General features: G+C 40.9%; 1 long non-coding RNA gene across 2 annotated transcripts; it reads left to right on the top strand.

The window, feature by feature from the left end:
- Positions 1-21,235: 21,235 nt before the first annotated feature.
- Positions 21,236-69,398, top strand: LOC109282495 (uncharacterized). Of its 2 annotated transcripts, none has more exons than XR_009461052.1 (3): positions 21,236-21,373; positions 28,468-28,622; positions 68,555-69,398. It is a non-coding gene; the product is annotated as an uncharacterized LOC109282495 (long non-coding RNA). The 2 variants fall into 2 exon arrangements; XR_002089499.2 differs by lacking the exon at positions 68,555-69,398 and adding an exon at positions 47,480-50,695.
- Positions 69,399-72,089: the final 2,691 nt, after the last annotated feature.

Genomic DNA, 72,089 nt, shown 5'->3' with positions numbered 1-72,089 from the left:
TTTCTAACTTTTGATTGCTTAACACTCTAACATAATGCTCTTGAATTAATTTTTGGTTTGCATTTATATTTATATTGCATTTTGCACAACTGTCACTTAAGCATGGCCATGTTCATTTAATCCAAATTTGGCTCCAAAACAAGTGTTTTGTTGGCCTTTTTAACCCAGTTCCTGCTCAGAATTAATATTTGTGTGATGACTTGAATTATCTCCCCAGATAATCACAATATGGCATGCAATTTTGAATGTCATGTTTGTTTGACTCATGGGAAATAGAAAGAAAAAACTGCCTGGAGCCATGGGAATGCAAATGCATTACCTCCTTGGCAATGGTCACTTTGTATTGCATTATGACAATTTTATTATAAGGTATATTAGAACTAAGTAAATATTGCAGATGAAATACCAGATCTGAGAGCAGAATGTTGCTTTTGCAAAAGGCATTTATAGTGAAATTGCTGGTGGACCTTTATTTATAGTGATGATTGTAGGCACTGTTATTGTATAAAGCAGACTTCAGTGATTCAGTAAATAGAAAGCAAAAATAATTATTAAATTATGATTTGCTGGACATTGTATGATCAAATAAAAACATACTGAAAAAAGTCCTGCTATTATTGAAAAATAAGTTCTGAAACTGGTTCAGGTACATTTAGGCAAGCCTGATTAAAGGGCAACTTTATAGTTAAACGTATAGTTCTTATCTATGGTGTCTGCCTATGAGTTACAACAAATATAGGAAAATAAATAGGAAAAAAAAGCATGTTTAATTAAACTGAGTTTACAGTTTACAAAAGCAAATAATTCTTCATGTGTCATTCTTTAGCTAGACTAGGATCAACTCAGATTTTAATATAACAATTAAGAAATGTAACTTTTATACCACTATACGTCCACTTAGGATTATCAACACACTGACATGATCAATTAGAGCATACTACTTTAGTATAGTACTCCGTCCTATTATAAAAGGGTTTTTTCTACCTGTTAAGAAGTTTGTATAAAAACCTATATAATATGTGGAATATGTTAAAACATTTTACAAATAATATTTTGTATGGTGCCAATCACAGCTGTTACTATGATAGCTTGTGAGATTTTCTGGAATATCTTATCATGTGACCCATATAAGTTTATGCTATTACTAAAATTGTTGAGAAGTTACTGATAGCTTTGCCTAAATCACTCATTTCAGGACCAAAATGTTTAGTTAGAATAGAAATCGGTTAACGTATAAGAATTTTGAGTGGGCAACAATTAGTGTCCATACAGGACTAAGCACCCTATGTAATATGGCTAGAAATCATAGACTTGTAGAAATGTAAGACTAGGAGACACCTGAAAGAGATAATTTGGTCCAACTCCCTGCATTAACAAAAGCTCAAGCATATCTTGACTCATTGTAAAATCATAGAGTTGGAAGGGACATCAAGATCATTTGGTCAAAACCCCAAACCAATCCCAAAGTTTAATCTTTTCTTTAAAAACTCCCAAGGGAGAGAGGCTTCAAAATACCCTTGGATGTCTTTTGCCTACATTTTAATACCCTAACAGTTAGAAAGCTTTTCTAGTATCCAGCCAAAATCTTTATTTGAAAATTAAGGTGATATTTTTTCTTTCCCCCCCATGACCCTGGATCACAACTGATCACTGTCCTTTTTATTATAAGTTTCAAAAAAATGTTTTAGAAGACGTATATGGAGGTGGGGAAAGCTTCTCTTTTCTTGAAGAAGCAAACCCAGTTCCTTAATTTTTTTCTTAGTGGTCATGTTTTCTTACCATCTTATCATTATTGTTACTCTCTTCAATCCTTCTTCCTGTCTACATCCTTCTTAAGGCTTTTTTTCCTAAATTGGACATGGTACTCCAGCACAGGCCTCACTGTCCCATGTAGAGAAGAATAATTACCCCTCATATTTTAAATGCAACTCTGCAGCTGACAAATATCATTCTAGAATATATATTTGTGACTCATATTCTTGACTAATATTTAATTTGTGATCCACGATAATCCCTATATCCTTTTCTATAGTACTCCTGTCAAGCTAATTACTCCTTGTTTTGTATATGTGCATTTAATTTATTTTTTACAAGTGTAATACTTTACACTTCTCTTTACTGAATTTGGTTTTAGGACCCTCTCTCCAAGTTGTCAAGTATATATATTTGGTCTTGGTTTCTCTTTTCTGAACAACCTACTCATACCAAAATCAACTTGTAAAATAAATCTATCAACACTATCAATGACAGCCATAAAATGTATAATAATTCTAGTATGATATAAATCATAGTGTGAAACATGTTTTGCCTAATTTTCAGCAGCACTGAGCATCCATTGCTTCCATTTGAATAATGGGCACTACGAATATTCAGCAATGCCTTTGCAGATCAGAGCTAAATGACAACATGAGCCTTAGTCTCCACAGCCATTTCAGATATGAGGACTATCCCAGCAAACCAACCAGGGTTGCCAACCAATAATTTTATCTTTTTACTGACAATCTACAAACTTTATATTGACAACCAACATTTTTAATGACATATGTTTTACATATTGTAAATTTAACAATTCTGCCAGGCCCTGGCTGGTAGTTAGAAGGGCAAAGTTCAAATTCAGTGTTTTTAAAAAAATATTCATGAGTTGGCAACCCGGGTTGACTACAGCAATGTTTTTACACCATGCTGCCCTCATCCCAGGGACCTCCTACTCACCCTCAAACTGTACCCCTCATAGTTATGCCTGTACCCCCTTCAGACTTACCCCTGCTCCACCCATCCTGGCATAGACCCCCATCCACTGCCTCTCCCCATCCAAAATGCACTGCACCCACTCCCTGTACCTTCCAGATGAGCAGTTGGTAGAGGCAAGGAACAGCCAAAGGGGTGCAGAGGCAGCACATGGCTGGGCAGAGAGGAAGAGTCTACATGGACTCCAGTGAACCACAGAGCCCTCCCTGACAGGTACTCCCTGCAAGGTGCTGAACTCCCACTGAGACACTAAGTGAAACTGCTCTGCTCCATCTGTCCATCAAGCTTATGGTTGTTTAGTTTTTTTACAGAAGGCTCCACTGTTTTTATGGACTTTAGAGACAAGCTTTTTTTTTAACCATATTTTTAGTGAGCTGTCCATGAATTTATGAACTACTGGTAACCCTTAAAACAACTAAAAAATAACTATATTCAGTAAAATGAGGATTTGACATAAACTGTCCTGGGAAAGGAAAATTCCTAGTAAATGGGCAGGTCATCCTCTGGTATAAATTGCCATAGCTACATTAGTTTTAGTGAATCTGTGACAATTTGCACCAGCTGCATATCTGCCCCAAGATTTTTATTTAGTCTTTGACTTCATCCTTTCATATCTCAGTACAGGAGGGTATATTGCACATAAATGTTTAACTCTAGGAAGTTGTGCACTATTTTAACCCCAATATTTCTGTATTTTCAAAGCTGTGCCTTAATGTTACTTTAACCACCAAATATCTAACAAACAGCACATGGAAGATGAATACCACATGTAATTTCAATGTGAGAAAATAACCAGACAGAATGAGAATACTAAAGAAAAAAGATAGTGCTGAGCTCCGTGAAATTACACTGAGTGACAGCAGCAGAACACTAATCCATCTGGCAACTTTAAACAATGCATCTGGCAATTTACGGGCAATAACTCTGCCAGTCTTGACAAAAGGCAGAAATATTTCTTATCACTTCTAAACAAGACACCTGCAAGCCTAGATTCAGTCCATATAAATCTAGCTGGGAAGTCAGCTGGCAATCTGTATTCATTGTACACAGCTTATTGACCTTTATAAAGTTGGAGAGTGCTATTGATAAACCAAAAAGAAAACAGCAGGTTCTCACCAGTGGTGGTATGTTGCCGTGTTTAAATTTTTGATTTACTACAGCTATGGGGCTTTATCTTTCTGTCTTTTTGTTTATTTATTTCAATATAATCTGAACATGTAAAAAAGGGTGCATGTTTACTTGAGACACCTTTGGCAGAATAATGTGAATGGTAACGCTGCTTCAAAACTGCCACTAATGCCAGACAAATTAATCCCTAATCCAAAAAAGGTAAAAGAGTTTTTCCCATCAGAAGCTGCTTTCTACTCTAAATATTGTTCCTTTCCTCCTCAAAAACTCACATAAACATAGACTCTGCAACGTCAATAACTCAGTTACTTGGGATCAACAAGAAAAGCTCGATGCAATACTGAGGGCCTCTCAGAGAAAATACTGTGTCTAACTCTTCATCTCTTTTATATTTAGGGATATTTCAAGTGTGTATCTACCATAGCAGAGAAGCAATGGAAAACAATTATAATTATATTGTATTTAGAAAATTATGTTAGATACTGTTTAGTTTTAAAGTTGTAGGTTTCTTTCTTTGTCAAAAAAAAAAGAAGTTGGAGAGTAGAAACTATGATTTTTCTTTTAAAATAAAAAGAATGGTGAATGAAAGTCAATATCAAATTCATAAGAGATTAGAAAACTGAGCATTACCTGTAATGCTGGGGATTTAGGTCAAGAAAGCTATGATGTTATTCAGATTTCCTTATTCCACTAAATGTATTTGTCTTTTAAGTTTGGACAATTTCACTTTTCACTCTGAACTTGAGCAGATGCCAAGGATGTAATACTATACCTGAACTGTTAGCTGTATTGGACTGTGTGATTATTTTGTTCTAGTCTGTCTTGAACTGATACAGCTGTAGTTTATACCCAGACAGCTAAATCCTAGCAAAGCTTAGCCTGCTGGTGAGACAACTATTCTTTTTAAAACACAGCAATTTTGCAAATATTTTTACAGTCTTATGAGAGAGGAATTTTTTCCTGTAAATCTATATACACTTAGTCAAACCATGTCCTACTGTAGCAAGAGAATGGAGATATTCAGCAACATACTTCTAAAATTTAGGTGAATTAAAAATGTCTTATCTTTTTTATTTGACACAAATAGAAGGCCGTACATCATTAGCACATAAAATATTGCCAACTCATAACATCAAAAAGGAATAGAAAGTATATTTTAGTGCTGCAGGAACAGTGCAGTAATGTGAAAACCTTTCCTGTGAAGAGGGTCATCATCAGGCCCATGCATTGCTAACCAGCAAGTCCACTTATGATCAAGTTTGATAGGTGAGGGTAAGTTTTTTTGAAAGAATAGTTATATTCCTGACACTTTTCTTGTACAATCAACGGATACATTCCCAGATATTGACTTGGTTTATATTGTTATATGTAACAAACTACATTCCCCACTGTTTTCTGTCTATTTAAGGACTGGCCTGGCTCACAAAGGGCATGATTGCATGTGCATTTACTGTGCAGTAACTTACTGTGCGTATAAATTGCTGCACAGTAAGTGGTTTTGAGACCAGTGTCTATACGTGTAGGTATTATAGCTCAGTAATGCTGTGTGTGGACCAACATGGAAGTAAAGTTACTTGCAAGTCAATCCACACAAACAGGGTTACTGCACAGTAAGGAATCTACATGTCTCTTACTGTGCAGTAACTACTCTGGAGTAAATTTACTACCTGCATCATGCAATTTACTCCTGAGTCAATGTAAGTCACCATAGTTAATGCGCAGTACAGGTGTGCACATGTAGACATGTGGCCATTCTGTGCAGTAATGTTCAATTACTGCACAACAACCTAAGTTACTGTGCAGTAACAGAGCACGTGTAGATGCACCCAAAATGTCTGATCTGGCCACAAAGGTCCAATCTGGCCTAGTGGCCAGCGGTATGCAGCCTGTTGCTCTACTGCCTCTGCACTTAACCTTCATCAGGTTAAGCATAGGCAGCAGTCACTCTGGAGGGGCAGAGACTTGTGGCCTATGGCCCCTAGCTGGGTTGTGAAGGTGGCCCACAGTAGGAAAAGGTTGCTAGCCCCCAATTCTGTGGAAGAGCAGTAGAAGTTGGTGCATCTCAACCTGAAAAACTGCAATAAAAATCAGAAGCTAGCACTGAAGTCAGTAATCTTCCCACAAAAATTTGAAGGAAATGGAAGACTGTTTGAAGAGACATGTTGCCTCATCTGAGTTGGAGAGCCTATTTAGATCTTCAAAAGGGAGATTGCTCTCTCTCTTTCCTCTGTGTGTGTGTGTGTGTGTGTGTGTGTGTGTGTGTGTGTTCATTTGGTACTGCCACAAGGAATTCTCTCTCCGCCATCTTGCTTCCAAGCAGAAAGCAGCATCACGATATAATCTCAAAACTAAAGGTCTTGATTAAATGATCAAAAGGAAGCCTTGAAAACAAAATGCTTAATATTTGTGGCAAAACTTAATATGCCACAAATAAAACCTCTGATTCTGAATGCTTCTGGGGTAAATGACCTTCCCCACTTAAACAAAGGAGACAAATACCCTCTTCTAAGTCTCATTTAAGAACAGGGAACATGGATCTTTTTTATTTTCTATCTTGTCCTATCCAGAGGGCATCCCTGTCCTGTCATGTATAACGATAACTGTATTCACCATACTAAAGGTGCACGAGGCCCAATAAATGGTCTGTTTGGCCTTATACTCTGTTTAATATATATATTTTTACTTCTTACTGCTTAGTAAATACACTGAGAGAGAGATGACTTTCAAACAATATTAAAGTGAGCAACAGAGGAGAAAGTTGAGCAAACTGAAAACTGTTTCCAATGTAAAAAAACAGTTGAGACAGGATAATCCTCATTCATTTATAATTTATCGTTTCATTCTGAACAAAGTCCAAGAGATTAAATTCCCTTAGTTGCCATCTTCCAGTGAATTCATTGCAGTTATGAAGACTTAAGAATTACATGCAATAATTTTTTAACTCATTTTCTCAAGAGTCAAGAACATAGTGGACATTGCAGACATGCAGTCTAATCTTTCCCCCAAAACTTAAAAGATTTATTTTAACCTTGTATTTTTTCATGCATCCTTTGGGAAAAGGGATTACAAAGCTAACAGTTTTACAGTTGAAGACTGAATCCAGAGCTACAGATTAAGAGCCTTGATTCTTTTTTGTCCTGCAATGTCGATAGTGATTTATAGCAATGAAAATTTACAGCAAAATAGGCATTAATTACTACTGATCATATTAAGAAGCATTCAATGTCTATTTGCACTAGTGTTGCATTGGCATACGTGACTGTATAAGTTAGTACATGGCTCTAAATACTATGTTTCTTCATTTTCTTATATCCATGTAAAATAGAAATAACTCTGTTGGTAGAAAGATTCACATCCATGTAACTCTAGCTAAGTACAAACATTAAAGAAGCCCAAGGCAGAAATGCTTTAAGTATCATGCTTTACTTAAAGTGCTTTAGATTAGGTTGGGAGTGAACTGAACAGATGTTTGCCATTTGGTGGGGGTGGGGGTGGAAGCCTGTCTTTACTAGCCAAGACCAGCAGGTAGGGGATGCTCTCACATGCCTCCCAGCATGCCCTATTGGCTCCCTGGTATGCTAAAGGCTCCTGGGCAGAGCTGAACAGGTGAGCCACCCCTAGGTCATTGCTCGGCATAAGTCACCATGCCCTCAACCCCCTGCTGTATCCCCATGGACCTTCCCTCACATCCAGCCCTAGGCTTCCAGGGGAACCTCAGGGTGAATGTGAGCACCCGCCATCATGACTTGCATTTGTCTCCTCATCCCAGCCTGGCTGCACCCTCCCATGGCATCCTGCCACCTGCACCCAAGCAGAGAGACTGAGGAGTATAGTGGGTTCCTGGTTGCCCTACATGACTCACTGGAGGCTGCAGGACATCATGCATGCCAACCTGGACCTGATCCGGCAGTGGCTTGCCATGGCACATGCCCTTATGCCCATGATCCACCAGCTAGCTGTCTTGCATGTGCCCAACCATCACCAAGCATCTTGGACTAGTCAGTGACCTAAGAATCAAAGGAAAGCTGGGAGAAATGAGCTGATCATTTTCACTATCCACTGCAAAGCTAGTAAGTCAGTCAGCAATGCAGAAATCCTCAACTTTAGAAAAGCTGACTTTAATAAACTTAAAAGGCTTGTTGTTGAGGCCCTAAGGGATCATGACTTAACAGGGAGGGGAGTTCAGGATGAGTGGCTGTTCCTTAAGGGAATGATCCTGAAAGCACAAGGGATGTCCGTCCCATCTCGGAGGAAAGGTAGCAAAAGGGCACAGCAACCCCTTTGGCTCAGCAGGAAACTCATGGACCTCCTGCATCTAAAAAGAGACGCTTATAAAGGATGGAATACTGGAATCACCACAGAGAAGGAGTATTCTGCACTGGTCCAGAAATATAGGGAGTGAACCAGGAAAGCCAAGTCTGCAACCGAGCTCCAACTGCCTACATGTATCAAGGACAATAAAAAGTCCTTTTTCAGATATATGGGGAGTTGGAAGAAAAGCAAGGGTAACATTGGACCCCTGTTAAACCAAATGGGACAACTGACAACCGACATCCAGGAAAAAGCCAACCTGCTTAATGGGTATTTTGCGTCAATTTTTTACCAGCCCAAAGGGACCGCTCTGCCTAACACAATGTGGAATGGCCAGGGTGAGGGTGAATTTATACCCAACATTGGTGTAGACCTTGTAAAGGTCCTTGTCCCTACCTTGGGAAAATTCAAGAGGAGGTTGGATGATCACCTGTCTGGGGTCTTGTGAACCCAGCATTCATTTGTGCCCGTGGCAGGGGATCAGGCTAGATGATCTGTTCAGGTCCCTCCTGACCCTAGGTACTATGAAACTATAAAGGAATACCTTGAGAGGCTGAACATATTCAAGTCAGCTGGTCCTGACAGTTTTCACCCCAGGGTACTTAAGGAGCTGGCAAGCATCATAGCCCAGTCACTGGCAAGGATCTTTGAGAATTTGTGGCACTCAGGTGAAGTACCCAAAGATTGGAAGAAGGTCGGTGTCATACCTATCTTCAAGAAAGGGAGGAAAGTAGATCCAAGGAACTACAGGCCAATCAGCTTGACCTTAAACTCTGGGAAGATTTTTGGAAAAAATGATCAAAGAGACCATTCTTGACAAGCTGGCTGATGACAACATCCTGAGGGACAGACAGCATGGGTTTGTTGCGGGTAGGTCTTGCCTGACCAATCTCATCCCTTTTTATATCCAGGTGACATATCACTTGGACAAGGGGAAGAGATTGATGTCATATATCTGGACTTTAAAAAATCCTTTGATCTGGTGTCCCATGATCTCCTCATGGAAAAATTGGCCAACTGCAGCCTCGGCTACATGACAGTCCTATGGCTGGGGAGTTGGCTCCGAGTTGGACCCAGAGAGTGGTAATCAACAGAAGTGAATCATCATGGTGTTCTGTGACCAGTGGTGTCCCCCAAGGCTCCATCATTGGACCTGTACTCTTTAACATCTCTATTAACAATGTGGACATTGGTGTCAGAAGTGGACTGGCCAAGTTCATCAATGACACCAAACTTTGGGGCAAAGTGTCCACACCTGAGGATAGGCTGGTGATCCAGGCCAACCTTGATAGGCTTAGAAAGTGGGCAGATAAACACCTGATGACATTCAATATGGAAAAATGCAAGGTACTCCACCTCCGGAAAAAAAACTCTGCATCATGCTTATAGGCTCAGCAGTTCTGTTTGCTAGTGTGTAACAGGGGGCCTCCTCGGGGCCGACTTCCCAGTGCCCCGCCCACCTGTTTCTGGGCTAACCATCCACCTTCTCACCCACCATGCCTTGTTGTTATTTATTTAATAGATGTTAATCAAGCAGGAGACTGCCCATGTCTTGCCCTGATGCCAGGGGCGCTATCTGAGGCTCCATTCCCCCCCTACACCGCAGCCCAAGCCTTGCAGATGGCATCTAAATGTTATCATCATCACCAGCCCCCACACTGGGCCCCAGAATTCTCCTAATTGAACACCGCCTGGATTCCTCTCCTCAGGCAGTCTCATCCGCCTTCATACTAGGCAGCATAGCTCCCTGAACCGCTTCCCCTTCGGGTGTGGTCCTCCCGGGACCTTTGGCTCACTAGCCCTGGCCCACCTCCAGGCCAGTCAGAACCCCAGGCATGCAGCTCTTGAGCATTTCTCACAGTGGGCCCCTGGCCCTTTGACCCTTCTAGTCCTGGCCCCAGCATTGACCAGTCAGGGGAAGTTCAGACAGACCTGAGTCTATGGCCTTTTGTCTCTCTCCAGGGGTCCACCCTCCAGACCCTCCAACAAGGGGTAACCCACCCAGTTGTAGGGGATACGAGTTAAGGCACCTTTCACCAGGGTGGTAATTGACCCACCTTTCACCAGGGTGGTAACTGGCCTGGCATTTCCTGGGGGCTCCCATGCCACTGGCAGCCCCACCAGGCCACCCACTCCCAGCAGGGTGCAGCTGTAGGTCATGCCCAGGACCAGGAACCTCCTGACCACCCCCTATAGCTCCTCCCTTATCTCCAGATGATACCAGCAGCCCTCCAGCCAGGCAATGTTGTTGCCTGGCCTCCAGCAGCAGAACTGTCCTGTTTATGTGGGCAGCCCTAGGTTCAAAATGGCTGCCCTCATCAGGCACCTGGCAGCTGCCAGCTCCAGGCCCTTAAAGTGGCAGGCACAAACAGTGCCCTGCCACATAGCACCACAGTTTAAAGGGCCTTGGGGATCATGATTGACCACAAGATGAACAGGCTCAGGGGTGACCTGGTAGCAGCCTATAAATATATAAGGGTTGTACATCAGGATCTGGGGGAACGCCTGTTCACCAGAGCGCCCCAAGGGACAACAAGATCAAATGGCCACAAACTCCTCCAAGACTGCTTTAGGAAACACTTCTTTATTGTCCAAGCCCCCAAGGCCTGGAATAGGTTCCCTCCAGAGGTGGTGCAAGCACCTACTCTGAACTCTTTTAAGAAACATTTGGAACCCTATCTTTTTGGGATCCTTTGACCCTCGATGACTTTCTGCCCCTGGGGCAGGGGGCTGGACTCGATCTTCCAAGGTCCCTTCCAGCCCTAATGTCTATGAAATCTATTAAATCTATGGACTGGGCCACCAACTTTCAGATGGCCAAGAACAAGGCTATCCAGGACACCATGGACAATTGGGTGCTCTAGCACCATGTCCAGACTGTCAAGTGCAGGTTTTGGGCCCGTGCCACCAGCACAGATGGGTGGGAGCAGGTTGTGGTGGCTACTTGAGACGGTGAACAGTGGCTCTAGACCTTCCACACACACTAGGCTGCCTTCATAGATGTCATCACCCAGGTGGCCCCCCACATCGCATACCAGGACGTTAGCATGTGACAGTTTGGAGATGTGCTGCCCATCATCATCATGAAGCTGGCCACCCCCAGCAGTTACTACATCACTAATCAATTTGGCATGGCCAAGCGCACATCTGGAAAGGCCATCCTGGAGGTATGCTTGGTTGTCCAGGATGGCCTGACCAACCACTTCATCTTCCTCATCAACCCATAGGAAGTAGTTGCTGGCTTCCATCCCATGGGCTTCCCCCATGGGATGAATGCCACCCACTTCCCCATCCTCTGCCTGGCCCAGCCACCCAGGTGTTCATCAACCACAAGGGCTTCTTCTCTAGTCCTACAGGACATCAATTGCCAGGGCCACATCTTCACCAGTTGGGTGGGCAGGGACCACCATGCCCATTTCTTCTGCAGCTTCCTGCTCCCTTGGCTAATGAAGAGTGGGCGCTACGCTCCTGGGGTCCCCAATTTCATCATCAGCAATGTCACCACCTCCAGCTCCTTGTCAGGGACCCAGCCTTGTCAGGGACCCTCCTGCCCTAGCTAATTAAGCCCTATTGGGGGCAGCTGTCAGAAGGAACACTTCACCTACTGCCTGAGCAGGTGCTGAATGACAGTGGAATGTGCCTTCAGTCACCTCAACGTGTACTGGCAAACTCTTAGCATGTGCCTTGAGGTGGACGAGGAGAATGTAACATGACTCATTGTAGCTATATGTGAACTCCACATTTATGAGACTGTGGAGGTCTTCCCTGAAGCCTGGCCCAAGGAGGCACAGTACCTGGACCTAGCCTGGCAGTGTGAGTACACGTGGTACAGTGGTGGGGAACAGGGCAAGTCCCTTGCTGATATTGGGGGCCCCAGCCCTGTACAGTGGCAGGCTGCCTGGATTCATGAAGGTATATCTGACTACCTTCTAACCGTTGTGGACCATGAGCCCTCTACTCACTGAATGAGTAGAGCCAGAGGGCTTTGAGTGCCCCCATCCATGCACTAGACCATGAATCTCCTGCCTTAGACTCCTCTTGACCTGTGCCCCAGGCAGCACTGCCCACAACTCAGGCTGCCTGGGCACTATTCCCCTTACCCTCTCCCTCCCCAGCTACCCTCCCCCCCAGGGTTACTGCTCTGATATACCCTATTGAAGCAAAGGTCTAGATGTGATATTTAAGATGCCTGAAAGATGTGTGCACCCAAAAGCTTGCAAATAAAGATTTTTTTGGCAAATATCTAGTTGTTTTAATACAAGATATCACTTCTACCAAGAGTTCTGATTCCTAAAAATGCAGTAGATACTTTATTCACATGAAATCATAATGTATTTCCCTTTGTAATTAACTAGGATACACTAAACTAATTGTGGATAGTAAAATGTATATATTTCATGAATGACCCAAAATAGAAGTAAAAATGTTTTTAAAAAATATTAACTTGTTTAAACAGTCTGTTCTTCGGAATGAGTTTCTTTCACACAAAGAATAGTTAGGCATGGGGCCAGGGTTCTATTGATTTGTTTCTTCACAGATAGTTAATTGCAAACTTCTTGAATGTATGACTATAAAATGTTCAGTGCTGGGTGGATCAATTTTATCAATCCACTTTACAATTTAAAAAACTTGAAATTAGGTCATAATTAAGTCTCTTCTTTTCTCTTTTGATGCCAACAAGCTAAACTTGCTTAATCTTTTTGTATAAAGTAAATCAAGGAGACCCAAGATCATGCCATACAAGTACATCTATGGTGAGCAGTACGATCTACAGCTCTCTATAGTGTTTATTTTACACTAAATTGGTGTATACCTCTAGCAATATTTCTAGGTGCTTGCTTCATTGCAGTTGACAATCCGATGGCTTTTAATCTTCCTCCAGTTCCTTTGAAATCTATTTCCTTTTCAGTTTATTACTATGTCTTACTATTTATCACATATCTTTTGGTTCTTTACTCCAGAATTTACTAATATATTTGAATCTGCAGTGAACTCCATCTGCACTCTAATAGCCAGGAGCTGAAATGATTCCTGTTATTCTGAATCAGATTACATTTTACATTGTCCTTTATTAGTTAATGAGACTTCTAGTTCAGTATCATCAACAAACCATGCTTGTGACATAATCTGTTGTAGCTTTTCTGCCTTCTGCCTTTTCTTAGAGTGATTTGGGATGCAAATTAATTGGAATAAAGGTTTCAGCTGGTTTAAGAACTTCTTCTCTTGTGTGAAACATTCTCCAGAAAAAACAACTGGAATCTCCATAGAGTAAAATTTACCTGCCTCCAACCAAAATTTATTCCTTTTTCTGATTTTTCTTTTGTAGCTCTGGCAATACACATTGTTCTTATCTTCTGTGTTGATCTAAAATTTATTTAAAAAAAAGAAATCATAATAAGCAGAGGGAAGTTTGCAAGAAAGAATGCTTAACTCGCTCACTACTTGTGGGCACATCTACACCGAAGCAAGTACTAAATGACTGTGCAGTAATTGGCATTATTGCACAGTCCCATCGCCACACAGTTATGTTTAGCTGCCACTGCACAGTAGAGGCACCATCATGGTTTGTGTCCAGCAACACTACGTCACTTTTGCAACAAGTTACGGTGCAGTAGCTCATTGCTACAGTGACATAGCATCTCATATATGTGCGGGCCGGGAGCGGTCCGAGGTTCTCGGGGGCGCGCAGCGGGCTGTGGCCATCAGCCCTGGCATGCGGGTCGGGGAATGCAGGCCGGCGGACTAGAATTAGGCACAGACACTTAGCGGTTGATTAAAGATTATTTTACTTACACCGAAGATGGTCGCAGTGCAGGCAGGAAAACTTGCTTGAGTTGCAGTTACAGACAGAAAAGAAGAGAAGCGGACAAGAGTTCCTTCCACGCGAACCTCTAGCCCAATCCGGTTGAAGGCTCTAAACACGCGAGCCCGTCGTGTCAACCGAAGAAAACAACTCGGAGAAAGAGCTCTGGATACACTCACACGAAGTTTGCTAGGCTTCGTGGAACTTGCGCGCAGGGAAGGGGTTCGTTGAGGGATCGTTCGGCGACAGGGAGAGGCCAGAGGTTGATCAGACCCCTATAGCCTTCTTAAGGTACGCGCTGGGTCCGTTAGGTTCCGCAGCGCTTAGAGATCTTCACGAGACATGAAGTTCTCCTCCTCCTGATAGTTGTGGAGTCCTCCAACTTGGGTGGAAACCGCTCAAGCCTCTTATACAGCTAGAAAGCCAATCACTAGCCGCCACGTGGGAATAATTTAGAACTGGCCAATAGTGGGGAACAAATTTGCATGCGGGTGGCAGGAACTCCTTTGCACCGTGCACTTCTCTTTGCAACTGAGAAATGCACCCTGCAAAGAAAGCTACGAGTGGCGGGAAATAATTTAGCAGTGCCGAACCACATACAAACAAAATCACACCCTTGGGTTGTGACAATATAAACAAACCCATGGTAATTTACATACCTTTTAATTTCCAGCTAAGTTTCCAAAATTTGCCGAGACTATAACATACATCACAGCCAGTATGTAGCTTAACCATACTCTTCATAGTTGGCTGTGATTAAACCAGATGTTAGGGTTTGGTTGGTCCAGGTAGATAGAGACAAACATGCTATAACCAAATTAAAAAAAATGGCAACTGGCTTAAGTGCTTATCTTAGCATAATCACAGTATTGTCCCATCCAGTCAGTCAACCCAAAAATCATTAAATCCAGTGTATGTGCAAACAAACTTAAGAGCTAATGGAAAACTCTGTAATTTAATAGTGTAGATGGAGCTCTTACTGAATTTCTGAAATGTATATTTAACTTGTCCAGGCATGAGTTATTTCATTTCTTCTATAATCTATTCAGACAAAAAGGCAGAAAGAAAGAAAACTGGTTTCTACTTTCATTCTCAAACTTCCTGCCCCTTGTGAAGGAGACACTGAAAAGAACTAAAAAGACTTTTCACCACCAAATTCAGATGTTTTCCTACCTTTTCTGCCAAAAACAACATCATGAGCTACCTGCATAAGTATATAGTGTAAAATCTATACAATTCTGGCAGACATCTTGTGAGGAATGTTGATCCTACATGACTCCAGAGTAAACAATCTCAGATTGTTTTTCTATATATGAATGAAATCAGTATGATGCTTCCTGATGATAAAAATAAAACAATCGTGAAGGTGAAATTTCTTTGTACCTGTAAGAAGAGTGCATGAGAAGAGGTATTATAGATTTTAATCTGCATTGATGCCCTTCTGATTCTGACTTTTTGGGAGGCTGGAGAGGCCACAAATGAAATATAGATAGCCTTGGGGCCATTTCTTTGGTAATACTAATTATTCACACACCACACTTGACCCTATTGTTTGACCCCAATATTAAGAAGATGTTTCTATCCACTCTTTAAGTGTGTGCTTAAGTATACTTGGTATATCTACACAGCTACTTTGTTCTGTCTCCAAGCTTGCCCACATCCCCTAACCATTTGCATTGCAAACTCCCAAATTTGCCACATCCCCTTCTATGACACTCCATACCACAGCCAGAGGCACTCCTAAGCATCAGGGTCCAAAGTTAACATTCTCCCTATGCCACTCCCATCCTCTGCAGTACTTTCACAACTCACCCAAGCACTTCAGACTGTTAAAACAGGAAGTTCATTAGCCTCCCTCATCTCATCCTATCTCTATTGACTGTAATTAGGGCTAAGCACAAAAAGAGAGATAAGTGCTGGGTGTAATTTCTCAAATGTCTCCATTGCAGTTTTCTGTTCTTCTAGGACTTAATCTGACTTGTTCCTCTTCTGTATTTCTCAAATGCTGCTGGGAAGGTTACGTAGATGGGGATGGGCAGCTATTGTGGCTGATGGTGCTTGAGGATGAGCCTTCACCTCATCCGAAAATAAAAGTATACGTATAGCCACTAACGCCAAAAAGACTCATGCACTTACTTAAGGGTTTTCAGAAATAACAAAGCCTTCCAGACATGGTCCATTTTGTGTTTATTAATGTAACTTTTGATTCAAGAGCAGTTCAGGCAAACTCATTTCAGGCTACAGGATGTTTGAGAACTATCTAACTCCACTATGTCTTCAGTTATTTGTTTTTCTTTGTTAGCAACCAGCTACCTAAATACCCATAGTATTGTTAATATTTCATGACCAGATGCCTGAACAGAGGGCTTGGTTGAAGAAAGTTAAACAAGCTCAAATTCCAAAGACTTCAGTGGAACTTAACACCATACTTCAAATTAAGAGTATATTTCTGTTTTTGTGAATACAGATGGACTTATGCTTGAACTTAAAGTTAAATGATTTCCTAAACCATGGCTGTAGCTATGGTGAGGAAACACAACCCTTCCAATACAAACACTTTCAGAAAATTACTTGCAGCACTTTTACATTTTCTGAGCAGTCTGTGAAGCAAATACAATAATTTATGGGACTGATAGTGGAAAATAGACATAAGGGACACATCTACATGAATGTTTACCACAGAGCTGCCTAATTAGCTCAGCAGTAAATGTCTTGGTATCTGCACATGCAGGGCTATTAGGCTGAACTAAACTAATAAACTCCACAACAGGGTAGTACTTGTAAATACAATCACTACCCTGCTATGAAGTTTTCTACTCCAGAGCAATGCATGCATGTGTAAAGGCTGATGAAGCTGGCTGGGGTACAAAGGTGCTTCAGTATGGGGGGATGCCTGCTGGCTAGCCCCACACTGAAGCACTCTCATGCCCCATCCAGCCCCTCCACAGCACATTGAGCTGGGCAGAAGCAGCACCAGGCTGGCAGGCTGACCCCCAGAGAACCCTACCAGCCAGGTTTGCTCTGCCCCAGCTCAGTGTGCTGCAGTCTTGGGCACGTGTTTCAACAGCATACCAGAGAGCAATAAAGTCTGGTTCAGTAAGCACCAGAATGTATTGCTTCATGTTAATTGCACATGTAGACACACTAAAAATGTTGCATATATTGTTGAATCATAATCATAGTTTTAACTTAATGTTCACAAATACTATTTTTACAATATCTCCTCAGCTCTAATTCATGTTTAATTGTATTATAACATACAAATTAAATACGTATAACACATAAATCATTATAAATTAATAGGTAAAATCCTTTTAAAAATTAAAGGTAAAATTACAAGATTACAATGGTACTTTTGGAAAATTTCATGAAAGAGTTGCTACATTATAAGTTGCTCAGTGAATTATTATAATATAGAAACTGCAACTTGCTGCTTTTTCTTTGACTGTATTTCCAGTAACCATTTACACTAATATTAATTTTACACATTTTCCAAATAACTATCTTAACAGGTCACCACAACATGACCAACACTGCCTTTTAGCCCATCTAGAGAACTTTTCCTCTTGTTTTCTTCTTCTGGAAATTTAGCCAAGTTAAATCTTTCCTGATTTTATCAGACTAAGGAGTAAATGTAACTGTGCCCTATTCAGTGCCCATCCCTGATTCTTACATGTCACAATGCTAACACAGTCTAGAGAGTTAAAAAATTAGAGAATTCACATTGTCTCAGTGTCTTAGGAACCGTAATAAAAATCCTTGGTTTATACTTAGTTATGTTTTTATTTTCCAGGGTGGATCCAAGTGGGGGTGCAGTGGTGAACCCTTCCTGGTTACTTAAGGGGTGGATATAAAGCCCCTTCTTGGAGGGAGAGGGGCTTTCCATTCACGAATGGCCTGAAACTTCCTAGGGTCTATTTTCAGACCTTCAGAAGATAGAACAAATCCAAGGAATTTAGAACTTCTCTGCATTGCTGGAGGTGGAGGTCAATCTGGATGCCCAGGTCAATTAATGCTTCATATTCTGAGGGGGTTTCCACCTGAGTCAGTTCATCCTTAATCTCAGAGTCAGAAGCAGCACAATCTGAGGGCTCATTGACCCAGGTACAAGATTGCACCTTGTTGCCCAGATGCTTCCGCTTCCCAGCTTAGGACACTTATATGGGTAGGAGTAAGAGGCCAGCTGACCTTGGCTGGTGACTCTAGTTGCAGGGAGTGGGCATGTGCTTAGGCCCAGACAGAGTGTTCTGGCGACTTGTGTCTGGGCTGGTGCTCTGCTTGGGTGGTAGCAGATGGGGTAACCTACTGTGCTGGGCAGGCTAATGCCCTGGGTTCTAAGCCAAACTCTTAAAGTTATAGGTAATGAGGCGTATAACTAGATCCATCCATGTTTGAAATCCTATATCTGTTAATGTTTTCTTAAAAAAATGAAACTGAACTAAAATACTCCCTATGCAAGGTTTAGGCAGCCAAACACATGTTAAAAATACAATTTTAAATTTCAGCAGCATTAAAAGGATCAATTAAATAGAAACGTATCCTGCCATCTACACATACTCCTTTCTGCCCCATCAACGTCAAGGTAGCAGACCTCAGATTTCTCCAAAAGCTTTTGCAGTATGCTGAAAAGGTCACAACATTCAGGTCATTTTGGAAGAGAATGAAGGAAATTCCGGATTCTTTGGGAACTTTACAATGAATGCCTAGCTAGCTGTCTGCACTCTTTTATAGCACGGCACCTGAATGTCTCTTAGGTAGATTTCAAATACACTTAGGTGCTGAATGTGTTTAAATGCATTTGAAGCCATTACTTGATTTGAAAACAGAACAGAATATGTGTCTTGAGGCATGTACATACCTTTAAGTCACTTTTGAAATTTAGATTTTGGCTTTGAAATCACTTAGGTGCCTTAGAAATTGTTGCCACTACTAATTATTAGGAAAATGGCCCATGATTATAGTATTTTAGGTTCTAATGTAGGTTGTAACTAAAAGTCACTCATGCCTTGGTCAATATAATTTTTAAAATCATATTTAAGACAAGAGAGTATGAGAGAGTACTTCTCTGAAAATCTTCTGAGCTCAGCTTTCCTATGAACATAATCACATTAAAAAAATTAACAGTCATTTTGAGTCCTAAAATGAAAATATATGCTCAACCACATTATGGCTGATGGTGTTGCACACGATATATATTGGCACAGAGTCATCAATATATATCATATATACTACTGGGGAATCTTTTGTCTTTTTTATTTCACCATGCTGACATGTTTACACATTTAGAATTTCATTTTCCTTAAAAATCTGGCTGCTGAAAGAATGATGCCAATATCTCATTTCAAGTAGGCACTTTAACACCTTATCATTTATACACAGATATGAGCTCAGATAATGGATGTGTGCTGGCCATCTTTGATGCTTTTCAGTATGAAACATCTGTGAAATGTGAAAGATGGATGGGAGCATTCTATATGACTCAGATGATTTCTTGGAGAAGACCCTTTCAAGATATATCTGTGCAATTTTTAATCTGATTCAATATCTCTTATGATCATTACCACATATCTGTATGTTGTATCTTCAAAATGTATATGAAGGTCTTAATGAGATATGTGTTGAATGTAGACCTAAGTGTTGGCAGACAAGGTTCCTTGGGTGAAATTGATATCTTTTATTAGACCAACTCAAATGGTTGGAGAATAGTTATTAAGCAAGCTTTTGGGTTCAAAAACCCTTCGTCAGGCTAAGGAAGCTTGAGCAGTTGCTGTGTCTAAGTGTCGGTTTCTTCAGTGAACTGAAATCACTCTATTCTATGCCATCATCATTACTGTGCTGGAGCTTACATGAGACTGGCATGTCTACACGAGATGCTTTAATGCTCAGAATTGCTAATTGCCACACAGTAAGCCTCTATGCCTACACATGCAGGCACTTAGTGCACAGTAATTGACTCTAATCATAAGTAAATTTGCTACTGGCAAATGCAAGTAGCAAATTTACTCAAGATGACTTACTGTGCACTAGCACATGTGAAATGTGCTATGAATCTATGAAATGCCTGACCAGGAGCAAATATGCTCCCAGTCAACTGGGCAGCAGGGGGCAGGAGATTGCTCCCTGCCCCTGGGAACTGCCTCCTGCTGGGGTGGTCTCTAACACTAGAGCCCAGGCAGGGACAGTGTCCCTGTCCCTGCAGCAGGGACCTCCCAGGTCCTGCTCTGCAATTGCAGGGCCAGAACTGGGAGACCCTTATCTCTCAGCCAGAGTCCCATGGTCAGGGGGCCCAGGCTGGGAGATCCTTATAGCCCAGCCTGAGCCCTATGATTGGGGGGGTGGGGCTGGGAGATCCTTCTCTCCCAGCACCAGCTCTGTGGTTGCGGGGCTAACACTGGGAAATTCTTCTGTCCCCATGCCAGCTCTGTGAGTGTAGAGCTGGTGCTGGGAGAGAAGGATCTCCCAGCCTAGGCCCACAATTGTGGAGTGGGGCCTGGGAGCTCCCTACTGCTGGGACAGGGAGACATTGTCCCTGCCGGTGCTATGGTGGCTGAGCCTGCCCCAGCAGCAGGCAGCTCCCGGGGCAGGGAACAATGTTCTAGCCCCCACCGGGACAGGTATGTCTTGGCCCCTGGGCTAGCACCCAGGGGGAGCCTAGAGCTCCCCCTGGATACTGCAGGGGCCTGCTGCAGGGCCACAGGGAGTGGGAGCTGTGTGCTGCTAGGAGCAGCAAATATGCTCCTGCATTCCTGCACATGTAGACACGTGCCTGGGAGAGTTTACTCTTGAGTAGTTTTCTTGAGAGTAAACTGTTCCCAGATTATTTGCATGTGTAGATGTGCCCACTATGTCTCAAATATGGGCCAATCGGCTAAATTAAAAACCAGACAAGAAAGAAGTAGCATCAATAACTTACGGGGGAATCACCTACAAGATTGTAAGTAAATCCCTGACTGAGCAAGTCCACCTTTTGTAATGAAGCCTTACAGTTTACAAGTCTCAAAAAACCCCCATCAGCTGTTCCTGAAAGCTCAGGTAGCACGTGTAACTGTGGTCTTTATCATGTGCACATGGTAACCCCCCCCCCCAATTATTTGTCTCCAATATGACCCTTGATAGAATTAATAAGTCTCTGTAGCTGTAAGACAAGTGTAATGGACTGTAACATCATGGCAGGAACTACTATTCCCAGCAGGCTACTGGAAAAGAGGAAGGAAGCAGAAAGGAGCCAGGATTGTGCACAAACAAATGGCTCATTAGAGACAGAGAGAGAGAGTGAGAGAAAGGAGCAGCATCCAGTGAGATGCATGCTGAGACCCAGGAGCTGCAGCTGCAGCAGGGTTGACTCTACAAGCCACAGCAACAGAACTCAAACAGGGTGCCCAGGTACACAATAATTGAGTGTTTTGTGACTGAAAATCCCCCCTGCCGTTAAGGGAGGGCTTAAGGTTTCTTCATTATTTTGCAGTGCATTGTTTATGTTCTCTATTTGTTATCTTTCTATTTGTCCCTGAAGGGTTTTATCAATGAGTCATTGTTATTTTCTGTTATGTATATTTTAAGCATTTGTATCTTAATATTCTCTCACCCCCAATTTCCCCAGTCTCCTTAGCCCATTGGTCTGTGACCCTATCCTCCCAGAATCCCCCGTATAAATTTAAGAACCCTTCTTTCGGCTCCTGTGCAATTTCTGGGGTCAGTACCCAAGATTAATGTGGGTTGTGGGTTGTGTGGGCAGGTCTTTAGAGACACTAGGGCCATATCCAGACATTCAGGCATGTGCCATTTGTGGTGACACAAATTTTTTTGCAGTGCCAGAAACTGCATGTTTGGAAAGTTAAAATGTGCCCTGTGCTGCAAAATTTGCAGTGCTGGGGCAAAATTTGCTACTGGGAAATCCTGGTAGCCAAAAAAACTGCTGAAAAAAAAGTGGCGCAGCGTACACAACAGGAGACTGCATCGTTAGACACGGAAGCTCGGTCCTCCTGGGAGACATGTATCTCTGCTCCTCTATTTCCAACTCAGCTCCTCCAGCATCCTGGAAGGCCGGAGGAGCAGGGAAATGGCAGTTTGCCTGAAGTGGGACATTTTGCCCTGTACCAAAGACCACATGCAGGGGTGTATGCAGCAGCAAAAAAGTAGTGGCATAAATTTGTACCACTACTTTTTTTTCCTACTGCAAGCACATGCTCCTGCATGTGGGGGGGGGCACTATAGGAGTTGTATGCTAACTTGACAAATGTTGTTTTTTATGCACTTATTCTATTCAGTCAGTAAATTTTTGTGGTATTTGACAAAATGTAATACCTGATTCATTCTGCCCCAAAATAAGCAATAATGAAAACACTATTTTATACATAAATGATATGTTTTGTAAGCAAAACTCCAGCTAATTATTTGTTGCTGTTACTGACAGTCAGTAAGTCCCTGATATTACAGTTCCACAAATACCTAACTTTTAGCTTGTAAGTAGTTCCAATAGAGGGCTGCTATTTTAATATTACTAATTCCAGTGGAGCCATTCACAGGTTTGTAGTGACTAGAGGTAAACTATTAAAAATGGAGCTATCATATACTAATTGATAAAAAAAAAAAAATCTCTACATGAAATTCCTATTTTTCCCTTTTAGGAGGTAAGCTTTTGCATTCACATGCACCCCTTTCTTTTTTTTTCCTTTCCTATTCTCACTTTCCTCCTTATTTTTTCCATAATTAAATAAATAAAAGCAAAAATGGATAAACCTTCTCATGAATCCCAAAGGATTCAAGGATAGAAAAGAATGGTTAACACACTGCTGTTTTATTTAAGAATCTTAGTTGAAACTGAAATTGAAAAGTAATGTTTCTGCTAACGTTGAAACTGAAATTCAAATGAAAAACTTTTTTTCAAACATTTTTTTCAGCAAGTAATACATAAATACATTTCTCATTTGTTGGTAGATAGATGAAGATGAACTGGAAGGTGCACCATGATATGTTCTGCTTTTTAATATAGTAGCAGGAAACCTGGCAAGACGAGGCTATGGTAGATGCTCAGCAGCAATGCAGAGATAGAGAATGAAGCCTTTAAAGATAAACGTTAACAAAGCGGCTTGTTTAATATTAGAAGAAAGGCAGGAGGTAAGGCAGGGTGGCACCTCAGAGAGTGATTCAGAGAAGTATGAGCTCTAGGAGACGGCCGTCTACTTTGTCAGATTTTAGGAACGCATCTAGCTACCTTTCTGTGGGGGCGTCCACACAAGATGTTTCCTACACAGCTGAGCAGTAAACATCTCAGCATCTACATGTGCTCCCCTATTAGGGTGCACAGAACTAATAAACTCCACAGCAGGGTAGTACTTGTAAGTACAAGTACTACCCTGCTGCAGAGTTTTTTTGTGCTCACTAGCGCACGTGTAGATGTTGAGCTGGCTGGCTGGAGCACAAGGGCGCTTCAGTGCAGGGACTGCCTGCCAGCTAGCCCCACACTGAAGCACCCTCATGCTCCAGCCATCCCCTCTGCAGCACATTGAGCCCAGCCAGAGCAGCCCTGGTCTGGCAGGCTGAGCCCCTGACTCCCCTGCCAGCTGGAGCTGCTGCAACCCAGCTCAATGTGCTGTGGTCCAGGCACAGAGGTAAACCATATACCTGGGAGCTTCCTGGGAGCAATAAACTGAATAGAAATAAGCTCTCCAGTTTATTGCTCCTCATTAATGGCATGTGTAGATGCACCCTGTTCGAAGAAATAAACTATTCTTATATGACTAATCACTGCCAGGTTATAGAGATCTACAACTAAGAAAGGGAATAATCATTGTGTACACATAGTACATAAAGTTGCAAGGAAGATTTTTTTTTCTTTCCCAGAAGCCAGTTTTCACTACATGAATCCTTTTTTGTACTAAGTAGGAAGGAACCATTACCATGTTTATGGGCAATGTTAGGGATTTAAGGTCCTGGCTCAGTGGTCATTTAGACAATTTAACTAGTGGCAATCATAGATTCTAGATTTACAGATTTAATTTTTCCATGTGAACAAGGTAATATCAACGCATCCCAAATGTGTCCACTTGCAGAGAGAGAAAAGAGTGGGGAGAAAGAAAAGAAACATCTGCCACAATAAGAAACAGCTTGTGGATTGATGCCATCAGGGAAGCCAAGCCTGCAGTTAATCAGCTCTGCCCTCACCAACAGATGTCACTGCAGTCAAAAGGAATTAATTTGTGAGGTTACTGGGCTCAAGGAGCTACAAAATCCTCTGAAAGCCCAAATGTGAAAGAATTTTGCTTTTATAGCATATGCTCACATCTCAGTTCTTTTGCCACAAGCTGGGAATTAGCAGCAGGCAGATTTGTAAAAATAACAAAAAAGAAAAAAACCCTCTAACTTAAAGCAATGTGAAATAACTGAAATACATCAAAGCACACGGCAATACTCTGCTTTTAATTTTATGAATGATTTAACTGTGAAAAAAAAAGCTGTTCATTCATTATGTCTGTTTCCCCAAGGCACAATGTAGAAAAGTAGACATTTCTAGTTGCTTAATCCTATGGGAAAGAGGAATGAGGGAAGTATATGCCTAGTAGTTAATGTGTTGAGTTTTAAGGTTGCAAACATATGTATAGAAGGGCACAGAACAAAACATTAAGGGTCCATTCTTAGGAGTGTGCATGTAAATTTCCCTGGGTCCTCAAGCATGCCCCTGCACGTGTGCTGTGGTGCATAGTCAATTGCCCCAGGTAGGGTAGGGGAGGCCCCAGCAGCTTTACCTGGGATCCTGGGGACCTTCTGGGGCTGCAGAGGTGGTGATCTGGGCACGCAGAGCCTGGCTAGCAGCTGGAGCTTGGCTTTGGCTGGCCATGTTTTGGTTCTGGGTGGCTCACACAGCTGCCATGTGCTCTAAGTCACTTTTTGGGGGTCCATTTTTTTAGATAGTGGGATTTCCTGGTACCTAATTTTTCCCCCATGCTGCAAATATGCAGTGAGGTGAACAAATTAACATGCACCGTGTACATTTTCCGGTGCCTCAAAAGGCTTTTGGGCATCAAAAACTGCATGTTCGAATGTGGCCTAAGTTTGTAAATTCAAATTCCTAAATGTTAGAACTGTTAAAATGAAGATTGATCATCCAACATCAATTTCACTCCACTGTGTATGTGTCCTGTAGTAGTAATCTTTAACAACATAATTACATAGTATAGTTTTTTCTACGGGCACCCCATATCATGCAGGAGGGTTTTGTGGGTGTAGTTATATTTAAAACAAAACTGAAGACACAAGGATTCCATTGCAAAGGACCATGTTCCAGATGAACCACGGCACAGTTTTCGGCCATTTGTGTAGATTTTTCTCCTTTATGTGGTATACTCTCACTAAAAAGGGAGGGAAACACATTTCATTGAACAGTTTCTTAGTTTTAACCGAAAGCAGAGAAATGTTGAGATTGGGATTTTTGATTCCAGGTATTCAAAGTTCTTGCTAGTGGTTAGACACCCATTAGCTCCTGGCCCCCATGATTCATCATTCCAGTCTACTGTTGTCTTGTTCCCTTCATCCTAGTTCTCATCTCTAAGTCACAGTCTTAGTTCCTTCTCACCATCTTGTTTTATTCCCGAGCTGCTTTTCCAAGCCACCCACCTTTGCCATCTTCCTCATGCCTATATGTTTTCTATGGGTTTTTTCTTCCTTCCACTCAAGAAGTAGCAGGGAGAGAACATGGAAGAGTTCTGCTGTTCTTCATTAGTTTGACCTGGTGACCAAGAGGAGTCATTCCAGGGAAAGTCCTGCTCAACCTCTGATGCTCTGTACTGCAGCATTCTCAGTGCAGATGACATCTCTGGAGAATGTATCTGCCAAACTCTAACAAGCCATGACTGAGTGTGCAGAAAGAAAGTTTTTGAGATGTTTATACCTTGGGTAAATAGCAATAGATTTTCATATAGAGGGGAAAAAGAGATGTCCCTTTCACTGAAGCAATCCTGCTTTGAAATTTTAAATTCTTTCTCCTTTAAATTCTTTCTGATGTTTAGCAAAGTTTATAAGGAACAAAAAGCATGTTCTTACAGGTCTCTTCTAGTCCGATGATTCTAGGATCTTATAATAGAAAATATTGGAAAATTGTACCTATAGATTCTCAACATATGCTGCCTCTAATACATGTAACCAGGATTTTAACATATATAAACCAAAATTTAGACCCTGATCCTGAAAAGTTATACATATGCTTAACTTGACGCATGAACAGAACTGTTAAGTTTAAGAGAAATGTTTATACGCATTTAGAGATTAACCATGTGCATAATGGTTTGCTGGATTGGAATGGGGAGGCTGATTTAGAAGCCTTCCTTTAAGCTACCATTTTTGAAAATTGTTGCCAATATAGGGCTACATGTGTTTAACTTGTACATATATATATTTTTATGCATAATCTGGTGCAAAATAGGCTTTATTCACGGTTCAGTAAAAGGTAGTTTTCTTCCTGACTGGCTGCATTGTATCTTGTAAAATCATTTTGTCCTATGGTTCTGTGCTTCTTTTTCCCCTTCCTTTTCCCATGGAAATGCCCTCCCAATTGACAAGTGGTAATGGTTTTTGATAACAGATAGCTCCTGTCTATGGACTCTGTTTTCCTTTTGTGACTTTTTTTCCTCCAGGATACAAGTAAAATGAAAAATAGTTGTCAGTACTGGATTCCCTCGATTTATGCGGTACATGCGTTCCTGGAGAATGACGCATAAATTGAATTTGCATAAAGCGAACCCACTTTACAATGTAACAAATAGAGATAGGTTCCTATGGTGGGGAGGGAGGGAGGGAGTGAGACTGGAACTAGGAAAGGGGTGGGGGGGGGTGCCACTCCCGGGGCTGCACAGGGCAGTAAAGCAGAGAGAACAGAGAAGCACTCACCCCAGCCCCGGCTGCAGCAGTCCCAGGAATGGCCAGTGTCAGCTGCCTGCATTCGCTGGGCTGCACCATGCTCCACCTGCCCCCCGTGCCTGGGCTCTGCCTGTCTCCACTTACCTCTGCTCCTAGGGTGTGCAGTGCCCTGGTGTAGGCAGCTGGTGTTGGCTGCTCCCAGGGCCGCTCCAGCATGGGCTGGGATGAGTGCAGACAAGCAGAGCCCCAGGCAGCATGGGGTGTGGCACTCACCCCAGCCCTGGCTGCAGAGGCCCTGGGAGCAGCCAGCACCAGCTGCCTGCAGCTGCTGGGCTGCACCATGTTCAGCTTGTCCCCCGGCACCTGGGGCTCCACTTTTCCACACTCATCCCAGCTTGTGCTGGAGCGGCCCCAGGAGCAGCCGACACCAGCTGCCTACACCAGGGTGCACTGCAACCCAGGAGCAGAGGTGAGTAGGGACAAGTGGAGCTCAGGCATGGGCTCCTGGCACCGGCCACTCCCAGGGCTGCTGCAGCCAGGGCTGGGGTGATTGCCATACCCCATGCTGCCTGGGGCTCCATTGTCTGCACTCACACCAGCCCATGCTGGAGCAGCCCCGGGAGCAACCAACACCAGCTGCCTGCACCATGGCATGGCACAGCCCAGGAGCTGGGGTGAGCCCAGGCATGGGGGGACAGGCGGAGCACGGTGGAACCCAGTGGCTGCAGGCAGCTGGTGCCAGCTGCTCCCAGGGCCGCTGCACCTGGGGCTGGGGTGAGTGGGGCCACAGCCCTTTCCCCTTCCCCCACAGACTTACCTACTGGGGTGGGGGTCTATGCTGATCGCATAGGAGTGAATTTACCTTGCATATAACAAATTATGGGTCTAAGTATGCTTATCACATAAGAGTGAATTTGCAAATAAAGAACCCACATAAATCGAGGGAAACCTGTATTCCAGACACCTCAGGAGCACATACAGTCACAGGTATTTCCTGACATCACAAGACATATAACAGTAGTTCCATAAGAAAACCATGTTTTTGTTATACTTGACTTAGAGCAATAATTTAAATAAAGGCCTACACTCGTTTCCAAAGCATGCCAGTTTTCTACATTTAAATGAAAGTTTCTTCCTTCCTTTGGTGCACAATGTTCTGTAATGTTACCTAAGTTTACACATAAAACAGGTGGTGAAGGGTCTCTCTAAAAATCAGTATCATTGTTATTTAACATCATCTGCTCTTGTTTGATGCACCATATTCCCTACCAAGTGTGGAAGAACACTACTGTACTGATGAATAGCTGCAAATGGCCATTCCAATACTCTTGAGTTTCTGCTGCCTGGCACAGTATAATCCTGAATGATTCTTTATGGCAGAGGGCATTGCAACTTTCAGTTAAGTTCATCTCCTCATTGAAAATTTCACATTTGTTTATCTTATTGTCACAAAGCAGAAGAAAAATCAGTCTCCGGAAGTAATAACCAAAAATCTTCAGATTTTAAATAGAAATTTTGAACAGGGTACATACACTGTCATAAGGGAGAAAAAGCAACAAATTGAAATCCTGTGGCTGGTTGACTTTGTCAACAATACTTTATCTTTTGTCTTCATTACTATATAGGGAAGAATCACTGAGCTGGTTTCAGAAAAAGATCTTACTCTACCCTTATCTTGACCATCATGCATAGCTATGCTCTAAATGTTTGGCTGAAGACATGTGAAGGACACCTTAGCATGATATCCAGCTGCATTTGACTTCCTACCCTGAATAAACAGGTACCAATTGTCAGCTGGGTCAATGGTTTTGGGAAGGGAGAAAGGGGAAGGGAAACAAAGCTTGAACTCTCATCTCTGAAGTTATAGCAAATCACCTTAAACATTTTGCCTCAACGCCCTTGGGAATGTTGAACCCTGGGTTTAACTAATTCAATATAATATAAATATATTGTAATTAGTATTGTAAATGTAATGAGAGCTCAAGAGGTAAAGTATGAACAAAGAAAGGCACCTAATCTAGAAAGGGCCATAAGAAATTACCCAACCATCTTTGCACACATAATGTTATGATTTTCCCTACTGTCTAGATTGAAGGAAAAGTGCTTGGAAAGACACAAAGTTCACCTGATCCTGAGCTACTAGAAAGCCTAGTATTCCTAGTGCTCAACTTCCCACAATCACCAAAAAAGGCATCTTGCCTTCAGACTAATTTTTCTACCTTCAATGGCTGATGCCTGATCATACCACAAACCATTGGAAAGTCAAAAAGCCCCGTATAGCTAGGCTCCTCCTTTATATGCAAACAGCTTCATCCAGTATGTCCCCTTTCAACACCCTCTTGGGGATCCCAAAAGTTGGAATGCCCACAACCTCATATCACAAGCTGTAATTTCCAGCTCTGGGACCATTGTCATCCTGCCATACTGTCCTTTCCATGAATCTATGAAGCTCCATCTTGAAGCAAGTTAGGTTCTATGTCATATTGCTGAGTAATAGAAACTTTCTTCTAATTTTCATTCTGAGCGTATTCATATTTAATTTGTACTTTTCAGACTCGGCACTGTTAAATTTCATCTTATTTCTACTAACTCACTTCACAGTGGGCACATCCACATGTGCATTAAGACACTTTTCCTAATGCGCATTAGATTTAGTACCTCCAAGTGTTTTTACACATGCTCCCCTCTGGGAATGGAGGGGGGTGCCCAAAGCATCTCATGTATCAGCGTCCCTGCGCTATAAAATGGTGGTGGGGGCACTTTAAAGCTCATTGAGCAAGCTTTAGTTAAAGCACCCCCACCACCATTTTGAAGAACGGGGACACTGATACAGAAGACCTGGTGGCTGGCTTGAGCATGGTAATTAGCACGCTCCAGCAGACTCAATTAATCGAGTCTCCTCTGATGCACTATAATTTTGCTGGGAGGAATAAGAGTAGCCTCCCAGCTGCACCCTCCAATATGAGGTACTAAACAAATGTGCATTAGGCTTCCTTAATGTGCAGTAAGTAATGAACACAGTTTTTAAGTGACGCTTAATGCACAGTAGACTATTTCACTGCACACTAGTGTAATAACACTTTTTTTTACGTGACACTTCAATGCACAGTAAAATACGTGACTGATCATTAAAGTACACCTATAGACATGTCCTCAGAGTTTAAAAATGTATTAAAAGAGGGAGAGAACAAAAAACAGACATGTGGGGTAAAGCATAACTACAATGTCACCAAGTATAAACAAATAAATGTTATTTTACAATGTTTGCATTTTGATCATACTGCAGTACAGTTTACACTTACCCAATACCTTTATACGGCTACACTCAGACTTCAGGGTTGCTATTTATAAAATGTTAATTTTTAATTAAAGAAAAATTACAAGATTAGTCACTATGCCTTTTTGAGACACTGCATGTCTAAGCCAAGAATTTATATTTTCATTATATAACTTTGGAACTTAGCATTTGTAATCAAAATTGAAACTCAATCACATGTTGGGTCACTAAAAGCTGATGGATTAATCTAAAAATAATATTCAACTATTTGTTTGTGTAATCTGTAATAGTCACCTGTTCAAAGTAGAATGGAAACTGTGTGACACAAACATTATTTGTTATCTCCTGCAAAGGCATAAATAAAATAAACTGAAAAGATTGTTTTTCCTGACCTTGCACTTAGAAGAAGACCAGTATAGGATACGTATATAAAGGATTTTATCTTTCTGAGAGTTGAAGGATGGACATTTATCCCAAGAATAGGCCATCTTCATACTGAAAAGCAAGAGTTTGGCTCATGCAGATCTGTTTAAGGATTATAAATTTGAAATAAATGCTATTTGGAAATTGCTACACAAATGAAATGGTAATAATACATAACTATAGTATTGGACAGCCCTGCTGTATAAGAAAGTATTTAGGAAGGACCAAAAGTTTGCCTTTTCAGCTTTGAAAAGAAAATGGAATACGTTTATTATATGCTGCCTTGCTGTCAAGGTGTTACGAAACCTGGGAAAGCATATGGTACTGTTTAAATGTGTGATGCTATTTTGACTTACTAATTGTTCTCCAATTTGATGTACTGGCCATTGTTGTTCTCACTTTTCATAGATTTCATAGACATTAGGGCTGGAAGGGACCTTGAAAGATCATTGAGTCCAGCCCCCTGCCCCAGGGGCAGGAAGTCAGCTGGGGTCAAGGGATCCCAGCAAGATAAACATCCAAATGTCTCTTAAAGGAGTCCAGAGTAGGTGCTTGTACCACCTCTGGAGGCAATCTGTTCCAGGCCTTTGGGGCTTGGACAGTAAAGAAGTTCTTCCTTATGTCCAGCCTGAAACGGTTTTGGAAGAGTTTGTGACCGTTTGACCTTGTCATCCCTTGGGGTGCTCTGTTGAACAGGCTTTCCCCCAGATCCTGATGTACACCCCCTAAATACTTATAGGAAGCCACCAGGTTGCCCCTGAGCCTGTGCTTTTCCAGGGTGAAGAGTCCCATAGCTCTCAGCCTTTCATCATAAGGCCTGTTTTCCTGTCCTCTGATCATGCACGTGGCTCCCCTCTGGACTCTGTCAAGCTTCTCCACATCCTTTTTAAATTGTGGAGCCCAGAATCAGATGCAGTACTCCAGCTGTGGCCTCACCAAAGCTGGGTACAGTGTGAGGATGACATCCTGGGGTTTGCTAGAGAAGCATCTGTGGATGCAAGCCAGAGTTTTGCTTGCTTTGCCAGCTGCAACATCACACTGGTGGCTCATATTCATCTTGTGGTCAATCATGACCCCCAAGTCCCTTTTGGCTGTGGTGCTAGTGAGCAAAGCACTGCCAAGCCTATAAGCATGTTGTGGGTTTCTCTTCCCAAGGTGGAGAACCTTGTATTTTTCAGTGTTGAACACCATCAGGTTTTCATCTGCCCATTTTCCAAGCCAGTCAAAGTTGGCCTGGATCACCATCCTGTCCTTGGGTGAGGACACTTTACCCCAAAGTTTGGTGTCATCAGCTAACTTGGCCAGTCCACTTCTGACACCAAGGTCCACATAGTTAATGAAGATGTTTAACGACCCCACTGGTCACGGAGCACCATGATGATTGACTTCCATCAACTACTACTTTCTGGGTCCAACCTTGGAGCCAATTCCCTAGCCATCAGACTGTGATCTAGCCAAAGCCACAGTTGGCCAGTTTTTCTATGAGATGATCATGGGATACCAGATCAAAAGCTTTTTTAAAATCAAGATATATGATGTCTATCTCTTCTACCTTGTCCAGGTGATATGTCACCTGGTCGTAGAGGGAGATGAGATTGGTCAAGCAAGATCTACCCACAACAAAACCATACTGGCTATTCCTCAGGATGTTGCCATCATCCTGTTTGTCAAGAATGGTCTCTGATAATTTTTTCTAAGATCTTCCCCTGGATAGAGGTCAGACTGATGGGCCTGTAGTTCCCCAGATCTATTTTCCTCCCTTTCTTGGAGATAGGCACCACATTGGCCTTCTTCCAATCTTTGGGCACTTTGCCTGAGCACCACGAGTTCTTGAAGATCTGTGCCAGTGGCTGAGCTATGATGCTAGCCAGCTTCTTAAGTACCCTGGGGTGTAAACTGTCTAGGCTGGTTGACTTGAAGTGTCTAGCCTCGCAAGGTGTTCCTTCAAATGGTCATCATTGATGACGGGTGACAATTCTCCCTTGCCCTGGCCGTTTCATACTGTACTGAGCAGGGCCGTCCCCTGGGGCTAGTGAAAAACCAACACAAAATACCCATTAGGCAGGTTGGCTTTTTCCTGGGCATTGGTTGTCAGTTGTCCCATATGGGTTGTCAGTTGTCCCTTTGACATGAATCTGTGGGAAGGGAAAGTGTACAAGGGCCAGCTAGCACTTGAATTGAAGTTAAAAATAAGAATAGTTTCCCATGTGGAACTAGGTTGTTAATGTTATATATCACATTGGCTGACTTCAGTGGAGCTACCTTTATCCAGATTAGCTGAGTCTGACTCATTTTGTATGGTGTTAAAGAAGACAGAAGGATAGGCAGGTTCTCCCTAAATGTTTACCACTTGTTTTCCAAGTTCACAAAGTCAAAATTTAGAATGCTTGGTTAGTAGCATGCTGAACTGTTGTCTTTCACAGAACGCACTGGGCACTGAATTTCACATATCTAGCTTTTATAACAAAGAGCATAAGAAGAATGGGAAAGGGAACAAAAGGAACACTCTCAAAGGAAAACTGCAGCGATTAGATAGATACCTGCATACACATTTACTGTACAAAAACACAACTTTTAAACAAGATTTTTTTTAAGCCATTTATTAAAAAGTCCCATATAAATGAAAATCAAATGAATGACTGGGCTTTGAATATATACATCTTAAATGTTCCAGTAACTTTATCATTTTTTTAAATAGGATAACTTGCTTCTACTGAAAGACAAAGATAAGTTACTGTAATGTTTGAATAAGGTGATGCTAGTCACTTGGTAAACAGGCATGGAACTTTCCATGAAAAAGAAGCATGGAGATGGATGTGGCGTGGGAAAAAAGAGAGAGTAGCAAAGGAAGTGTGGAGAAGAAAAGGTGGCATTCCAGTCCAGTTGTCTAAGGCGGTGGGTGTACAAACTGAGTAGTGTGTGGTGAAAGAGAGCAGGGATTTACTGTGCACCAGCATCTCTGCAGTAACTCTTTGAGTACACACTCTGGCTGTGTCCAGATGAGCATGGCCATGCTATATGTGATGCCGCAGACCTGTCTGTGGTGCCACACACCACACATTCAGGCATTCCCCACACTAGGTACTTTGCAGCGGTAGGGGAAAGGGTTGACCCTGGGAGATCGTGGGGTCAAAAAAACTTGCATGGAAAGAAAGTGGGGCAGCACATGTGGTGGCAGCACACACTGCCGCAAACCAGAGCCTAGCTGGGTAGAGCCACGCTCTAGCTGCTGGCCACTGGCCAGGTTTCCAGGTGCAGGAGCACCATGGCTGCAGCTTCCCTGGCCTCCAAGACCCCAGGTAAGGCTGCTGGGGCCAGCAAGCCTCCCCTACCCCACTTGGGGTAACCTGCTGTATGCCAGAGCACACATGGCAAAGGTGTTCCTTAGGGACATGTAGAAGTGGCACAAGGTGAGCTGCTGCTACTTGTCCCTGGGGAACCAAACATCCATGTTTGTCTGGACATGGCCTCTGACTCCATAGTAGGTGAAAGCTAAATGACAGCAACCTTATCTTTTTTTCATTAAGGAAGAGCAAGGACAAGAACTGATGTCTCCAAAACCTGAAGTTGGTGTCCTAAACACTAAGCTATTGGCTCTTCTGGTTTTGAGCAGAAAAATCCATCTGAGAGCTGAGTTACCTTTCCTGTTGAAAGTAACACATGTTTACAAACACCTTGGGTTTCAATTAACTGCCATCTTTCAACAAAAATGTTTTGTAGAAAATTTTCCAGCCAGCTTTTTTAGAATCAATGTCTTTCAAAATTACACTGCAGTTTTTCTTTAAAAATACAACCACAACTTAGACTCTGTTTAAAATTCTATTTTCTCTATTTGCAAGAAGCAAGGGTTTGGTTTTGGTTTTTTTTTTGGGGGGGGGTGCTATCATTTATTGGATCAGGTGCATGATTGGGATAGACTTAGACAAGCTTTTGAATGCAGTGCATTCTTCTACAACATCACTCCAACTCTGTTTAAAATACTGAATTTTCAAAGATAGAATTGAATGTTTTCATAATGAAACCAAAGTAAATCTTTGCATTTCTTACTCTAATGAGTATTGATGATTTATTTTTAGGATTTTGGACTAGTTCAAACTTTAAACAACCTAGGACATGAAACTGCAAGGTGTGAGCCCATATAAATTGAAACTAAAGGAAAGCTTCCCCTATGAACCAGTGGTATATTTGGGGAAAAAACTTTTTCAAGTCCATCCACATCCAGTCAGACAACTACCATATTTTCTGTGTAATGAAAACAGATTTGATGGTTTATACATCTTTCCTTTTCCCTTTTATTACTGTTGCAAATAAAATAAATAAAAGGAAACAAAAACAAATCATTTTAGTGCATTCCATCTGTCAGTTAGTATAATAAATACCTGTTGAATATGGCTGCACAAACAAGAATGAATATAATTTAATAAATGTATAAATAATAATTTGATAAGTGTGTAAGAATATATTATAATATACATAATCTGTTATTTATTTTAATATAAAATGAATATACACATTTACATCTATTAATAAATACAAATGGGGACATTAAGTTGTATGTCTACGTGCCTATGAAACAGACTTCACATATCTGTGTGTGTGTGTGTGTGTGTATACATACTGTATATGTACACACACACATGTAACATACCTTTCTGATGTGATTCATTGTCAGAAAATCCCTGATGCTATTCAAATCTGTCAAATATGTCTCTTTAAAGACAGTAAATCAGGGGTGAGAAAAGTCCAGCCCATGGGCCGGATCAGGCCTGTGGCGGGCTCCAGCAGCTCCTTCTGGCTGCAACCACTCGACCTAGTCCTGGTGCTCAGGCACCCCAGCCCATCCACCCTGCACTCACTGCTGGGGGTGGGACCTTCACAGGCAGGGCACATGGTCGGGTGGCTAGGGTGGGGCTGTTGCCAGGAGCAAGATGGGCAGGCAGGGCTGGGGAGACCCTGGGATCTTGAGGTGGTGACAGCACAGGGTCAGAGCTGGAGCAGAACCTCAATCTTCTACCCACATGCCCCTGCAATGAGTGTGGGTTCCCGAGACAGGGGTATACAGGGAGCAGATCACAGCCCTGCCATGGCCCCACACTGTCACTGCCCCAGGATCCCAGCCCCATAGCAGCTCCCCATCCAGCCACATGCCCTCCTAGCCAGTCTTCATGGAGACTCCAGAGTGCAAGGCCATGATAGCACAGGACTATGACAGCACAGAGCTGGGGCCGGGGCCGGGGCCAAGGCAGGGGCAGAACCCTGGTTCTGCAGCCTCGCACTGTCATGGCTTCGCAACTCCAGGGTTTCCATGGAGACTGGCCCAGAGCCATATGGGTAGGGGGTGCTGGGAAATGGAACTCGGCATTTTGCCCGCCTCGGCAGTAAATTATGAGTCTGATAAGAGGGAATCTAAAAGCTATAATACATGTTAAATGCAAAATTGCTGCAGCATACTGACCCAAAAAATAATCTGAGAGTTATTCCTAAAATTGTTTAAAGCCCTCAACCCAATATGATGCTGTGCCAAGGAAGACACCCAAGTTGATGGTGTGCTTTAATCATGAGACTATGAAAATAAGACACGACAGCATGCATTACATAAAATGTACTATGGGGAACAAAGCATCATGTGAAAGCCACCTTGTTTAAAAACAGAAAATACGTAGTATCCTCTGTCCTGAGATTTCAAGGCATTTTATAAACATTAAAGAATTGAGATTTACAAGCTCCCCACATCTCAGTGGAGGAATGTATTATCCCCATTTTATAGGCTTAGAACTTAAGCCACAATGCAGAAAGTCTGCAACAGGTTTATCACTCATCCTGCCTCACTTTTCTGCCTCCTTCTCCAGAGACAGTATGGTTCATGAGCTATCATTACAACCAAAAAAAAGAAAATATGCCTTAGTGACTAAAGTCAGTCAGAAGGGAGGATGATGTGCTTGTTTTCATTAGACAAAAATAAAGTGTTGTATTACAGGACTGTGACAGGAAGACAGAAGCTCCTGTCGCTGTAAGTAGTGAATGCCGCAGAGGAGCACAGACCAGCTATTAGGCAAAAAGTAAAGCCCTGTGTGTGTCTGAGGAGCCACATAGCAGGGAGGAGTAGAGCTTAGGGACATATAAGATCAAGCATGCAGCAGGAGAAGGAGCTTCTGGGAGACAGGGCTTCAGGAAATGCCCAAGCTTCCCAGGAGCCGAGGCCAGGGCTGGGGCCAGGGCTTCCCCAGGAGTGCTAGATGGAGAAGTTAAAGGGAAGTATGGCTTGTGGTGGAGATCTGACCCAGAGTGGGGGTAAAGTTTAGTTTGGGAAGCAGTTTGCTTACATTTGTGTTATTTTTAAGTTTTCTACCAGAGGACCGGTGTGGTTACAGTATGGTGGCCACAGGGGCAATCTGAGGGGATCCCAACTTAGAACCTTGCCTGGGTCAAAGATCACCGGGGAGGCTGGATGGGCAGACCAAGGGCAACCTGGACTGGGTCAGCAAGCCTAGGGGGCCTTCATAAGAGACAGGAATGTGAGGCCCAGAGTCAGAGAGGGTCAGACCAGAGGTTCAAGAGACCACGAGGCTGGGAGAATAAGCTCAGGACCAGAAGCTAAGGTCTGGGGCAGTGGACCTCAGTTGAGGGGCACAGCCAGAGTAAGAAGGACAAGGCTGGAAAGCTGCAGTCCAGAAAAAGTTTTAAGGCCTGAAGGGTCAAGTGTCACACTGGGAGGTAGGGGGCTCCCTCCAAATCAATATTAAGTAACACCTGTGAGGCATGGACATGGCTATGGGGGAGGCTGGAGGCCATGATTAATCCCACTAAGGTGATTTAATGCCTGAGGGCAAGACTGATGCCAGTTATGTACACAGAGCACAAGATAATTGAGGGACTGAGACATTCTGAGACCCTGAGACAGCTTCCTGCAGTACTATGAACTCCACCAAGGCATGGCAGGAAAGTTAGAAAAGGGAGGGTACCCTGAGGAGCTGGAGTGGGGAAGGAGATACCCACCCACATGCTAGAAGGATGCAAATGTACTAGACATTATGCAGAAACAAGGAAGAAGCAGGTCTTGCCTTCAAAGAATTTACAATATGAAAAAAATAAAAAATGGAAAAGTGAGGAGAAAAGGGATATACCAGACCAAGAGAACAATCAAGTGATGATTGGCTACTTTGGTGGGCAAAAGTAGATGAGTGGTTTGGTAGATAATAAAGAGGAGAAGATGAAGATGAAGTTGATAGAGTAAAAGTAACACAAGAGGTAGAAGAGAAGACATCAAGAGGCTGAAGATAGCTCTGGCCAAAAGATGACAATTCTGTTTTGTAACAATTTTTGATATTTTAATTTTTCTCACTCATTTTGGAATGGAATTATTCACAGTACCTATTTGCAGATTACAAAGGTTTAGGTTTTGATCACACACCATTTTTAGTTCCTGGTGTTCCAGCTCCAGCTACTGTGTGAGGATAGCAAAGGAATTCTGTGCACTGAGTCCTTATATCACATCAACGGTCATGACACACTCCCCCACTCATCCTGCTTATGTGAGTCTTTGGAGGTTGGAGGTTTAGACTATAGTAGGCCTTAGGCTGTCTAATGATAGAGTAATATGGAGCTATTTGTATCCTCTTGGGTATAGTTTGGTTAAGAGAAGAATAGACAAAGGAAATGCTTGGGTGAGAGAATGTCACAACATGGGAACCATTTTAGAAAACTCAAGTAATATGGACAGCACAAAACTAGGGTAATGGTTTCAAGGTTGCCTTAAATACATTTGTGGTTTGATGATAGACAAGACTAATTTTAGACAATATAAGCATTATGTAGGGAATGAGAATAAGTATGAATATTATTTAGAGCAGCACCTACTAGGAATGCATTTGTATTTTTTTTTACCTTATTTAGTAAGATTTGAAAAATATTTTAGCCAAGTAATAGAGTATAGAAACTGGATCCACTTTGGGGTTTTTGCTCTTCAGTCTTAAACTATGGTTATTGCTGAATTACTCACTTGCAAGTGTTCCCTGGCTAGCAACTTCAGTTTTGAAATCTAGACAAGAATGTCCTTTCCCTAGTGAACTGGCCCCCCCATTAGAGGCCTTTTAAGACTTTAGGACTTATTTTAGGACTCAGACATTTTAAGATGAGATACAGTTAAATATTCTTATGTTGTGAATATTTAATTTTGATCAACTGGTACTTGGAACCTTTCTTTGTTCTCAGAATCCATCTGATAGTCAACAGAGTCCATGTAACTTGGTGCTCTAGGGTGACTGCTAGGAGCTGGGGGTGACAGGAAAGCAAGCATGCCCTGCACCAATTCCAGCTTCCTGATGGCTCTTTTTTCTGTGAGTTGAGGTTTTAGTCAAAGGATTAAAATGATTAAAAATGATTCAGATAATGCATGTTTAAGTGATATGCATTTTTATTTAAGTGAGATGGGAAAATACCAGTATTACATAAGATGCTATTTGCACTGAGGATGAGAGGACTTAAAATATTCTCTTAGGCTAAGGCTCAATAGAATGGATACTTAAGTGACCTTTCTAACCTTTCTTTGCTCTTTCTTTACTCTTCCTGCTTCTTCCAAGCCTTTCAATATGTATCATCCTTCTACTTAACAATATCCTTTTGTCTCTTATCCTCATTATTCCATTACCAAATCTAACTTATTCCCCAGTTCCAGTGGCCTAGTCTATTCTATTATTTTTGAAGTTCACCTTTTTTAGAGCTCCCTCTCTTTTTGGTCTATTAAACTGTTCCTTTTAGTTGTTATGAATCAGAGGTTGCCTAGGTTAGAGAAAGCCATCTTCAAAATGCATGGCATATCTGAAACAGTAGAGAACAGAACACAGTCAGCCAGAGACTCTGGTGGATAACATTCCAGAGAAAGGTAAAGGGCTTGTTGGGATCATACAGGCAGCGAGAGGCCAGCAACTGTGAGCCGTGTGGGTGAACAAGGGTTGATGCCCTTTAAAGAATAGGGAGCCTGAGGTTAATGGATTCAATGAAATGTTTATCCTAACTGATATAATTGTTAAGTCATTTCACATTCATTTTTTGATAAATACTGACATTTAGACTAGTTTGCATTGAGTTCACTGATGCCAACCAAAAATAGCTGTATATCAATATAGGCTTAGGGAGATACATGGCAAACAGAAGCATGGAAAAACTGAAGTCTATTACAGCTGTAGGTTACACAACTGGCATTTAAGTGACAGATAACCTTTGGCATTGCACATCTAAACTCCAGAAACATTCCAGGAGTAATCATTACCTACTCTGTAGTGGTTTATATTAAAAAAGAAAAAAATATCATATCACTGGGATATCAGCTCACCATGACATCCTAGGAACAGGAAAATAACACATATTATCACTATAAAGTAAATATTATGTTATGATAAACAGTTTCTTTTTAATGTAAACCACAGTAGAATTTATGTTCATCAACCCTATTACCTAAAATCTTTCTTCACTCCAGAATAAGTTGGATGCTATTGTTCTTCTATTTGTTTTTCCTTTTTGCTACCAAATCAGTCTTTTACAGCAATATGCAGGAGATGAATTGGTATTTGAATCCACATTGGAAGTAGGTTTACTCTCAAAGTTAGGGTCTAGTTTTTAGACACAGTAGTACTGACAATTCCTGAGGGACTCTTCTGAAAATTTAACCTCAAAAACATGAAATTCCTTGAGGTTATTTGGCATCAAGAACATTAGGAACTTTTTGAGAATAGCTCCTCTTGTCATAAATGTTCCATTTAACAGCTGCAAGATATCAGTTGTTTTTTAAACCATAAAGTAAGTCCTACTTTTGGATCCAGCCTAATATAAAAATGCATGGACTATGCCCCAGACTCCTTTCTACCCCGAAGTAGAGATTTGAATTTGAAGTGTTTTCACCATCTCTTGCACTAGTTCTAATACATAATATTTTTGAACACCAATGAAGAGCATCCTTCTGCCTATACTTGAGGCCCTTTCATGTGACAATGCAACCAATCATTTCTGTACATATTTTCATTTGCATTTCAGATTCTGCATCATCTCACATACAGCATGCCTCCAAATAAAACAAACACCTTGTTTTCAAAACACAGAATTTAGAAAAAAAAAGATTTTTCCAGAGTTAGGGCTGACTGTGATACTGAGTAATTCCTGCTGGGAACATAGAGCATCCAGGAATTGTGGCATCCCAAAAGGAAATTTGGGTGAGGCAGAAAGCAGCAAGAACTTCCTGGTGTGGCAGGAAGGTTTTTGCTGCATGCAACCTTACCCAGGATTTTTCCTGGGTTAACACAATTCCCAGATACACTATGTTTCCAAGATAACTTACTCTGTGTCACAGAAAGGTTAGACCCCGGGGCCTTGCAGGGGCAGCAGGAATACTATTAGTTCTTTACGGTAAGTAGATCTTTGTATAAGTTCCTGTAAATAGAGGATACTCATCAAGATACAACCAGCAGCAAACTTGTTGCTTTAGGAACGAGCAACACTGCTCATTGTATAGCTATGGCTATGAGAGAATTAACACAGGACTCTGCCTCTTCAACTTGCTGAGCTGTACAAGTGGCAGCTATCTTGGCAGCTATATAGTATGCACAGTGTCTCCGGGTATGCTTCTTTTCCAGAACAGAAAACAGCAACCTCAATTTTTTTTGGGGGGGGGAGGCTTATTTTTGGGGTGAAGCTGTGTGTTATATGTAAGAAAGTATGGTATACCTTCAAATGAATAAAATGCAACTAGGACATTCACTCATACGAACAGGAATCATATGCAGATGAAGGTGGACTTACCAAATGCATTCATTTGGGTGTAGTTTTCACCTAGTAAAATATATCCATAAGACTTGAAAGAGCCTAATACAAAAATGAGGAGAATAAAAAGCAAACAGAAGTTCTAGTCCATACTTTATATATGAATGTTATTACCTGAAAATAAGCATTAAATCCACCTCAGCATATGGTCTTATGTAACGTGAGCCATATTCCTATATTTCAAAACAGGATCCCTTCTTAGTTTCAAGCAGAATTCTAAGTACAGTACTATTGTCAGGACAGTAATTAGAAGGGGTTTTATTTGGAGAAGTTTGGAATGCTACAAGGGGAAGGGAAGTCATATGAAAAAGTTTAAAAGGGACAGGATTTCAACACAATGTCTAAAGTCTTGGCCACAGAAATTCAGTATAATATTTTGTTCTCATTTCTCTTCAGCTTCTGCTTCCTCTTTTCTTCCCTTTTTTGCTATGTAATCATTTTATCTTTTTCTAGCATAAAAATGGAATGGGACATACAAAGGACATTTTAAATCAAAATACGTATTTTCATTAATTTGTTTATTGCTATTCTAAACAAAGCAGCCTACAATACTTTCCTTTCTTCTGATTTCCATTCTGTGTAATAATGACATTGTGGCTTGCTTTTCAAGCTGCTACCACTATCTTGTTTAAGGTTTTCCAATCGCAGTGATTGAAGCAATTTCACAACAAAATATCACGTGACTATAAAAGTTTAATCTGTTTTCCTGACAATGGACTCAGAAGTTCTCCTCCTAATATTCCCTTTGCAATTCTTATCCCAAAATGAAAGCAGTATAAGGTTGAACATCTGGCTTTACTTTCCTGTTGCTATCGGTATCTTCTCTTCTCTCCAGAAACCTAGAAGCTAGCCAATATCATCTAATTTTGAAAAGTACAATAAGTAAGCTGTATTTTCCAGTCAAAACAGAGCCTAACACTTCTCCTTTTTTCCTAAAAGATGAACTATATAAGGCCAGATCCTCAACCAGTATAAATTAGAATTCCTTTGATTTCAATTGAACTATGACACTTATGCCCACTAAAGATCTCAGCTACGGTGTCACATCAGTCTTTGTTTTATGCATCTGAAGTCCACGGACCTGTTAATTATAGTTAATAACAGGTTTTATTTTAAAACCATGATCTATGATTATAGTTAATAATATCCAATTATAGTTAATAACATCCAAACTAGAGTGACCTGATCTCATTTACACCTGTTTACTTTACTCGCTTTAGTGGAGTTATAACTAATTTACACTACTGAAAATTAGATCAGAAGGTGTCTGCATATATCCTCCTCCTTTCACGTGAATGAGACTTAGTGTATCTGCAGAGCGCAAGATAATGTTGTACCGAGACATTCTGTGCTGCTTCATACATGGTAGCTCCAGAACCAGAAGCAGGATAGACACATTACTTTGGCAGCAAGCTTTCTTTCTCTAGAGAACTTCCAGCTCAGCTTATGCATGCACACACAGTATTGCACTAATAAAATTGCATCTGGTTTGGGAGCTAGTGTACACTAAGCAGGCATGGCATATCTGTATAGCTCTGCCTTTTGCTATATAGAACTACCCTAGCTACTAAGGTAAGAACAAGACCCAGAAACAGCTCAGACTACTTCAGCATTGGTTTTTAGCTCTCTCAATTTCAGTGAGGTTAATCCTAGTTTATACCAGGCCTAGTTCTCTACATTACTACTTTTGTTTTTAAAACAAAATTGCACTATAATTGTTTCAGTTCCTTTCAGAAGTGAAATAGTTTTGTACTTAGTGGGCATGTCTACACAAGATGTTTACTGCACAATTGACTAATTAACTCTGCAATAAAATATCATCGTCTATATGTGCAGTGCTGTTAGGCTAGACTAAACTAACTAACTCTGCCATACGATAGCACTGCCAGAAACAAGTATTGTGTTAATGTGGAGTCATTTACTCTGCCACAATGCACATGTAGATGCTGACAGGGCTGGCTGGGACACAAGGGTGCTTCAGTGTGGGGGCTGCCTCTGCTAGCTTCACACTGGAGCATCTTTGTGCCCCAGCCACCTATTTGGCAGCCCAAAGAGCTGGGTCAGAGCAGCCCCAGGCTGGCAAACTGACCCCCCTGTTAGCCGAGGCTGCTCTTCCCCAGCTCAACATGTTGGTGCCAGGCACACCTGCAAACACCGTGCCCAGGAGCAATAAGCTCTGGCATGAACTGCACTGGAGTTTGAGTCACATTAATTGCAAGTGTATATGCACCCAGTTTCAGCTACTGTGATCCCCCCATTAAATTCTGGCTTTTTCCCCGAAGTCCCTCCACCTTATGTCAGATTACTCTTCCAGGAAAGTTACCTGAAATGGGTAAGACTATTTACTGTCAGCTTGGCACACATGAAGCCAATGCACAAGGTCAAACTCTTTAATTCCAACTAAAGCTAGAATGAGCAAACCTTAGGGTTGGGGTTTTTTTTCTTTTCTTTTTTTTTTAGGAGATGCTGACTTTCTTTTTTCTCAGTTAATGAGATTGCCTGTATGAAGAGAATTTATAAATGACCAAAACCCACATTCAGTTCTAAAAGAGGCAGCTGGGCAAGAAATAAATCGTATAAAAGCCCCATGGAACTTATTTTCTCTAATTGATCATTTTCAGGAGAGAGAAGATTTCAAGACATTTGGACCAAGTCCCATTCTGTGTCTTTGGCACTGCATCAATGCAGTTGCAGGTGACTTTAGAGTGGTCCCTGCCCTGGCTTTCCTGGGTCAGGGAGTGTCATAGTAGGATAGATGAATGGGAAGAATGCCTTGAATTACAGTGTTTCAAGTTTGGCAGAATGGTCTTAATGGAATAGGTTAAAAGCCCCATGGCTGAGGGCTGAATCAGTCCCCAGATACCATCAGAACTGGGAAAGTACAAAGCTGACATTACCCAGAGCTCAGTGCAGATGATCTGGGAATTTTTTTTTGGTTTGTATGCCTTTATGATCAATAGACTGAGCTTCTCTGAAAAGTTAAGCAGTTTGAAATTAAAACACACACACCAGATGAATTTGGCAATATATATAAAAATACTTAGTAGGAGACTTCAAAATTCTTACAAGAAGAACAAAGTATAAAAAGAACACCAATAATTTAAAATTCTTTTTTTACCTCACAATTGTATTGGTACCTACATTTTTATAGTCTCTCTCTCCCCCCACAAAAATATAAAGGATCATGGTCCCAAATGCTTGCAAAACAGCTACTTTGCCCCTACCATTCATGATGGTAAATGAATGGAATTTGTGAAATGAAAATAAAATTCACTACCGTCACCACAACAAAACATCATGCCCCTGTTCCTGCCAGTTACATGGACCTGTTCTCTTAATTTTGTTTTCTTGCCCTTTCTTAATAAGATTTTCCATACACTTCCTTTCTCAAATTAACTCCCATTCTTCCTCCCAAAGTTCCCATATCTCATCATTGCCACCATTGTTTTCTAATGACAACAGTGATACCAGTAGTTCATTTCCTAGGCTGTAAAGGCTTGTAAGCAACATCTTAATAACAGTATTCATTCTTATACCTGATTGGAGAGTGAATTTTATATGGTTCAGAAAGGTAATGTTTCTGATGTGGACAATTGAGGGTGGGTTGAAGAAGATACTAAATATGTAAGGTGTGTAATCAGGAGAAAATGGATCTACTGAGGCCTAAAAATGCTGTGGAGGAACATCTAGACAAAAAAATTAGATAGAGGAAGAAATATATTCATCTGCCTGTTGGAACTGTTACAATCAATTCTTTAAAACGGGTGGGCAATTATTTGGGCCTGAGGGCCACGTAAGGAGTTTTGATGAGCTGTCACAGGCACGGTCAGCACCCCACCCCACTCAGGGCATCAACTCACCAAAACACCCTACGGGGCTTGGGCGGGTGGGGAACAGTGTTTGGGAGTGGGATGGGCAGGCAATACCGGGATCATGGGACCAGGGCACACACCAGTGACAACTCAAGACCAGGGCCTGGGTTGAGCTGTGATCTGCACCCTGTATGCCCTGCCCTGTGGAAGGGGTGCAGGGGGGGAATATAAAGGGGTCTTGGGGGTGGCATGTGTACATGTGTAGTGGGGGCTGCCTGATTACTAGGTCCTGGGAGCCAGCTGAGGGTGAGGGGAGCAAGGGGGATGCAGGAGGTGCATATAGTAGAGCTTGCCCAGGCAGTGTGGACTGTGGCTGGTTCTGTGGGGCTCCACATGAGGCTCAGCCCTACCAAGGACAGCCCACACTGCCCTCTTGCCTTCGCCTGCTGGCTCGGCCCCAGCCCTGGCCAGCACGCAACTTCTGGCTTGGCTGTTTCCAGTGTGGCTGCAGGTGGCTGGGTGCTGCTCTGCTCCCCTTGCCTCCTGGCTGATGTTTCCCCCCTTACCACCTAGATCAGCACAGCAGGGCCAGGAGCAGGTGTAGGACCTGCCACTGGAGGAAAGAGGAGCAGAACAGCACCCATTTTGGCTGCAGCCACACTGGGAACAGCCCCACCAGAAGCTGCATGTGCTGGCTGGGGCCCAGGACAGCAGGGCTGTTCTGCTTCCCTCCCCTCTGGCAGTTGTGTCTCCTACTGTTCCTGCCCCTGCCCCTGCCGTGCTGTTCCAGGTGGGTGGGGGTCAGGGGGAGCTTCAGCTGGGCAGCTCCTGTCTCCAACTTCCTCCTTCCACCCACTGCGCCAGCCTGCAGGTGGCTGCCCATTGTGCCAGGAGGGCAGAGCAGGTGGAAGGCAGCTGGAAGCTGGAGCCAGAGCCCCATTCACTGTGGCAGGAGCCACCCAGCTAAAGTGGGCAGGAGCAGGAGGAGGATCTGCAGCTGGCAGCAAAGGGAACAGAATAGTTCCACTGGCCCAGGCTCCACTCAACGTGTACAGTTTCCAGTGGGGCTGTTCCCAGTGCAGCTGCAGCTGGCTAGTGCTGCTTTGCTCCCCTTGCTGCCAGCAGTGGCTCCTCCTTCCACTCCTGCTCCTGCTGCACCACTCCAGGTAGGTGGGGGGGAAGCTTCAGCCAGGCGGCTCTTGCTGGAGGTGAAGGGAGTAATGCAGCACCAGGAATAGCCCCAGAGGATGCTGGTCCAGGCCCGGGGCCAGGAGGCATGGGCAGGAGCATGGTGCATGCTGCCCCAGCAGCAGTGCTGTAGGAGCAGCCACATGCTGAATCCAGCCTGTGGCCTGTATTTTGCCCACCCCTGATTTAGAGTCTTTTATTTCTTCTTTCCTTTCCTTACTTACCCTTAAATCAATTTTACCTTTCTATTTCTCAAGATCCTTTTTTCTCTTTCTTTTAGACTCTTTGTACTTTGAGGAAGAAAGAGGTTCCCTTGATATTTCATCAGGTTCTCCAAATAAATATTGTTTCCTGTTTCTTCCATGCAGCAGCTATCTTAGCATCTGCAAAGCATTTGGCATTGTCATACTCATAAAAAATACACTTTGCATTCTAGTAAATTATGCAGAGCTTAGTGAGGTATAACAATACCACATCTGCTTTGATTCTAATAAATTTCAACTTAAGGGTGTTAAATCCATAGTGTCATGCTGTGTTGCACAGGCCATCTAGAAAAAGATTTTTTTTATCCTCTGATCCTTCTAAGTTACTATAATAATCATTGACTATAAAGAATGAGAAATAGTCAAACAAATTTGCCCTCTTGCCCCATGACCAAGGTGGGATTTGGTCTGTTGGGAAACATTACTATTTCCTAAGACATAATGCAAAGAATAGAGAAATCCTATGCCCACACAGAGGACTGTCAATTCAAAACTGTTGGATTACTGGTTGTGATTTATTTTGAGCTATGATGTGAATTTTTTTAAGAACTGCTGTCTTTGCTCTTACATTTTGCTTTTTTTTTGTGAACGTTGAGCCTAATTTAAAATCTATTGAAGTCAATGAAGGACTCCAATGTCTTCAATAGGCTTTGAATGAGGAAATTTTGAACGGATGCAACTTGCTAGAGTTCATTAACTCCCAGCTGATAGCAGTCCATGTGCAAAAAATTAACACAAAGCCAAAGCATAAACATAACACCATTCTGAACTTTGGAGCACAATGCGTTCACAAAATGCCATACAAAAGCTCTGATTTATTTTCGTATTATATCTTTTGACCCTTTTATCTTCTCATTCACAGAATCCCCCAAAATATGGGTATTCGATCTGCCAGTCTCCAGTTCTCGGAATGCACCATCATCATGCTAAAACATCATTCTTTTTGATCAGCATTATCCTCTTTCACTGTTAGTTAAGGTTGATAGTGCAGGATTTATATTGCATGTTACCTACAATTTCACAACAGTAATGATATTCAACTCTAGAGAGAAGACATACACCAGCAGACTCTCACTATGCTTAAAAAGGGCACCTGTGCTCAAAAGCTTGCAAAAAACATCTACTCGGTTAGCCTAATAAAAGATATCACATTTATCCAAATAACTATGTCTGCCTATGGCAGTAATGCTGATTTCAATATCTTTCATTTGTTGGCACAGTACTGAATTTATTCTTTCCAGAGCAGTGATTGAGACTGATTGGATTTGACTTTGATTCTACGCAGATTGTCCAGACTCTTAACTTTGTTTAGGACTTTGGGTATATAAAGAAGCAGATGAGCCCCTATGACTTGGCTGTGATCCCTGTTCTCTCACAAACTAACAGGAAAATAACAAACCCTTCACCTAGCAACATTTCTTGACTGTTATTTGTTAATATATTTGCCAGGAAGAAGCAGAAGGAAAAAACTCTCAAAGTGACAAGTTGAAGAGACAATGCTGTTAAAATACTTCCCAAGGTTTCCAAACAATTCCCAAACTGTTTCCAAAAACACAAAACAATCCTCTAAAGCTGCTTACCACAGACTTGGATCATTCTGGATGGAGAGTTAACAAAAAAGCAAAAATTACTAGCAGGCTCTGTCCTGGTTTTGAAATAGAGCCTTGACAGATCACTTTCTTTGCAACTTTCTCACAATACCATGTCCATTCATGTACTCTCCAAATGATACACATTGCAATCAATCTGCTCTATCATTTAATATTTTTTTAAAGTCATGTAATTCATTCTGTCTTTTGTTTTTGCTTTTTTCCCCTTAAACTTTTTTTCCCTTAAAACTGAGGTCGAAGGAAAGACACCCACTGATTTGAAATGATTCACACTTCCCATTGATTCAAACTGGCTGCAAGAATATTTTTAATAGAAAATCTAGTATTTGAATTGTAATTCTGTCCTAGCTATGCCCCAAGAGAGTCTTAACTAGGTAATTAAGAAATCTAGGCTTAATTTAATTGGTCCCAGACAATTTGACAGCATCTAACTTCCTAAATTATCACTCACCACTTCTTTCACCATTCTAACTAGCTTTCTTACTCCTTTGTTTCTCATTCTAATTGTGTTTTCCATATGCCCACTGTCAACTCTTTTAGTGAAGACTGAATTAAAAAAGGTATTAAGCACTCTGGTACTGTTGGGAGTGATGGTTTATCTTTGATGGACCAGGAATTCCGTGACCAGCAAGGATTTTTGTGGGTGATATCTCTATTGGACCAACTGCATAAGGGTCACATCTACACATGCTATTAATGCAACTGAATATCAAAATGAGCTGGAGTAAACTAATCCTGATGCCACCATCTGCATGTGTATTTAAGCACAGTAATTTACTGGTTGTATCCAGCAGCACAGTGAATTAATATACTGTGCCCTAATTGCCGCATGTGTGTTGATGGTGAAGCTTTATCATGCACAAATTATACTACTGTGCAGTAAAGCATCTCGTAGACATGCCCAAGAAGTACCATATTGAGTCTGCCCAATGGTCCATCCAGCACAGCATCCTATCTTCAACAGTGACACAAGCGATTCTTTAAAGGGAAAGCATTGAACCAAGTTATATATAGAGTGATTCATTACCCTCCCTGGCTTCCACCATTATTGTTTAGAGAAGAACATGCTAGAAGAAATATCTGTAACCATTCTGTTAAACATCTATTAATAGATCTATCATCTGTGAATTTGTCTAGTCCCTTTTGGAACCTGGCTATGCTATCTGCCTCTACTACCTCCCATGGCAATGAACTCCACAGGTTTATTATGTGCTGTAAAAAAGTACTGTCTTGCTAGTTTTAAACCTGTCTCCTGCTAATTTCAGTGCATACCCCCTAGTTCTAGTATTTTGGGACTTGTGAACAACTGTTCCCTTTTAACTTGGTTCATACCCTTCATGATTTTATAGACCATTATCATAGCCCCCACTCAAGTCTTCTTTTCAAACTAAAAAGTCCTACCCATTTTAGTTTCTTCTTGTATGCATGGTTGACATAAAGTTAGATAAGCTTTCAATTCCAATTCAAATTCTGATTCTTAATCAGGATATCATTACAGGTCATCAAGTGTTAAGAGTTTTTCCTGGTCCACTAATTAGTGAGCCAACTAGCTTCTTGATCTTCCTCTTGTTATTAATGTATACATACAATATTTCTTAGTTATCTTTTCATGGCCCTTGCTAGTTGTATCTCATTTTGGTTTTGATTTTGTCCCCACATGCTTTGGCTATTCTTTTAGACTCAGCCTTAGTAATTTAACCTAGTTTTCATTTTTTGAACAACTCTTTCTTTAGTCTCAAGTCACTAAAGAGCTCATTATTTAGCTCTTATTTAGAAGTCTCTTAGAGTACTTATCTTTCTATCCTTCTCTATGGGATAGTTTGGCTTCTACCCTTGATGTTACTTCTTTAAGAAACTGCCAACTCTACTGAACACTTTTTCTTTTACACATGCTTCCTATGGGACCTTACCTCCCAACTTAACTGGCTTATTAAAGGCTTTTGTCTTCAATAAACTCATTGAATTGTCTTTAATCTGATGTTGTCTTATGATATAGTGATCAGTGGGTGTGTCTACATGTTCTTTACTATGCATTAGACTAATTGAATGCACAGTAAAGTCACCATTTACACATGTGCAGCAATTACTGTGCAGTAGATTAATTTAAATTCCTGTTTGCTAGTACCAACAGGTCCAGGTACTAGAGAATGGAGCTTTAAACTAATGTGCCTGAGCACATGTGCAGACACTGACCCAGGAGCAAATTGCTCCTGGTCAGCTCAGGTGCAAGGGGGCAACAACTACTGACTGACTAAGCCCCAAGCTTGGAGCTTGGGCCCCAGATCCGGGTACAGCTCTTCCCGACCACCTGAAGCTTGGGACTAACCCCAAGATCCACATCAGTCAGAGCTTCCACCCCCAGAGCCAGGGACAGCTCCCCTCCCTTCCCCTCCCCCCCAGAGCCCAGTCCTGAGCCCTGTGTCCCCTGCCAGTCTGGGGCTGCCCCCAGAGCCCTCTGCCAGCCTAGGGCTGCCCCCAGTTTCCCCTGCCAGCCTGGGCCTGGCACCCAGGGGAGCCAGGGTGGTTCCCCTGGCTGTTCCAAGGGGGCACAGAAGGGCAAGAATAACCCTGGATTCAGATGTTCCTTTTGGGATCAATTTGCTCCTGACCCAGGTGCAATAATTGCATGTGTAGACATGCCCACTGTCACCCAAGTAGCCTTCCATCTTCACAGTTCCCTTCATGATAGTTTCTCCCTATAAGTCAGAATCAAATAAAAAAAAAAAAGAGCTTCCCTTCATATTTATTTGTCCATCCTCTGCATCAGAAAGTTGTCCCCAACATATTTAGGGATAGACTGTTTGGCAGTCTGGCCCAAATGCTATTTGGCCTACTAGATATCTAATGACTTAGCTTCTTCTTATCCCCAAAGTATGGAAAAATATGCATCTAACTCAGGAGAATAATTCCATTTTACCCTGAAAGACCCAGAGATATCCTGTTCTTGAAATACCAATCTATTGTGCCTTCAGAAAAACAGACACCCTCTTATGCCTCCACAAATATGGTGTGAAGTTCAAGGCCCTCCCATTGTTTCAATGGACAGTCTTATGCACCTCCTGAAGTGAAACCTAGCTTGCTATGTGCTTGGGGAGACATATAACTGAAGTAGGAGGCTTTTTCACAATCTTAGCTAATTCTATCATATTGGCCTCTAGCTTGATCCTGACAGCAAAAAAGGGAGAAGCCCTATTGTAATCCAGCTTGTCATTTTTCTTCAGAAAAATGTCTGAAGAGATCATATGAGAGAGAGACTGAATTAATTCAAACAATTGAATTAAATAATTCTTACCGCTCCTTCTTACATTAGGAACCAAAATATGTATTATTTGTTTCTAGCCAGTGGGTGTATATACACATGCATTTATTGTGCAGTAATTTACTGCATAGCAATTTACTGCGAAGTAAGTGGCTCTTATGCCAGCATCTACACATGCAGGTGCTACAATGCAGTAATGGTGTGCAGGGACTGACTTGGAACTAAAGTTAGTCCCAAGTCAGTCCACACAAACAAGGTTACTGCAAGGTAACTACTCAGGCATAACTTTGCTACCTGCATTATGCAGGTAGGAAATTTATGTCGAAGTTGGTGTAAGCTGTCATCATTACTATGCAGTATGGGCATGCACATGTAGGCACACGCCTGTACTGTACAGTAATTTTCAGTTACTGCGCGGTAACCTAAGTTACTGTGCAGTAACAGTACACATGTAGACACATCCAGTTGGTAGCAGTGGGATTCACACACACTAATATTTTGCATCCAAAACAAAACAAAGCAAAAACCACCAAAAATTGGTTTTCATGTTGTGAGGAATTTATAAAACTTATTCAAATTGAAAAGTGAAATTTGCACTTTTAGGAAAAATAGTGAAAGTCTTAATTTGTGAAATGTTTTCCAATACTCTTCTCACAGTTTTGCCTGGGTTGTAGCTTTCACTTTTCAAGTTCAGTAACCTGCCACCTGAATTAATAATAGTAGCATTAACAAGGGTTATAAATTTGCATTGCCAGCTTTATAGGTTTTTCCCTCTCTTTGTAAATAGGATGCAACGTGCTGATGTTGGTAATGTATTGATTCATCCATGTATCTATTTTTAAAATCACTCGCAAGATTTCCATGCAATTCAAGGTTAAAAAGTTGTATGTCATAAGCTTGTGATTTTGTGGTTGAAGAGTAATGCCTGCTTCCTAAATTTCCAACCTTAACTGGAACAGCAGCACTGTATTCAAAGCTGGTAGGTCTTCAAAGTCTTAGTCAGATTTCTAGTCATGACTAGGTTGACTCTAAAGACTAAAGGAAATGAATTTTCAGATTATATAAATAAAGAAGAAACATGTTCAACTAATTTTCTATTTAATCAAAACTTACCATACAGGTTTATGAATATAATACAGGCTATCAAAGAATTGTATTAATCCAATATTTTTAATTGAACAGAAATCCTTTGAAGTCTAGCAGCTGTGATAGAGCTCCAGTAATGTTATTTTTCTTTATTTCTATTGAGATGTTTGGACATTTTACCTTTTTAACATAATTAGATCCACGTAATTTGTTTAATATATACTGCCAACTAACACAGCACTTTTTCTCTTAATATAATAAAGAACATTAAAAACAATTGAAAAATATATGATGATTGACTGTAGAAAGCATACACTGGTGTGGTAATAAGTTAATAGATCTCTTAATAGATAAGTTGAGCAGTGTAGCTCTAGCTGTTAACACTAGAACTGCTTTTTTTCTTACTATTTTCATCCATCCTTCTGGTAGCTGAAGGAATTACACAGAAGCAGAAATGTTTATGGATACATTTGCTTGCATGTTCATTTGCCATTGACATGTCAACTAGCCAAATTTGCTTTTTACATTAATTTTTGCATAAAGAGTTCTACTTCTCAGAAAACTGTTACACATCATTTGTAAGCCAAGTTTTCTTTATGAATCAGTTGAAACATATACAGACTCAATGCCCTGAAGTAGATTAGAACAGACTAGTATTCTGTCACCTATATTTGTGTTAGGAGGTTTTTTCTTTATGAAATAAAAGTTAATATAATTCTTTCCACTAACTTAAGACAATCCTTAAATTAATGAAAATCTAAACCATTATTTAAAGATGACCACAGAGGTGTTATTGGCAAAAATAAAAGACTTATCGCCCTACTATGTCGATTCTACTGAACATGAAAATTTTAGCATTCTCCGCTAATGAAATTGCAATTTCATCAATCTGAAAAATTGATGAAAAATTGAATTATTATTATAATTATTATGATTAGTATTATTAGTAGTAGTATTAGTATCATCATCATCATTGTCACTCTTTGGAAATACTGATATTAGCATGAAACTGCCTTATTTTTATGAATCAATCACAGTAAAATTTTTTATAGTATGTTTAAACAATTAACTGAGGCATTAATTGAATGCTCTGTGTGCTAAAAAGAGAAGCCAACAAATGAGAACTGTTTTAATGGAGAAAAGCAGTAAGAAATACTTTCCTGCCAAATGCTGTTTCCTTTGCAATAAGCTCTGGTGAGGGGACCTAGCCAGAATAAATATTTTTTCCACATGCGGAATAGATTGTGTAACAGTCTTGCTGAATCAGAAGTGTGCTGGACTCAAGGTTCCAAAACAAAATCTTTTTCTCTCTTGATATTTTCGTGCAGCTCAGATTCAATTTTTGTTGAATTTAAGCCCTAAGTCTTTAAACCTTCAGTTCATAGTTCAGATTGAATGAAACAGATGCCAATATGATTTAGCCTTGAAGTTTCTCTGTGTTTCAAGAACACTGAATAGCCTTTTGTTGTTACTCTGTATGGGCTATTGCAATAATTTCCCTTAGCACTTAGAAGCCTAATCAGGACAAAAATGGTGATGTTTGGCTTTTCCTGCTCTTGAATGTGCCTGACTACAAAGCATTAAATATTGTTCATGGTATGCTAAGAAATGTGAATTATATCTTTATACTTCATTCAAATAAGGTCTTTTGAAATTGTGCTTATGTTGTAAAATTAATGCAGGTTGTGATCATTGAAGTCAAACTTCAGCATTCTGTCACTTGCAGTTTTGAAAATCCAGCAGGCTCAGTAAAATATTAGGCTATGTTATGACTACAGAGCCAGTAATGATACTTTATTGAGATTATGATGCTGACAATCACAGGCAATAGATGAACATAACTGACTCATTGAAAAAAGACAAAAATAATCTTTGAATGGGCCAAGATTTCTATCCATATTTCTGCTCTAAGTGTCATCCTATTTTTTAAGTATTCTTAGAAACATAGAACTATAGAAAATTAAAGTTGGAAGGGACCTCAGGACAACCCCCTGCTCAAAGCAGGACTATATCTTCCCTGCTAAGGCTTTGTCTAGCCTGGTCTTAAAAATCACCAAGGATGGAGATTTGACAACCTTTCTGAGTAACCTGTTTCAGTATTTACTATCCTCCTTGTGAGAGAGTTTTTTTTTCCTAATATCGAACCTAAACTTTCCTTGCTGCAACTTGAGACCATTTCTCCTCATTCTGTCATCTGCTACCACTCAAAACATCCTCTTTTGCAAGCACCCTTCAGCTAGTTGAAAGCTGCTCTTAAATCCCCCTCAGTGGGCACATCTACACATAATGTTACATCAGTGCAGTGATGCACTATGGTGATCTAGCATCCACAGGTGTCTACACGTGACCAGCAGCTACTTCAGTGTTATAGCACTCCCCCATTATAATGCACCATTATGGTGAAGTAGCTGCTAAAAATAACTGCACAGCACATACCATGCAGCATGGATGGTTACTGCGCTGTGCTTTAGTACTTCCAAAAGGGAGTACTAAAGCACAACATCGCCATAGGGTAACATATAGACGTGCCCGATATTCTCTTCTCCAAACTAAATAAGCCCAGTTACCTCAGCCTCTTCTCCTAAGCCATATGCCCCTCTGATTTCTTTTATTTGAAACATTGTAGCAGCAGCAACCCATCTATGACTACATGAACTAGCTTGGAAATGGAGCAAATTTATATACAGTGCCTAAGAATAAACAGACTAAATGAACATCCATCGACCTCAGTGAAAAAATTTTTATTAAGCTCAATAGGCTTTGCATCAAGCCTAAACTGAACAATTCTTTGTGGCAGTATTGGGCTTTGGGTCTACTGTAAATGAGGCTTTCAGAAGGAAAAAGATATGTTGCAACATGACCCAGTGTATGGGATGAGGAGTCCAGAGACAGGAGTCCTGAGGCCTGCCACTTGTTGGTTGTGTGATTCTTTTGGGAAGTAACTGAAGCAGTGGTTCAAATTCCTTCTGTAAAACTGAGGAAATGTTATGTCTCTGCCTTCATTTGCAAACTGATTTCTAGACATACATTTATATTTGGAATATATTCTCATGCAGAGGAGTAAGAATTTATCCTAATGTCAAGGTTCTTAAGACCAGGCTCATGGGATCCCAGGTCCAGACACCATAAGCAGTGCTTCAAATCCATGTCTATATGCTGCCTCTTGGTAGCATGTATGCAAAGAATGCTGAAGATGTGGGTATGGTGCAGAATGATCAGAGATGTAGATCTCCTTTCATTCTCTGGCCACATTTTGATCACTATCATGGGAAAGGGCAGTGATTTACTGTCAGAGCAAGCTGGTAGTAAGCCACTAACTTCTGTCAGCAAGAAGGAGGCAGTGTAACTCACTGGTGTATAAGACCATGTAGAGATATTGTTTCTCCTAGAAGAGTTAATGTTTTCCCACGAGAAACCACAAAGTGTACAAATGTTCAGGATTTTTCTCTCAGAGCAAACATGGCTCCTTTAGAAGAAAAATAACTTGGGAACAACCAGGGTTAAATCTCTCCTGGGAGAGTTTCTGCTGGGAAAGTGAATGTCTGTATATGTTCTGTTTTGAGAGAAGCCACAACACAGTCCTCCAGCATCCCAAGGTACTTTGCTCCTTCCCTACCCCAGGAGATAGTGTGTTTCTCACTGGACACTATTGCTCCAGATAAGCAGGGAGTAAAACATGACCCCCTTCATTATCACCATATTGTGTTGCCCCCAAGCACTCTGGATCAGCCAATCAGGGTTGCCCTGTGGACCTCTGCCATTCTGTCTACAGACAGACTTAGGGAGCCCACAGAGCATGCTGAGATTTGTGCATAGGGGCCCCCTGCCAGTGAACCAACAGCACTATAAGCTCTTTGCTCTCTAGGGGATCAGCATTCAAATGTATGTTTAGGCATCTCCGAGTAAGCCTTTCTACCGAGAGAACAAACCTGGGAGAATTCTCCCAGATTATTTGAATGTACCTGTGCATCCTCTGGCTATCTACACATATTCAGATGATCTGGAAGAATTCTCTCTGGTTTGTTTTCCTGGTTGAAAAACTTACCCAGAGCCTTGTGTGCAAGCATTTGAATGCTGAGGCCCTGAACAATGGTGAGCTTGCAGTGCTGACATTGTACAACCAGTGTGCATGTGCGTGTGTGTGTGTGTCGGGGGCGGTGGCTATCTGTGTTCTGACAGGTGGCAGCAGCACATAGGGCAGCTCTGATTAGCTTGCCCAGACTACCCATTATCAACCTGTGTTTCCCTGCAGCACAATGTGGGAATTCTGAAGGGGGTGTATTCTGCTGCCTGCTGAACCAGCAGAGTCCAGTGAGCAACACAGTCTCGCAGGATGGAGTAGGATGAGGGATGCTAGAGGACTATGTTCTTTTGAGAGCAGCCACAGTATGTACAAACATTTACTCTCCCAGGAGAAACTGTTCTGGGAATGATATAACTCTTGTTGTTCCTAAGTTATTTTTCTTCTGGATCAGCCATTTTTACTCTGGGAGAAAAAGTATGAACATCTGTACACTCAGGGTTTCTCATGGGAGAACAGTGACTCTACCAGGAAAAACTGAATGTCTGCACAAGAATAGGGCCACATACAGATGCTTATTTTCTCCTGGTAAAGTTGTTGCTGTTCAAGTAGAAATCACAAGTGTACAGAGATACAGGATTTTTCTCCCAGAGCAAAATGGCTGCTCCTGAAGAAAAATAACCCAGGAACAGCCAGAATTAAACCACTTCTGAGAGAGTTTCTCCTGGGAGAGGGAACTTCTGTACATGTACCTTCTTAAAGAAACTTCAGCATAGTTCCCCAGCATCCCAGAATGTTTTTCTCTGAGCCTCATCCTCAGGTCCAGAGAGATAGCATGTCACTCAGGCTTGACTCTATCGCTCCAGCCAAGCAGGAAGCCCTTTCACAATCCCCTTACTGGGTTGCAGGGAAAGGCAGCCTGCAAGACAGTCTGGGCTAGATAATCAGGGATGCCATGTGCACTGACATCATTCATTACCAGGTAGATTAGGAAACTCTGAAACAGAATAAGATGGATGCACAGGACCCCCCTGACAGCTCAGCATTTAAATATGTGTTCAAGAGTCTTCAGATACATTTTTATACCAGGAAACCCCCCCCAGAAGAATTCACCCAGATCATTTGAACTTGTGTACATAGCCTATGGCACAATATCTCTTAGGGTTAATCTTGGGTTTGTGCAGCATAAGCATCATTCTAATTTAGTGCCGTGCCTAAAGTAACAATCTAACCCAAATGTTTACTTAAAACTAATAAAGTGTAATATGCTTAATTCCTTTTTATGTGTTTCTTAATGTTTTTTTAATGGCCAGTATCACTGATGATAAACTAACTTACTCCTCCTTTAATACAGAACATGCCTATTTTCTATTTTTTTCTTGTTTAATACATTTCTTTTTGGTTTAGTACACAAATTATTTAAATACATTCTTATGATACGAAGTGAGGAATAGTTTGCTATTCACTCTCTAGATGAACAGTTACTAGCAAGTTTAAATACTCAGAAAAATTTTGTAGCTCTGCATCTCACAATACTTTAAAAAAAAAAATGCCATTCAGACATTTACAAATACTAAGATGCTCTGGACTATGAACTTGTTCCAGTGAAATTCTTGCCATCCATAAAAAAAACACTTCCATTTAGAATTTAGTGACTGAAGCTCTGCTCAAACATATTGTATTATGTGTTATTATTCAAATAAAATTTCAAATAAGACTTCCTATAAATGTGTATGTCTATATATGCTTGTAAGTTGCATTTAAGCTAGTAGTCCTCATTAGTCCACAATAAGTCCTCATTTATGCCTACTAAAGAAACCCAAATTTTAAATTAATATTTCTTTTAGTAACATTTATACATCATTCATTGTATTTCAAAAGATATTATCAGATAGGTGCACAGAAACCCAATTTGGTACAATATGGTTATAGATCAGAACAAAATGCATGTACATTGTGAAGTATGAAAGTGTGCATTTGTATTCATTGTAACGCTATGGTTATTGTGGCATTATTTTCTAAGTATAGAGACAGTCCATAGCTAAAGGGACTATTGTACTTAGGTATGCAAATGATAGGGGAAAGAGCATTTTGTAACAGGGTATAGGTGATATCACAAGCCTACGTGAAATATAACTTGATTTAATTCTGGGGTCCTGCTATTTGTCTTTGCTGCCTACGTGTTGTAAATAGAGTATTGCCTGGTGCCTAGAAATCCATAAATGGTTCTTGCATTTGCTGAAGTCAGCTGTGATTAACTCCTGTTCTTTCATGTTTTATATTTTCTTAACCTATCTCAGTTTTAGGGCTTCTTTAATGAACAGTGTCTTGCAGCTGTCACTAATAGTTTGAATGACTCTGAGCTGGCTGTTATGAAGGACTGGGGGAATGTCCCTTAAGTATCTTTCATGACAGGTCTTCAGCTGGCATAAATTAACACAACTTCAAGGACTTCAGTGGAGCTATGCTGATTTATGCTGCCCAGTATCTTACTCAACAGGGATTTAGGATTTGATCTTGCAAGGTGCTGTCTGTTTAAGCACAGGAACTTGTCACGTGCATAAAAACTGAGCACAAACTTAAGTGCTTTGCTGGGTTGGGGCCAGAGTGCTCAGTAGGATCAAGGACACAGAAAGCTTCAAAAACCTTATGGGCCTCAAATTACTTCCACTGCTTTTGCGTTTGTTGTAGTTGTTTGGATAGAATGAAAAAGCACAGGGAAATACTACATTGAAGTTCAATGGAACCGCCAAGCAACAACCTTTGTTGTTTTATGAGATCAGCCTTTTGCTTTGTGATCATGAAGGCTTAACTCAAAAAATGAAGGAAGTGACCCAACTCTGCTTTTGCTTTGCACTTCTATATTGTAGAGAGAGACCAGTTCATGGTGCACCCAGAGAATATGCCAGGTCTACCTGTCTATCTTAAACCTACAAATTATTCCACACAACTCTCTCTCAAACACTAGGATCAATCTGAAAAACAAACACCACCTGTAAGAAAGCTGAAGAAATATATTGTGTTGATTTTTTTCCCCACAGTTCTAGTCCTTTTTCTTAAGCCATGCTTTTAGTACCTAGAGTATTTGAAACACTATTTCCTTTAATCCAGTCTCACCAAATAAAGTTAAAGAGATTTTTCTTGTTTTGGTTCACACTGGAATTTCCAGAAAGGAAAACATACATCATTTCCTTCTGACACTGTTACGGTAATACAATATTGTATTCTCAGCCAGTAAATTATGAAGTTATATTCATTAGTAGGCCATCAGTTTAACCTTACTCAAGAGCTTTGACTCAACTATCTGGCTGAGGTCCAGTAGTGACGTTTTTGTGTACACATCTGTACAGAGATTGACATGCCTCATTAAAAAAGCAGACATTAGTATATGCCAATTAATACTTCAGTCTGAACATAAAAGCCTGAGGTAGGATCTAGAGCCTGAGTTTCCTTCCTTTCCAGATCAGTGCCTTGCTAACTGATAGAACCATGTAGAGATAGAGAAGAGCCATTGAATTAGTCCAGCCTGTGTTTGTTCTTCCTTCTTCTACAATAGTAACTATATGAAGGTAACTCTTTCATTAGAAACTCTTTCTTTGCTTCACCCACAAGCTCGTGCAATACTGCAAGGTGATGCATTAGTTTACGTTAAACTCGGTGTTATTTTTAGGGGCTGCTTTTGCTTTGCTAGCAGATGGAGTTATTTTTGCTACCACAGTTACACCACTTCTTCACAATGGCAGGAGTAGTAGTTGTCTTCTGTTGGCAGAGCTGCATCCATATTTGGTGTTCTGCTGATAAAGCTCTGGCTATAAAGTGTCATTTTTTCTTACCCCTAGATATACCTCTGGCAGCAGAACTGTCATGTAGACAAGGGTTGAGATGTAATATAGTTAATGTTCATAATACAATTACATCTGAATAGTCACACCAAATAATCCACTTGATACTTTTATTAGAATGAACTGGAAAATCAGGAAATTTTCATTTTTAATAGAAAAATTAAAACTGATATTTTTAACCAAAAACTTCTTTTAATTTATTCTTGACCGAAATATTTTTAACAAGGTGTGCAATTTTCTGCAGAAAGCCACTGCTTTCATTAAAAATGTTGTTTAGTCAAAACTTCAATTTCCAATGAGAAGTTCAGGCAGCCTTAGAATTTACCTCCTCCTTCTGCTTGCAAAATGTTCATGAGCAGACTGCAATTTTCTTCTCTTATTTGTTGAACTTGTCCTATTTTTATTCCCCGCTTTGTTCACAACCAAGTCACTGTGTTCATTTAAATAATTTCGAATTGAAATTGGAGCTGTTAGCTAAGAGCCCTATTTCTGTGTTAGTTGTTTCTTGATCTATTTTCTCAAGTCACCAATGATCTTGATACATGGCCTAAGCCTTATCTATCTTACAGTTGTGAACTTTGTTGGCCTGATCCCTGCATTGGTAAGTGTCACTCAACCCTACTGGTCACTGCAAAGGGATACTGGAAGAAATATTGCTACTGAAGTATCACTGCACAGGTTGGGCTACAGATGTTATAATCAAATAAACAACAAAAAATTGTTGTAAAGAGAAGTCAATCAGACATTGTCCAGTGAAAGGTCCAACTTGTACCGGGCATGCAAACTGTTCCCTTCTATCTTCCAAGCATTCCCTCACACCTGGCCTTATGTAAGTTCCTATTGTCATTGCCATTGTTTTCATAATTGTCACATAATATGTAAGGTGTCTGAAAACACAAAACAAGCCCCTGTCATATAATCAGAAGCTATTTGGATAGTGTGCCAATAGCACAGGTATCACAACAAAGCTTATCCATTCAGACAATAAGCTTGATAAGCAAATAAGGCTTTTCACCTTTAAATCACTGGTTTAAATCTGAAACAGAACAGTAATAGTGATTCCTGATTGTAAGTAAAATACTTTAGTAGTTTTAATTGAACTCTTGGTGGACAGGTGGCCACTTCAGAAAAACCCTCTAGACAGGGTATTAAAGGGTAATATTGTTGGCATTCCCACAGGCTGTGTCAGTGACTCAAAGGACATGAAGCATTGTGCCAACACTTATAATAATTTTTATGATTATATTTTTTACTATAAAATAATGATTTTTTATAATAATATATCCCCTAATACTGAAACAGTATGCAATTTGGTACACGCTTCTGATGATCCACACAGACACAATGATATGACGAAAGAGATTCAGTTTCAAGATCAGTACCCTGTTTTATTCTATGAAGGAAAACATATTCCACATTAAATACTGAAGGACTATGTTAGCACTGAAGACTGCTGATCATAATTTCATTTTTTCTGGATAGTCATCATGTATGTCAACATGTTGAGAAGGGAATATCTGTTTTACTCATTCTCCAGCATTTCTGTACTTACTATACAGCAATGTTATTTTGTAACCTTTCTTAAGCTAATCAAACCAAGCTTCCACCCAAGCAGAGAATTCCTCAATGGTATCCATTGATTCATACATCAAATGACATATATCTTTTAAAAATGCCATCCTTTATTTTTTTAAATAGGATACATTTATAATTTTTATATCATTTTTATACATTTTATAATTTTAGTCTCCCCTCTGCCATTTTCACTTTAGCAAAAGGTTGTTTCTACCACCTTGTCCAGAAATTGGTTAATGTGAAGAAGAAGCTGGTGAAGGTTTGGCTTCTTTCATCCACAGTTATTTGAATGAAGAACTGTGATCATGAGACTGGCAGCCAAATATGTCAGTCTGCAAATTAGGTTGTGCAAACTATACTAGCTGATTTTTCTGGTATTTTGTATAGAAAGTAAATGACACTTTTAAAAAGTACTTTTCAGTAACAGAATAGACTTGAAGAATATATAGCTATTTAGAATCAAATAATTGCAGGAAAGTACCAAATAATCATAATTAGATGTGCCAAAATTATTGGACTGTTTTAAAATTTGGACTTAAATGGATGACTCACCCATTACTTGCCTATACATTCACCAACAGTTTTTACTGTGTTTCTAATTATGTGCATACAGTATGTTCTTATTTGAGCCATACTTTTCAAGGTAAGCCATTTTCCTTCTGATTTACTTGACAATGTAATTTTTAATCTTATCACTTACTAGGGTGAAGTAGAGCAGCACAGTTTCACTTGGGTATTATTTTTCCCACTAAACTTTTATTTCATTCTGCATGGTTTTTTACTTTCAAATAACCTTTGAAAGTTTAGCAAAGTTGTGCAAGAGGCTTTCAGATCTGAGGTAGTTAAATGACAGGCTGATTAGCTGAACATGCAGCAATGGTTGCATATTAGTCTAAAGGAATTGTCAGGATCCATTAATAAAAAGAAGTTGATCATTTATAATAGATCAGATATTCCCTGACAGGAATGGCATGCCATTTTTTCTTTTGTCAAAATAGTCAGTGGAGTCTAATGGCAAGTGTTTCTTTGTCAGATATGATTCTTCCTTCAATAGATTACATTACTGGATGTCTTACTGGTAAGTTTAATAAATATGTTAGAATAGCTGTGATGGAATAAATAAATTCTTCATGAAAACTTATACCCGTAGAGTACTGTATGGGCATGTCTACATGTGCATTAAAGCACTTTTTCTAACACACATTACATTTAGTACCTCCAATGTGAGATAGAAAAGAAATGCATAGGAGGCTGCCTTAATGAACAGTAATGAATGAGCATGGTTTTTAAGTGACACTTAATGCACAGTAGCCTATTTTACTGTGCATTAGTGTAATTGCATGTTTTTCTTATGTGATACTTTAATGAGCAGTAAAATAGGCTACTGCATATTAAAGCGTATGTGTAGACGTGCCCTATCGCACGTCTACACAAGACAATGCACAGAAGACTAATTCTAGTGTACATTAGTGTTTAATGCACCATAATTATGGCACATCAGTGAATGTGTAGACAAGCCCAGTATGAACAAAATGAGTGTGACATATTGTAGAATAATTCTATATGGTCCTGCAATGTGTAATATGGATAAATGGGCATCATCTTATTAGGATGATTAGCAAATGGCCTTATTTTACAGAAGTAACATAAAAAATAGACAGATGCCTAGGAAGTTAATTTCATTTTTTGGAAAACCACATGCTTTGAGTCTCCTCTGCAATAGACTGGTTTTCTCACTATTTGTCTGTATAGTAATCTCATCTGCTTCAATATGTTGAAGTGGTTCATCTTTATATCTACTTAGGCAGCGCCAAAAAATTGAATTGAAACCAGATTGCATTTGGTCTTCTATATCCTTTGAGACTGTCCCAACCTTTAGGTTCCTGGATAAAGGAAATAGGGCAGAATTCTCAGCTAGAATAGTGCCAGCACAGCTAGCAGTAGGCATATCCCTTTTCAGCATGCCCACACTTTGAGTATGGAGTATGTCAAGGGCATGCCCAGAAGAAGGATCCCTTCAGTGCTCCCCACTTATCAGACAACATAATTTACAATAGTGCTACTTCCCACAGGCCTAGAAATCAGGCAAGGCTGTACAGCTGCCTGCACCAAGTGCAATGAGGCTGAACCTGACAATTTGGAAACGTTTTTTCAGTGACCCAAAGCATAATTAGGATTCAATGATTAAATCCTCAAATCAATATGAAAGCTACAACAATTCCTGAGATACTTACATATTATTTAAAAGATCAATGGAGCAAGTATCATCTAAGAGTCTGTTTTTAGTATTTAAAATTTATTGATCTATTGAGGACAGTAAAGGTAATATACTTAGCTGTCAAATTTTACTTGACAACAAAGATAATGAAGTTGAAACTTAACCTTGATCTGATTAATTTGATAAACTAATGCAATCAAGAGCTAATGATGTTCATGGTCAGCTAAATAAGGTCTGCCGTACTGAGACATTATGACCACAAAAGAGCTAAATGGCCAAAGCTCAGACTCTATTCCTTGTCTATCAGTAAATCAAATAAATAAGTAATATATTCATTGAAATATTTTGAATTATGAATAAATGTATATATGAGCTCTGGCAGACAAGTTTCCTTGGGTGAATTTGATATCTTTTATTAGACCAACCCAAATGGTTGGAGAATAGTTATTAAGCAAGCTTTCGGGTTCAAAAACCCTTTGTCAGGCTCAGGAAGCTTCAGCAGTTGGTGCGTGCTCTTCCTGGATGGAATGAAAAGTAAACAAGCCAGGGGCTGGGCTGGGCTGGGCTGGACTGGACTGGGCTGGGCTGGGGAGTCAGTTGCCAGGCAGATTATAATGTATCAAAAATCCAATGTCTATGTTTAGTCCCTGATCTCTAGTATCCAGCAGGTTGATGAAATGGAGCTCATAGGCTCATCTCTGGGAAGTGTTGTGTAAGTTTCCCTTGAGGATCAGGATCAGGATCATTCCATCCAGGAAGACCACACACCAACTGCTGAAGCTTCCTTAGCCTGACAAAGGGTTTTTGAACCCGAAAGCTTGCTTAATAACTATTCTCCAACCATTTGGGTTGGTCTAATAAAAGATCTCAAATTCACCCAAGGAACCTTGTCTGCCTATGTCCGTAGACCAACACAGCTACAACCTAAACCCCTGCATATATGAGCTCTGTACACATGTGCATACACATATGCACAATCAGGTCTCATGGACAGAGGTGATATCTTTTATTAGACCAACAAGATTAAAAAAAACCAAAAGAATTAATTGCAAGCTTTTGGGCACAAACACCACAAGCCCTGATTGCTTTTTCCTGTAGACCAATATGCCTACAACCTGGATACCTGACACATATGCACATGCGCTTATGTATATTATATTTTACAAGATTTCACAGAGTTTTTTTGTACCCCCTTAAGTCTCATAAAGCCATTTGTGCTTTCAAAACTTCCTTGTAAGTTTTCTGTCCAGTTGTTGATATTTTGTAGGTAAAATAAACCCTAAAATCCAAAAAAATACCAGACTCTTTTGTCCTTCTTAATGCATCAGTTCCTTAAACTTGATGCCTCAGCCCTATATCTCTCCATCTAGTATGCTCCTTCCCTCATCAGAATAAGACTAAGACTGAGATTCTATTTTCAATGCTTCTTGCGGCAGCAGCAACACCAGTAGTACCAATGGCAAATAAGTTGTTCTGCTGTGTCCAGCTGCAAGGTGCCTGATTGACTGAGGAACAGACCACTTTTGTTTATGGATTGGATGATTGGTTGAGTTCCTTCTTCATTCTCAGGATGAGTAAGTCTCTTTTCTCTTGTGTGGTGGATGGGGGACTGGAGCTCCCTTGGCTGTTGTCTGGGATTTTTCCCTTGGTGGTGTGTAGGAGACTAGAACTGCAACTGTGCAAGTACTCCATGCTCTTGTGCTGCAGTACAGACACTGGAAAGATGTAAGCTGCAGGGTCTACAAGACTACCATGTAATGAAGCAATATCTTGGCCCTATCTCTTATCTTCTACCTGAGCTGCTACAGTAGTAGGCAATGAATCATAAGGACTATGTGGTGCTTCCTGCCTATGCACAATTAGAGACTCTGCTGCCATGACTGTAGCGTCAGACAGAATATGCAAGAATGGTGACATTTTAATAAGCACAGCTAGCCCCATTTAGTTTGGCAAGGTTTTGCAAAGTGATTGTCAACCTCTGTCCCTGCCACCATTATTGAATGCAGGCATTTTGTTATATAAGCTATTTTATAGTGGGGTAGCTTACAGGCTGCGGGGAGAAGGAGTGACAGGGATTTTTACAATTCACCTGAAACCTAACACCCCCATGTAAGTGTCTCATATTACATAAGTGTTTTATGGGGAAAATGCGGTCCCCTAGCCACCTGCTACAGAAGTGGAACTCAGCTGCATGTCCCTTTCCATCTGAATAATTGGTTTAGCTCACTGTATGGTTTTAGTGAGTACTATCCTCACAAAGAAACTGGCTAGAGTATTACTTTTTGGTTTTAATGGAAGCTGAGATTACCCTTTACAGCTCTGAAAAAGTTGTTATTTTAACAAAGGGTTTAAGTAACCATTCCAACTCCCTTCTAGCTAATCACTACTGGAGAGGCAGAATAATGGTAGCTAAGGTAGCTGCTTTATAGCAAAGGAGAGAGAAAAATAGTCTGGAATCATTTAAATGCAATCTTGAATTAGGGTGGTTTTTTTACAGCATATGTAGCATAGATAGGAAATATTGTGTGTGTAAGCTATAAAGATTTTATCAGCACTCCTTTTGAATCTACTGTCCATGGAATGAGTCCATTCCAAATTTATATAGAACATTTTTTTACTTGTCTCACCATTGTATTTCCTGACTCTCCTTTTCTTGTGTGTATATGTAAATATGGAACATATGCATATGTGCACACTGCATGTGTACACATACACATCTATGTATAATTTGTTTTCCATATGAGCAGCTAGAAATCAAACACCTAAAGCTGAAGGCTCTAATTAACCATCCTTCTAAGTCTCTATTGGAGATCAAAGGAAAATGGAATACCGGATCATCTGCAATTGTAATGAAAAAGAAAAAGATTATCAAAATGTCAGGATGAGTTATTTCTTAAATTTTCTAAAGAGCATATGTTTTATATGGTTTTGCTTTAAAAGCATCTTTTGAATAAGAGGCTTTAAACTTGAGTAATGCTCTTGTACCTTGCCTCTTGTGCATTGAATAGATTTAGATTGCCCTGCTGTGCTGGGTCAGTAGCAAGGAAACATTATTTTGGCTAGATCAAGATGCAAAGTTCAGTGCTGAAAATGAGCTTTCTAGCCCCTTGTATTACAGCTGGAGGAGTCACTTCACTAAATCACTTACTGTATACAAGTGGCTATTCTAACTCCTTTATAGGTACTCATACTCACGTTTTGCATTGACATTGCAATCCAAATCCAAGATGATTATGTGGTGTGATTAATTTATGATGCAACAATAAAGCAGAAAATGTAAGAAAAGGAATAATGTGGCATGGTTTAATACTTCAATTCCATTTCTTTAAAAAATGAGTTACTTGTAATACTGCTTGGTTACACACTTTATTGTTATTTTTAGAACAACAAATCAGTGTAAAATCTTTATAAAGGAAAACACTTTGGTTACTAAGGTGAACAATTTGGGCCCCCTGTTAAATAACCTTCTGTTTTCAAATTATTTGGCAGCAGCAATAGTGAAAGGTGCCTTATCCCTAAATTTTAAATAGCCCCTTTTAATATGGCATCCAAGCGCCCTTTTACATCTATGTCTACTCTTACCTTTCAAGTATGGCTCTCACCATGCATTTGCTTCTTCAAATATGGATTCATGAATTGGACTGCATTTCAAGTTGCAACTGAAGGTCATTTATACTACACTGGAGTCAGTTCTCCAGCTAATCCTCAGCTTGTTTCTTCTATGATCATATGACAGGTATCCGCTGCCTCTGAACTTATCTAAGATAACTTTACTATGAGTTAGTGGGGGAGAAAAAAGAAAGTCAGCTGTGGAAGACACAGCAATAATAATCTGTATCACACCTGGTAACAGTAGGAGTAAAGGTATATAAAAACAATTTCTAATAATTCTTGCCATGAGAGACAGAAAATGCATCCATAAAAAATTAGAGGAAGAAATTAATGATAACTTCAGGAAGAACAACTTTATAAACAGCATGCCATGTTTCCTGGTCTGAATCCAAAATAACATCGTTGGATTGAACAGGCTAGCAAAAATAGAACTCCATCCCAGAATGCTGGAGGAGAAACTAAAAACAAGTTGCTTTTGATTTCCTCTGAATATTCAGCATCATTTACAATTTATTATTTTAGTTTACTCAGAATATGGAACTTCTATTTTTCCTGGAAGCAACTAAAATTAGAAATGCCAAAAATATTAAGGCCTCAATTAGAACAAAAACCTAAAACAACAGCCGTTATTATAGAGGCTGGATTAAAAATAAAAAATGAGCAAGGCAATTGAATCCTATATTTCAGCTGCAACATCCTTCTTTCTTCCTCCAGTAAATCCAACACCATTCCTCAAACAGATGGAAAAAGCAGTGAAGAATGAGAAGGTGAACTTCATCCAGTTACAAACAGTGACAAATGATAAACAGTGGCTCAGGCCCATCTGGCAGCCCTTTCATCCTCACTCCTTTACTTTGGTTTGCTCCAGGCAGCTTTCTGCTTTGATTAGTTCAGGTAAAGTACCAAGTTTGAGGGAGACTGTGGGGTCAAGTTAACAGTATGCTCTTTGTGTTTAGGGGAGATATATGAGTTGCAAGATGGGTCCCCATAGACTCTCACCAATCAAAAGGTTGAGGAAGGCCTGGTAGTGTATTTTGAAAGGCATTAGTTTACTTATGTCTATTTCTTTATGAAGTGTGGGGATGATTTATGTTTATATTGTGGTCAGAGCACACAAATGGCTGGATTTAGAAAGTGTGATCAGGAATATACATAAAGTAGGTAGGGCAGAGCAATGTATACATGTGCTTTCTTGACTGCTACATTCACTGAAAGCTAGGAATGGCTTTAAATTGATGGGGTGATGGTTAATTTGCAAGATAGTAATAGCTAGGAAACAAGTTTTTCAAAAAAGCTTCAATTCATCTTTACTTTATCCAGTACCTTATGAAATCTGCTACTGTAAAATTGCAAGCACAGTAAATGACTCTTCGAAATACTGTTGTGTAGCCTGCCTTTCATACAGTAGGCTCATTTTTTTGGTTTCCATTATTTGGTATAGAGCAAAATATTAAACACTTTTTAAACAAAGGGGACTATATTCTGTATTTTTCCCTAATAATTTTAAATGCCTTTTTAAATAAATCATTTAGTAAATGCGGTTTTTTATCTCCATGGAGTGACAATACTTCTGAACAATATTTCAGATCTGAATACTTACATTGCATTGTTGTTTTTACCACTGTTTTAAAAATACGATATGCATATTTAAAAAATCTAATACATATTTCTGAGCCAGTAATGGTCTTTACTACTCTTGGTTTCTTTTAGAGTTGCTCACTTTACTGATAATGAGATGCCCAACACGATTAACTATTCTGAATAGGCAAACTGATCATTTGAATCAATTTATCTTCCATAGGCACAAGGGATCTGTCTATGCAGAACAGCAGGTAGTATCAGGACCATAGTTATACATGTTTAGTAGGAAACATGGAACTACTGGCCAAAGTTCTGGTGTCTCTTATACTGATACAAATCTGGTGTAAGTTTACTGATGGCAGAGAATTTTCTCCAGATGGCATCAATGTAAATAATGCATCATTTCTTTGGCCCACTGCTTTCAAATCATGCCCATGTGATAGATTACATGCTTTTTAGAGTAAATTCATGGGGGATTTATTTAACAAAACTGATTATCAGAAAGTATGGGTGATTACTTTTGAACCACTAATTATAAATATTAAATAAGAAATACAAAATTAAGAATGAGTTCTGGAATCTTTTTAGGGCTTAAAAACATCTGATTATTCTTGTTTTGTTTGTCTACATCTTACCCAAGACGTTCAGGTTTCAGCTAGATGTAAAGGCAAGTAAGCACTATGACAAAAAATTTCCTCAAGGCAAGCCAAAATCAGGAACTCCTGGGCTAGGGACAGAAGTTGCACATAAACCAGTTTAAGTGATCAGAAACTGGTTTAAATTTGTAACAAAACAGAAGTTCAGTACACATAAACTAGTTTCAAAATGGCCAAACCAGGTTTAAGATAAACCAGGATGGATGTAGTATCAGACTTATCTGATTTAAGTTAAAGCAGTTTATAGAATTTCTGTCCCAGATCCACTCCCGACTCAAATTAACTCACAGTCACCCAGCATCCCAGGATATTTTGCAGCATCTGCACTGTCTGCTTTAATGGAGCAGGGCTAGCTCTGTCCCCAGCTGTCACAGAGCTGAGGCACTAAAGCCTCTGCTCCCTAGCCTGTTTCCTGCCTACACCTATCAGCTGGGCGGGGGGGGGGGGGCAGGGGAACTAACCCGCAGGTCCCTCTAGCCTGGGTCTATACAGTGCAATGGGAGAGAAAGCCTTGGTGGTGGGGCTTTTTGCCATCCCGCCCCCTGCAGCCGGGCAGACCAGGCTGGGATTACCCCAGCCTCACCTGCTCCGCATCCATCTGACTCCAGGAGGCAGGGAGTGGGAGGAAGAGGAACACCCCCGCCCAGTCCTGCACTGGGCCCTCCAGCAGAGTTGAGCAACTGGGGAGAGGGTGGGGTTGGGGTGATCCCAGCCAGATTGGCTGAGCTGTGGCAGGGCAAAAAGCCCCCAGGGTGAAGGCTTTCCCCCCCACACAGAGCAGACCCCAGCTGGGAGGGCCAGTGCTGGGCCAGGTGGTGAATTCCCCTTACTCACACCCTCTGCCTATCAGTTGGAGAGGGGGCAGGGATGGGGCAATCCCAGCCCAGCTGTCCAGGCTGTGGGGGGACAACCCCCCGCCCCCAGGCAGGGGCTTTCTACCCCACATCAGACATATCCTGGCTGGGGTGGAGGGCAGTGCTGAGTCAGGGGGTGCATCTTTCCCCACCCCTCTGACTCTCAGAGATGGGTTACTGGGGAGGGGGCAGAGCTGGGGGGATCCCAACTCAGATGGCCAGCTTGGGGGTTTCCTTCGTGCAGAGCCTGGTGGGGAGGAGGACATTGTGGGCCAGGTGTGAGTTCTTCTTCCCTTCCACCATCTCTCAGGGGCTGGGGAAAGATTGTATGCTGGCTCTCTCCTCCTCGCAGCTGATAGCATGGTGGGGAGGGGAGGGGAGGGGACTATGTCCTTCAACTAATCAGGCATGGGCTGCTGCTGTGCTAGGGTCAGCAGCTGTGGGCAGCATCACCATGAGTGGTAGCACCCCCTGGCTCCTTGTCTGGGCCAGTGCAGGCTTCTGTCTGTCTTGGCCACCTGAACACCGAACATCAGTTCAGTTTGTTATTGCTTCAGCCTCTGCCGTTTAGAAAAACCTGTGAAGTTTAAATCAATTCCGCCACAGGTTTTTTGAACCTGTATACTTAGCTCTGATCACATGAGATTTCAATCCAACTTCCAGGTTCAAACAGATGTTTTAGGTGTTTATCTGAATCAAAATTGAAATCTTATGAGTTTCATTCAGCATAAATAACATTTTTACAAATAGGGTCTTTCATTCACATCATCTGATCCCACATGCTGCACAACTTCCTCATGAACTGAACTTGAACTTGCATTGACTTATGTAGCAAGCTGAAGAAACATTTCTGGGAAACATTTCTGGGAAAATAAACCATAATTAAAAAAAAAAGACTAATATCGTGAAGAAACCTATAGAAACAAAATGGACTTAAATGATACAGGTCATTTTCTGTGTCCTGAACAAGATGAAGATAGTCTTGCAAGGTATTTGTCTCCCATGTACTTGGGTGGGATTTTAGCTTAGATCCCTGTTTAGTCTCTTCAGTAAATTTGCCATCAGCACCTTTATCCTTGTAGTCTCCCTTGCTTTCCTATTTTTCAAACGCAAGAAGTTGTCCCTTTTCATTTTTATCTCAGAATTTACAGATTTTGT

This window comes from Alligator mississippiensis, chromosome 3 (genome assembly GCF_030867095.1).
Source record: "Alligator mississippiensis isolate rAllMis1 chromosome 3, rAllMis1, whole genome shotgun sequence".
NCBI lineage: Eukaryota > Metazoa > Chordata > Crocodylia > Alligatoridae > Alligator > Alligator mississippiensis.
This window is presented reverse-complemented; position numbering and strand designations above follow the sequence as displayed.